At 42.2% G+C, this 71417-nt stretch overlaps 4 protein-coding genes and 1 long non-coding RNA gene across 11 annotated transcripts; 3 read left to right on the plus strand and 2 right to left on the minus strand.

Annotated features, from left to right (window-relative positions):
* Positions 1-1191: 1191 nt before the first annotated feature.
* LOC142665588 (uncharacterized) lies at positions 1192-6628 on the minus strand. Its single transcript, XR_012851526.1, has 4 exons — positions 6557-6628; positions 5033-5199; positions 4043-4138; positions 1192-1300 (listed from the first exon to the last, which is right to left on the minus strand). It is a non-coding gene; the product is annotated as an uncharacterized LOC142665588 (long non-coding RNA).
* Positions 6471-15055, plus strand: SP2 (Sp2 transcription factor). 5 transcript variants are annotated; one of them, XM_075845292.1, is made up of 8 exons: positions 6471-6538; positions 8553-8654; positions 9952-10020; positions 10666-11529; positions 13181-13466; positions 13613-13787; positions 13909-14105; positions 14200-15055. In XM_075845292.1, the coding sequence occupies exons 3-8, from the start codon at positions 9958-9960 to the stop codon at positions 14298-14300; spliced, it is 1686 nt and encodes a 561-aa protein (XP_075701407.1). In that variant the 5' UTR covers positions 6471-6538; positions 8553-8654; positions 9952-9957; the 3' UTR covers positions 14301-15055. The 5 variants fall into 5 exon arrangements, with proteins under 5 accessions (XP_075701407.1, XP_075701405.1, XP_075701408.1 ...); XM_075845290.1 differs by lacking the exon at positions 6471-6538 and adding an exon at positions 6715-6857; XM_075845293.1 differs by lacking the exon at positions 6471-6538 and adding an exon at positions 6715-6857 and having other exon boundaries at positions 13912-14105.
* Positions 15056-17139: 2084 nt separating this feature from the next.
* On the minus strand, positions 17140-24547 carry LOC142666533 (uncharacterized). Of its 2 annotated transcripts, none has more exons than XM_075846622.1 (7): positions 24316-24547; positions 21164-21320; positions 20631-21082; positions 18722-18792; positions 18329-18637; positions 17962-18208; positions 17140-17571 (listed from the first exon to the last, which is right to left on the minus strand). In XM_075846622.1, exons 2-7 carry the CDS (start codon positions 21274-21276, stop codon positions 17339-17341), a joined length of 1425 nt encoding a protein of 474 aa, XP_075702737.1. In that variant the 5' UTR covers positions 21277-21320; positions 24316-24547; the 3' UTR covers positions 17140-17338. The 2 variants fall into 2 exon arrangements, with proteins under 2 accessions (XP_075702737.1, XP_075702736.1); XM_075846621.1 differs by having other exon boundaries at positions 20595-21082; positions 24316-24545.
* On the plus strand, positions 24396-41064 carry PNPO (pyridoxamine 5'-phosphate oxidase). The gene is made up of 7 exons (XM_075846623.1): positions 24396-24583; positions 35957-36081; positions 36217-36316; positions 37389-37442; positions 38970-39098; positions 40448-40518; positions 40600-41064. The coding sequence occupies exons 1-7, from the start codon at positions 24455-24457 to the stop codon at positions 40757-40759; spliced, it is 768 nt and encodes a 255-aa protein (XP_075702738.1). The 5' UTR covers positions 24396-24454; the 3' UTR covers positions 40760-41064.
* An 11925-nt stretch (positions 41065-52989) lies between these two features.
* CDK5RAP3 (CDK5 regulatory subunit associated protein 3) lies at positions 52990-70892 on the plus strand. Of its 2 annotated transcripts, none has more exons than XM_075845310.1 (14): positions 52990-53060; positions 54961-55006; positions 56655-56786; positions 58273-58373; positions 61160-61208; positions 62425-62603; positions 65057-65193; positions 65631-65784; positions 65859-65951; positions 68904-68988; positions 69489-69577; positions 70115-70320; positions 70433-70604; positions 70762-70892. In XM_075845310.1, exons 1-14 carry the CDS (start codon positions 53055-53057, stop codon positions 70825-70827), a joined length of 1515 nt encoding a protein of 504 aa, XP_075701425.1. In that variant the 5' UTR covers positions 52990-53054; the 3' UTR covers positions 70828-70892. The 2 variants fall into 2 exon arrangements, with proteins under 2 accessions (XP_075701425.1, XP_075701426.1); XM_075845311.1 differs by lacking the exon at positions 52990-53060 and adding an exon at positions 53082-53423.
* The last annotated feature ends 525 nt before the right edge of the window (positions 70893-71417 follow it).

Below are 71417 nucleotides of genomic sequence, written 5' to 3' on the forward strand. Positions count from 1 at the left end.
TCCTCTGTTCAACCGGGGAGATGTGCTGCCGACAACGATGATTTTCAGCATAATCAGCCGACGAACGATCATTTGCTCGTTTGTTGGCAGATTGCCCTGTTAACACAGGACAATGATTCGGAACGTGCAAACACTCGTACCACCGATTATTTGCTCATGTAAATGGGCCTTAACTGTGGCTGCGGTCACTATTATGGGGGCAAAGCAAACTGAAAAAAAGAGCACACAAACAATTTGCAGTAGTGTCCTCGGCACGTCACATGTACCTGTCCTTGGTCCTCTTGAATATGACCTTACTCAAATGCCACAAAAGGTAGATCCAATACTAAAAACGTTTGTCCACTTCCGAGCTAGGAGCAGTACGTTTACAGAAGCTCCACAAAAGCGGGATCTCCTGACTACATCAGAACAAGATCACTTAGTGCTAAGGAACTTTAGAGTATATGGTAATCTCTAGCTCAAAATAATATTCTATTTTTTGTGATATAGTAGGTTAAGTTTCCCTTACACCTGGCCCAGCAGGCAGGAATAGTTTTCTACCAGTTCCCCTCATACACAGCCAGACATGGGAGCAGCTGTGTCAGGATTAGTGGATACAACAAAGGTAGATAATAGGTACATCCTGTGTGCAGTCGGCAGCCCTGAAATTAACAGGCAGCCTGTAATTCCAAAGCAGAAACCGCCAGCCAGGAAACCAGACAGAGCACTGGGCACAGCTTCAAACAGGGGTATTGGGGAAGAGTGGGGGGGGGGGGGGGGGCTGAAGAGAACAGAGGGGATGGGACAACACATCACACATAACAAGGGACTAACGCACAGTCCATTTCAGTGTAACCCTTGTCCAGATACAGAAGGAGTGAGTGTCTTAGTCAGAGTCATGATCGGTCTGTGCTTTAACCCCTTTCTATATGCTCTAGTAGGGACTATGAATGTCATAGAGGAGTGTACCACAGTTAGGACACCCCTCCATTCACCAGAGTGGAAAGCCACTGGCAAAGAGCGTCTCTCACTCTTCTGGACCCAGCCTGTCCAGGTATTACATGATCAGCCATTCAATTAATTGTCAGCCCAGCAGAACAAAGGGTCCAGACCCAGCAGCATATCCATATATGAGCCTGGTACTGCCGCTCTGCCACATTCAAGTGATCTTTAAAAAAAAATTAAAACACATGAGTAACTACATACCTGTAATGGTGGCAGAGTTGTAAACAATGCCACCTAGCATCACTTAGGTGGGGGTTAGACTCCAACTTTTGGCAAGAAGCTTATATCGTATTGCTGCATCTGCATGGATTTCCATCTACAGTCCAAAAATATAGGTTACAAACCGTCAAATCAATGGTGCCATCTGAGGCATGCTCTTTAATGTAATATTCAAATTATTTTATTTCCCAATCTAGTGCTATGTGTGGAGCTGAGAATTTTTAGATCTTTTCCTGCAAATGTCAGTACACACAATTGTTCCTTAATGTCACAACAATATATGGAGATCACCCCTCCTAATTTCACATGTCATAACTCACCAGGAATGGAGCAGCAACAGGCTTAGGCCTGTATTGAAGATGTTCCCAGGCACCTGTCCTCCAACATCAAAGCCCCAGGCAGCAGCTGAAGCCGTTCTAAACCCCTATAACTCCAGGCTCGGAGTACTCACCAGTAATATATCACTTGTGCACCTGGAATATTAATGGCAAGGTACCCCAGTATCGTAGTGCTCTATGCGCAATAATAGATAAATCAAAGCAAAAGAAAATCCCCAAATTATTTTATTGAATTTCATTTGATAAGATTAAGGTGAAATTAATGTCAATCTATCTTTTTGTTCCGAGTCATAATCTGTGTGTTTTAGGTTATACACTTATCTGTTGGGAATAAATCCATGTGGTGTAAACATATCAGAAATAACATTATGGGGTCTGTTAGATCGTACACTCACCAATTCCCCAAATGAAGGGGCTGCTGCCGTTACAGAAACCATTAACACAATTGGTGCTTTCCAGATATATCTGTCACTGGAAATCTCTGACACACCACTCGTGATAGTGCAGCATTGATTCATTTGTATATCAGAAGATGCATTTTAACAAGAGGAAGAGTAAGGGTATGTTCACACGCACTGTTTTCAGACGTAAGTCGGGCATTTTACGCCTGAAAAAACAGCTCCAATGGGTTTTACGATGTTCTGTTCCCACGAGGTGTAATTTTACGCGTCGCTGTCAAAAGACGGTGCGTAAAAAGACGCCCACGTCAAAGAAGTGCAGGACACTTCTTGGGACGTTTTTGGAGCCGTTTTTCATTGACTCCATTGAACAGCTCCAATAACGTCCGTAAAATACGCCGCGAAAAACACGAGTAGTTACAAAAACGTCTGAAAATCAGGAGCGAAAACAGCTCCGTAATTTCAGACGTATTTTGCTACTGCGTGTGAACATACCCTAATAGTCTGTAGTAACAGGTAGAGAGTGACGCAGGTGAAGTCAGGGTAGTAGTGACAGATAGCAGGAGGAGTAGACATGCAGGTGGAGCTGGAATGACATTAGAATGTTGGCAGATTGTTTACATTTTAGAAGAGTACATAGAAAATATTTATTTTTATTTTTTTCTGCACACAATGTAACATAAGTAGTATTGTTAGGCCCCATGCACACGACCGTGTTTTTGCGGCCGCAATTCCCCGGAAAATCCAAGGGAGAATTGCGGCCCCAATCTTTTCTATGGGGCCATGCACACGACCGTAGTTTTTGCGGTCCTTGCACGGCCCGGGAGCCCGGACCGCAGAAAGAACGGGCATGTCCTATTACGGCCCGGTTCTGCGGTCCGGGCTCATTGAAATCAATGGCGGCGGCCATGTGCATGTCCCGCGGGCGGCCTGCGGCTGACAGTCCGCTGACAGTCCGCAGCCGGCCGACCCGAAAATCACGGCCGTGCACACGGCTACGGCTACTAGGCCTAAAATATTAGTGAATTTCACTACATGCAACTCCTTAATATTAGTCAAGTCATTTCCACAGAAAGAAGGAGCAATTGCAACATGGAGTAAAAAAGATGTAGGTAATTCAAGATCCCTGTGGTTGTATCCAGAGCAAGTAAGCAATCTATAAGCTGTTTTCTGAATCTACACGTGCATATAGAAGGGATCCCCAGCCTGTAGCTCTTGCAAAACTACTACTCCCAGCATGCCCCTGACAGCCATCAGAACAGGTTGGAAACCACTGGCCTATATATATATATATATATATATATATATATATATATATATATAAATAAATGAAAGACAGCAGCACTCTGTAGCAAATCCCACTACAGTGACGGGTGCACAGCAGATAATCCTGATCCAAGGTTTGTATAATATATTAAGAATTTCCGCAGCACTCGAATTTAAGCAAAAAATAAAGTGCTTTATTCAATCGAATGCAGAGATGCGACGTTTCTGTCCAGCCTTCGGACCTTTCTCAAGCATGCTTGAGAAAGGTCCGAAGGCTGGACAGAAACGTTGCATCTCTGCATTCGATTGAATTAAGCACTTTATTTTTTGCTTAAATTCGAGTGCTGCGGAATTTCTTCTTATATATATATATATATATAATGCAGGACATTTTAATTCCAGATGCCCAACCCTAGGTTTTAATATATTAGAGGAACTGCAGATAATTCTTAATATTTTTGGAACTGCTGTCATATAGACTAGGTACAAGATTTATAAGTATATAGTCTTTTTCTCTTTAATAAGCATTCATTACTAAGGAATGTTGCCATGTAACTTTTAGACAAGTAGACCCTATGTTTCAGGAAATCAACATAGGCGTGCACCTTGCATTGAAGACAGATATATATCTTTCTGCTTTATGGGAGATGACAAAATCCACTCAAATTTATTGCATTCATTGAGATAAAAAAAGAAATACGAAAAAAACCAGTTTTTCTGCACATTGGTTAACACCCTGGGGTAAGGCCTCTCAATTTTATATGAAATAAATGTAAACTGGCTTTTCATCAATATAGATTCAGAACTAGAACCATCACTTTACCACATACTACCTACCGGTGACTTGATGTCAGGAAAATCTCAGATGAGATGTCATAGAGTCATATCTGAGCGCAATTTAGTTGAACTGTAATCTTGGCAGCTATGGACAAACTGAGAAAGAAGGGAATTCTGTTCTATCAGTAAAAACAAAATCTGTGATAAAACCGCAACCAAAAAACGCATGTATATATTTTGCGTTTTTTTTTTCATGCACTTCGTCATCTACTGGCGCCATATTAAAGATTTCTATTGGCTCATACTGTAGCCTGACATCCTGCAAAAAAAAAAAAAAAACTAGAATGTGCCTTCATATAGAGTACAGCTCCGTGTCTCATTTCCCGCATGATGCCGTGCAAGCGGTAAAACATGTCGGAGGGAGGGGGCGTGTTATTGTTTGTAAACTCAATATAGGGGCTGGAGGTTCGGACATTTAGACCCTGATGTACTAATAAAGGCATTATGCGGCGCCTTATGAATGTCTGTTTATAAATATGGTTGAATAAAAATACATTTTTTTAATGGCCTATTAGACAAGGGCTGAATCACTAGTGGGGCCAATGCCCTTTTGGTAAAGGGCACCAGACAGCAGAGTGCCTAGGGACTCCATGTGCCATGGTACAGGCATCATGAACCTGGCAGAGCTGTGTGCACTGAGCTTGTACCGTGGCACACAGAATCCCTGTGGCTCCATACTATTGAGCTATAGGCCCTCCATGTGTCACAGTAGGGTGCCTCTATATGGCACCATATTACGGAAGAGATCTCCATACTACGCCATTCCATACCGAAGTTCGAGAGAAAAAACTATGAGTACAGAGAGGACCCTATAGACTTCTTAGAGGTTGTACAGAGCCATAATACGCTCGTGTGTGAGCCCTAAAGGACAGGATCTCGCAGAACTGGATCATACATGTGTTTTATGGGGTTCTTGGTCCCCCTAGTGGCCATTTTATAATGTCATCTTATCCAAACAATGCACAATAAACACAAAATACCTCAAACTACCTTGAGAATACTACTGTAGCCCAGTCAGCAGATTACGGTGTCATTTCTAGCAGCATGTATTCTGTGGATTCGAGGGCTCTTGCCAGTAAATGGGCCTATGTTCAACCAATGGTACAAGAAGTGCATCAGCAGAGAGATTCCCTACAGGCTTATTATCAGAATGACTCCTGCTGGGAAAAAGGACAATTTCAACTTTAATGTTCCAGCAGAAAACTGCTCACGATGCAATTCCATAATATAATATTAACAGTGGTTGTGAATCAGTGCTGTGGATTATTCAATTTATTCTAGGGGACTTTACGTAGTCTATAAAATCATACACTTAAAGGGGTTACTCAAGGCAACCCCTTCTTCAAAGCCGACGATCACCTGATCGCCACTGGTCTGGCTGCAGAAACCCACAATGATCGGCTTATTTTGTTGAAGGAAAGAGCAGCCAGCCATACATTTCCCCATCAGTGGTCACGGGAGGGGAAAGTTAGTATTACATGTCCATTTAGATGAATAATCGGCTATGTAATACACAGATAGGCCAAGTCCGCCAGAGCATCTCCTAACCCTGGCTATTGGGGGATCCCAAGAGGGTATCCCCCTTACATAAAAAGTCCCCATGGCCTAATAGGGCATATTGAAAGGGTTTGTCCAAGCGAGACAACCATGCTGCCCCACAGAGGATAACATTAATAAGAGTGGTCACTTAGGCTCTGTGCACATCATGATTTTGCAATATGTTTAATGTATAGGCCGAGAAAAGCTCCCGATGTATACAGGCAGGTCACTCATGGGCTCCCATGTTAAAAAAACAACAACGTATACTTCACGGTAAATGTTTTTTTGCAGGATCCCTCGGGATGGAAAAGCGTAGCATTTCCATATTCCAAATACCAAAAAGTATACAACGTATACGAGTGCAACAGAGGCCAAGGGGACATGTTTTTGGCCTCTGTCGGGCAAACGGACGCATTCAGTGTGTACATCGGAAGCTTTCCCGAAATATGCTCTAAACATAATGCAAAATCGTGATGTGCACAGAGCCCTAGTCTGTCAAGTATCCCAATAACACCTACAGGAGTTGTAGTGGTAGACACTATCCCCTGACAACAAGGGATGAAAGAGATAGAATTATGAAGGCTAAACAACATTTTTAACAACTTGACTGAAGAGGACATCTCGAGGAACTATATTTACAGGTGGGCATTCAAATTTTAGGTGGAAATAGCAGTAAACTGTCCCTAAAAATGTCCCTTAAAATATAGCTCTTGTGAATCAATTTCTAACTAGCCTACACACTGCTCAGTCTCCAACAACATGGCGAAACGGCCCACAGCTTGGAGTCAGAGCGGTAACATACAAATCACTCTCTAGTGGATCTAATAATGCAACGCCCCTAAAGGCTACAGCCAATCACGTACTGTTGCCAGACATTTCCTATTGGCTCCCTATAGAAACGGTGAACTACACAAAAGAGGCGCTTCCCATACATTCAAAACAACTTTACATTGAAACGTAAGGACAACTATTTACATAGACTTAGTCCTGTGACTCCATAGTTTACGGAACTAGTTCACGCCCAAAGCATGTGATGGTAAAAAGCCTATTTCTGATTGGGGATTTCCTATGTCCATCAGGGCCACTAATCAGCATTCTTATAGTTGATTGGCTCATCTGCTTGTCTATCTTCCTACGGCTTATCGGCTATTGGTAGCTAAGTGCGTCACTCCGTAGGGGGAAGCGGATGGTTGGCTACGTCGCTGCAGGTTGGGGTAGGCGGAACACTGAGTTTCGGTGTGAGCTCGGTAACAGGAGATGTCGTGATAGATAACGGGTGAGTTCTATTGCTTCCGGTATGTGCGTAGGGTTAACGATAAAGCCGCCAACTCCTTTTTTTCAGCGGACATAGGGTGGGGCTGACAAAGGGTGCTTCCGGGGAGTGGGCGGGACTGTTGTAAACAGGATGTTCTAAATTCTGACACTACAAGGAAAGAACAGTCTTGGTGTAAACAGCCAAGTCTGGGCCCCAAGAGCTTGCGATCACAGTTAGTGGAGCATAGGAACAAGAATAAAAGCAAAGTGTTAAGAGTCTGCACTGGAGATTATCTACTGTACGAGCTGCTGGAGCGATCATTATAAACTAGACCCGTCACATCTAGAACTGTACATGATCTATTTACCTATACAACAATAAGAGTCAATGCAAATCCTTGCGAAACAATCACATCAGCTGTTTCTTAGTTATATTTGTTTGAGGTACAGCTGGGTGTCAACAATATGGCCTCCATGTCATCCCACATGAGTTGTTCTACACCTTCCTACACTCCTGGTTGATGGATCTATCACATCTATCTATCTACACTCTCTTCTATCTATCTATCTATCTATCTATCTATCTATCTATCTATCTATCTATCTATCTATCACATATCTATCTATCCATGGTCGGAGCTGTTTATCTTGCGGGGGAAAAAAAATTGGATCAGATTACAAATGCAACCTGCCTAATCCAAGTTTCCCTGACAGAAAGTCTACTAGTCACCATAAACCTAGAGCAGACACTATTAAACTTTATATTCAGCCACCACTTTTTCTAGAAAAGCTGGGGAACAGAGATTAGGCCGGCCATAACCGGTTCTACTGGGCTGTCACCCAACTCCTACTTCCATATCACTAGTAAAGCAACATGGAGGCAGTAATGATGAGGGTTCTGCCATCTTGGTTGCCACCCAGCATTCACACATCTGGTTGACCAGGAATGTAGTGTCACGTGATCGCCATTGCTCCCCGATCTGGCTCACCGAAGGGTGTCCGGAGCAGGTGACCCCCCTCTTTGAGACTAACCCCTTTAAAAACAGTTTTCAGATGTGCAGAAATATTTTCACATGGGTTGGATAAAACTTGGTAGAGTTTATCAAATCATCCAGGGGCTTTCAAAAGTTCAGTGCATGCCAGATAAACCGCATTTTAGCGTAATTTACTGGTATTGTTTAAAGTCACATCGCAAACTGTATGTAAATATGTATAACTTTGGCTGAAACCGTTCTAGAAAAAGGTTTCCATTGAAAATCGATTTGCAATATTGCATGTAAATCCTAGAGCGTTATTGTTTGTTTTTTAACTACTGCTGTTGTCCCCGTTCTCTTTCTCCTTCTAGACCTTTTACACTGGACAATTATCGGGCAAACGAGCGTTCACAGAGCGCTTGTTCCAGATCATTGCCCGGTGTAAACAGAGCAACGATCAGCCGATGAACGGTTAAAACCCCGTTCATCGTCTGATTGCATTGTATTAAATGCCTAAACTATTATTATGTAAACCAAGAGATGTGATGCCGACATGATAAAAATGTATGCGGACGAGCGATCTGAGTAACGAGCGCTCGTCCCCATGCATAGCTGTCTTGTTGATCGGCGCTCGTTTACGCAGCCCACAACCTTTACTGTCAATTAAGAAATTTCTTTATCTTCTGAATTATTTGTTCTGCATTAAAAGGGAAGACTCAGGAATGCCATTTATTATCCCACAGATAGATTTACTTTATAAGAAGACCTTGTGAAGAGAATCCATTCACTAAGATGAACCAGCTGATACATTGTATTTACTAGACACTCATTAGCGTATAGCAAAGGTCAGTATGATAGATGTTATTACTTTGTATCTCTTTATACCCGGTCCTGGGCTGCGTGCTCTAGTGAACTTCATTTAGCTGTGCTTTTAATGCAGGTGTGTGTTGCGATCGTCCTCGTTATACCTACCGTGAGAGCTTCACATTTTTTACAATTCTGTACCATAATGACATCCTTGTCTTCAACATTATTTATAAGAATTTATGTAGAAAAAGAGTATGTTTACCTTCAAGAACTATTTTGCAGTCTATAGCTAGAATTAATTTACGTAAAAAGTTGTGAAACTTTGTAAATACATTGCATTACTTATCTTCTACGGATCCTGAGTTACAGCCTGTATTATAGCCCAGAGCTGCATTCACCGTTCTGAAGGCTTCAGAGCTGAAATCTTTCAGCATTCTCTGTAGGTTCAATTTCTGTTCGGAGCTTACTCTGGTGCTTTGAGTTCTAGGAAGAGTTATTTTTTCACCAGACACGGTACAGTAATCTGACGTTGGAAAAAGTTACTGTCCCTCTGCATTATGGGAGATCAGCTAAGCTGTAAGAATTGTGTCTAGCTTGGTGTTTGTTCCCAATGAAGCCCGCAGAATTGTCAGTGCAGCACTAGGATATAATATAGGCTAAATATAGGTAACGCTGAATTATTACAAGATAAGTAATGCAATCTATTTACAAAGTTACTTCATTTTTTATTTTTTTAAGGGAGATTATATCTGTATATAAATTGTATACTGCTGTTCTAGTGTGGGCATGCTACTTAAAGAAGGCCGGACTGCTCTCTTTACAAGTCTGTTTTAGTAAATACTTGTATTCCCCGTGAAATAACAATTCTGGAATATATTTTCTTAGAAATCTGTGTTGTGCTGTTCCTCTGTTATTCCTCCTAGAAATTTATGCATAAATGAACAAGTGGGTGTTACCATTTACCTTGTCACAGAGGCGCGTCTCTACAGTCTCACTCTGTGAGCACTGATTGGACAGTGTCAGTCTGTGTAGGGACACACCCCCAACTGGTAACACCCAGTTGTCAATTTATTCATATTTTTCTAGAAGGAATAACCGAGGAACTGCACAAGTTCTAAGAAAATATGTTTTTGTAAATGATTGTATTTCTCATGCATATGTCAGGAGAACAAACTAGGTCTCTTTAAATCATTTTGTCCCAGGGGGTCAGCAGTTGAGGTTTGCATAGTGTATTACCGTGCTAGCATTTAAATATTTGGACACTGGCAATCCAAAAATGTGTTTTTGTTATTTGTTCAATGAATGCTAATCTATTTCCGCTATTGTTTATTTCAGTTCATCATGACTGCAACCGCTGCTGTAAGTCCGAGTGAGTACCTGCAACCAGCCGTCTCTGCTTCCCAGGTTAGTTTGTTTTATGGATGTGATGGTAGAAACGGGACGGAACGCATTGCTGTTTATTTCTATGGACTGCGGACAAGCTGTACACTGTGCTAGTCAGGTAACTGGTGTCTCTTTTCGTAGGCTGTAAAATACTTTGGACTCCTGTATTACTGGTACATAAGAGGAGGGTTAGTATACAGGAGACATGGAGCACATTCCTGATAAACGAAACCCCGCTGTTCATTCTATATTGTCTTTATTGTGCCAACCCATCCTGCAGCACTTTGGAGAAGATAGAACTTATTGTACAATTAGTTCTATTATACAGTGATGTTGTTCCATTAAGGACCAGTTCTAGAAACAGATGACTATTTTGAAAAATACAATAGATGTATGTAACTTTTTTTTTTAACTGGGCCTTAGGCCTGTGTACTGAGGTATATGTGCCGCCATAATACAGCATTTGATGGAACATGGCACTATTCTGGGTGGTACATTAGGGCCCCATAGACTTCTGCAGGTGCTGTATTGCGGCTCAGTACAACTAGGCGGCTGTATGAAGTCCTACTACGGTGGGTGTATGAGACCCTAGGGTTATTTTTGTCTATTTTATAAGGTTGATAACTCTTTGCCTTGTAACAAGGTATTTATTTTCTTTCCATGTAGGACACACAACCCTCTCCTTTGGCTCTCCTGGCAGCCACATGCAGTAAGATTGGTCCCCCGGCAGTTGAAACAGCTGTGACTCCCGCTATACAACAACGGCCAACCCGCAAGAGGCTGATACCCATAAAACCTGCGCCATTACCTCTGAGTCCAGGAAAAGCAGGTTTAGGACTTTTATCTGCCAAAGGGAATGTAATCCAGATTCCACAATTGGGGACAGGAAATGGGCAGCTTTACTTTACCATACAGAACCCAGTGGGCAAGACCGGTCGCTATCAAGCTCTGCAAACCTCCCCTCAGTCAATTCCACAGACTCTGGGCGCGCAGTTTCAAATCATTAATTCCAATGATGGTGGAACGACCCTTCAGCTTACCCCAGCCTCCAGTTCTACAAAACATGTGCCCATAATGCCTGCCCCTCCACAAAAAAACAGCAATGTTATGAAGTTGACTGGAAGTTCTTGTAACAACCTCACTTTGGCTTTGCCTCTCAATAATATGGCAGATTCCTCCTCCGAAATGAGCAGTCAGCTTGTTCCTAGCAAACAGAGTAAAAAGCCTCGTAGGAAACCCTTTATACCAGGGCCGACACCTGGCTCTCCTACCCAGGAGCAGGTGGAGACTGTGTACATCGAAACAACTGCAGACAATATCCTGCAAGCTGGAAACAACCTGCTGATTGTCCAGAGTCCCAATACCGGTCAGCACGCTCTACTTCAACTTGTCCAACCCAAGGCTGAAACGCAGTTGGTGCAAATCCCACAACAGGCGCTGAGAGTGGTACAAGCAGCCTCCGCTACGCTGCCAACAGTGCCACAAAAATCAGTACAAAGTGTCCAAAGCTCAGAAGCTATTCCCACACAGGTACGGAGACCAATTTTATCTATCTATGTATGTGTCTGTCTGTCTGTGTAGTTCTTCTGTAAATTATTACCTCTAGTTTGTTAAGCCCTGTGGTTCGATAAAGTGAAAATAAGGTGGTGTTGCCAGGACCCAGACTTTGTTTGGTGGACCCTTATTTTTTTTAAGGGTGTATTCACACGATGCGGTCTTACCACATGACTTAAAACAGCAGTGCAAAAACTAGTGGAGTTTTACCGCGATTTGCCATCGTTTTGCAGTGTGGTTTTTGTTTGTGCGGCAAATGTGAATACACCCTATATGTTCTAGATAACAGTAAGCTAAGGGCACCATTGCAAACTTTGACCAATCTGCTGGCCTCCTGATTGGGAGTGGGCTATTAGGAGCTTGTCTGACCATGTGACTAGATCCATGTTTTTTTTCTTTGTGAAACCAATCGCATAGTCACTCTTGCCAATACCACCCAACAGCTTACTTGTTACTATGTCCTCTAATAGCTGCTCTAATTTAAACAGGGCTCTCTGGGGTAACATTCTCCTTAAAGGGATTGTCTGGTAGAGAGAACCTGGTCCGATACGCTATTAGGGAACTCCTGAGTTGATAGAGGGGTCACCCCAATTCAAGACCCTCTACTATTAAAAAGCGTCCATTGGTCTGGAGGACCCATCACATGTAAGCACTACAGGACAGTCCAGTGATTTCAAGGAAACTGTAATGCTTATTTTTACCCTGTGGTGGCGCCGCAGTTGATTTAAACACTTGCGACAAGATTCTCCAAAAGATAGGATATGACTGGGGGTCCCAACAGCGGGACCTCCTGTGATCTGTTTATTGTTGTGGGACCGGTCTAACAAAAAAGGGTTTGCCAAAATTGGACAACCCCTTTAGACGTCTAGTTTCTGTATGCTTTCTCTATGCTATCTTAATTTTGCATAATCTCAGAGAAATATGGCCTTTGTGGAAATCTAGAAAGGCAGGGCGTTCAGTTAACCCTTTAATCATTACCGTGAATCTCGTAACCCCTAAATTTGTGTTGCGTTTCCTGGACAAAATGCTGTAGAAATTAGGAGCCAGTTAAAGAAGTGGAGCCAACGTTACTTTGTTTAGCAGTCTCTCAAAGATGAAGCCTCACTTCACAAAAGCAATGTATGTGATTCGTTTGTTGACGGGATGGGTGCATTTTGTTTATTTTTAGTCAACCCTCATACAATGTTTGAGCGCCACCGGTGCTGCCCGTCAGTCTCTGTTGCTGTGCAGCAGTGATGACGTTACGACTACTCGCACGCAACTGGCTGCAGCAGTCATAGGCGGGTAGTTGGAACGTCATCTCTAATGGATAGCAACAAGGAGCGGCGGTGCTGAAGTGACGGGGGATTTACCAGGTGAGTAATACTTACTTTGCTATTTTATCACATCCCCTGCTTGCAGCCATTCTGTTAAATGTCCCAGACAACCCCTTTTAACAAATGCTCGTTCTACTGGAACTACTCCAAAGACACCATTGCTCCATTTAAAGGACTGTTAACCATTTATCATTTCTGACCACAGTTCGATGAATGGAAACTTCAGTTTTTATAAGGATCAAGTCTTTGATTTTTTTTGTTTGTTGTAAGGCTCTGCTGTTTTTTCTAATTTTGTACTTTTTTTTTCACAGATCTATTTCCGCACATCAACAGGAGATCTACAGACACTTATGGTGCAGGAATCTACACCTCAGCCGTGCTCCATGGGAGGCACAGGGTCTTTGCAAACATTATGTGCTACTCCTACAAAGAAAAATGTCACCCGCAAAGAGCGGTCCTTAGCCAAAATTGCTCCTGCGGGGAGCGTCATTAACCTGAATACAGCACAGCTGTCATCCACTGCCCAGGGCATACAGACTATCAGTATCAATGGAGTCCCAGTGCAAGGTGTGCCTGTTACCATCACCAATGCTGCAGGTGTATATCCCAGTATGATCATGTAGCCAATCAGAAACATAAGCTACAGTCCTTACCTCCTGAACATTTAACAAATTAATATGATTTGCTTAATTATCCTTCTATTAAATGAATCAACGCACCCTTGTGTTTGTGTATCCAATCAGGGCAACAGCAAATCAGTGTGCAGAACGTGTCCAGTAATAACGTTGCCATCAGTGGCCTCAGCCCTTCCCAGATACAGCTACAGATGGAACAGGCCTTGTCTGGGGAGCTACAGCCGGGAGAGAAGAGGAGGAGGGTGGCCTGTACATGTCCAAACTGCAAGGACGGGGAAAAGGGGTGAGAGTGTTCACAAAGCAGAGTTGTAGTTGTCTGATGCCAGTTAAATAAGTGGCACGGGTGGGAGGGGGGTTGATGGAGGGGATTATTGTGCTGAGGAGAGACACTCTCTCCCTCTCAGCAGGTGGGGTCCCCCTGGCAGGAAGAGGCACGTGTGTCACATACCTGAATGCGGGAGAACATTTCGCAAGACTTCACTCTTGAGAGCCCATGTTCGTCTGCACACCGGGGAGAGGCCATTCGTGTGCAACTGGGGAATCTGTACTAAGAGGTTCACCCGCAGCGATGAGCTGCAGAGGCACGCACGCACGCACACAGGTGTGTGGCGCATGTACGCACGCATGCTCGTGTAAGGCACTCTGTCCCACATATATGACATGTATACTGATTTTACTCTGCTGTCCCTGCACAGGTGACAAGCGCTTTGAATGTCCTCACTGTCAGAAGAGGTTCACACGCAGCGACCATGTCAGCAAGCACTTCAAGACACACCTCGCGCCAAAGAAGCTGTAATGCAAGTGAAAACCCAACTCTGTGGGACCCCAAAATATGATGCCATTGCGTTCCATGTTGGAACTCCTCCAGATATGTATGGGCTACCCTAAAATAACATTGTCCTGTGTATGGAACTTCAAGCCAAGAACGCTAGTAGTAATGATCCCTAGAGGCCATTATACTGCTGGTGTGTACCCAGCAAGCAGATGGTTGAATTTTCATGGCCACCATGAGATATGTGCTGAGGACAAGGTGTCCACAATATGTTGATTACAGATCCGCTCTGTATATCTGCATCATTGAGTAGAGGACTTTGACAGCAATAGTAAATACTATGCTGAAAACGTGAAGGATTAAGCTGGGGGAGAGCGTGTATACATTTACCTGACGCCAACTTGGTGGCTGGACCAGAACAGTCCCATGTTTTACATTGCTCTCCCCGTTAAAGGAAGGTGCCTTAATATCTCCCCTCTTCCAATATTCTTGAGTGTAAGAGCTTTATTGTACTTGCGCTATTCTTGTTTCCATGTTGTACTAGAGAAGCGGGTGTGCTGCAATCATACCTGCTCCACCAGATGCCAGGCCAGGAATTCCCAAAGCTTTCCATAATGAAGAGGCTGGAATCGCTGCCCACTGAACATTCTTATATTTGGGCGTTTGTGCCAGAAGATCATTGTTCTTTTCTCTTCACAGTGTGTACGACATATGTTGTATTTGCAATATTAGCGATCACCAAGCTTTTAATTTAAATAAAAGAGGGGATTTAACTTGAACACATTGTATGACAGAGGTGCAAGTGCTAAGAGCATCTTTTTATTTCACTTTGTCATGAAAGCCAGCTATAACTCACTGACACCTGAATGTTACTTTAATCCATAGTAAACATTATGACAAATGTGCGGTTTGCTATTGTATTTTGAATTGCTGCAGATTTATAGTGCAAAATCCGCAGGAATTTCACTGGGTATGAATTTACCCTAAGGCCTTGTTTACAGGGCCGATTTTACATAAAAAAAATTTAAGCCAAAAAACATAATTGGATCCAGGAGAGTTGACTCTTTTAAAGCCTTTCTTTATATATTTCTTCTGTTTTAGGCTTCTGTGGGTTTTGGCTTTAAAAATAGTTGCAAAATCTGCACTGTGTGAACAAGGTCTTAGGCCCGGATCACACACTGTTTTTGGTGCAGTTTTTGGATCCATTTCTTGAGCCAAACACAAAAAAAAAAAAGACCGCTGCATCTCCCTTTTTTTTTTTTACCTTTTCCTTTCTTTTGGATCCAGTTCTGTTTTGAACCTAGTCCTGGTTTTGGCTACAAAAAACAAATGCAAAATACTACCGTGTAAAAGAGACCTAAGGCCAGGTTCCCACGTAGCGCAAATGCTGCAGTTTTCCTGCATTTACAGTAGCAGCAAAGTGGATGAGATTATTAAAAACTCATGCCCGCGCTGCGGAACGAAAAACGACCTATGGTGCGGACTTTAAAGGGCTAAGGGTACGAGCATGTCAATTTATCTTGCGTTTCTGTCGTAAGAGCTCCCATATCCCATGGAAGGTGATAATTTTATCATGAGAAAACACCTTTAATGTGTAGAATTCTAATGAAGCGTATCCAGAATTACCAGAGATTTTATGCAATCTCATACACTAAATACTGCATACGATGGTTGCCATTATACTTGCGTTATTTAGGCCCCCTTCATATTGTTTTTGCCCTACGTGTGTGTATAAAATGTATCTATTTTTTTTTTAGAATGAACAGCATAGTAGAATACGCTATGCCACCCTACAAAAAGTTTACTTCGCAGTATACTTTTTTAAATTATATATATATACATACATACACACACATGGGAGCCTATGTGTGATGTATACCACAATATGGCATACGTCACAGGCATACATTTGACGTATAAGTCATGGGTTTTTCATGATATATACATTAAATAAATAGTATGTTAGCCTAGCATTGTCATTAGTTACCTGTAAATTAAAATGGAATTCATTTAACATGTAGTGATGTATCCATTTAACGTTATAGTCCATGCCACAGACATCTGTCAGAGCCTACGATTAACGTAAACTTTTGGAGCTTTTCAAGCGTAGGCCATTAAACGTGATGCGAACCAACTCTTAACCAGAGAGATATTAGTCCGCAAGGTCCGGGAGGACAGATTTCAGATTGCCTAATATTTTGAGCTGCACTTGTAACTTTAGATATACTGTATTAAATTTCTACAGTTACATAGGTTAATAAAAATGACATGTCCATCAAGTTCAACCTTTATATTAAAGGGGTTATGTGGGGACTAAATAGTATTCGTGTAGTATGTGAGTACACTCTCTAATATACATTCCGGTCCCACGTCGTGCTGATTCTGAGATTTTCATCTATAGCGCTGCTGGGGGACCAGCAGTCTAGCTGCACAGCTTTCTTTTATGACGATACGACTCTGTCATGTGACCGGCCCCGTTGTACTCTATGTAATTGCTGTACTACTGCTCGTACATGAAGTACAGCGGGATCGGTTACATGACCGTGTTCTTGTCATCAAAGAAGACTACAACTAGACTGCAGGTCCCCCGGCAGCGCTATAAAAATCTATCAAAGTCAGTGCGATGGGGAATGGGAACGTATATTAGTGAGTGTACGCACATAATGCAGTGGTCCCTACATAACCCCTTTAAGCAGATGTGTGCTGAAGTCTTGTATATTTCATAAATTAGACATTCCAGTCCTTTTGTTTGGCACCACCGGTCGGAGTGCCAACAACAAAAAGTGGCAGATTCTCTTCAATGAAGGTTATTTTCGTTTCCAACATCACTATGCAGCCATTATGTTCTAGAGCCAAACGTACAAAACAACCAATTTTATTTTGCCAGTGTTAAAGTTACAGACATCAATGGACATGCGTATTAATGCAGCCACAGTCATTTTGTGTCACTGTGGTCATTGCAGAAAACGTTGCTCTGGATAACTTTATATCATTCCTTAGCCGGTAGTTTTAAAGCCTTTTGCAATAGAGTCTGAACATTTTGTAATGTAGTGCAGCAACGCTCAACTGTTCTGTGGCGCGTTCTCTGTGATTAGTGTCTCTGTTGCCTTTTCATTAGGAGACTGTAGCCTCTGAGCTGGGGATTTGGATGTAGGTCTGGGGCAAAGTTTAGTTCCTCCCTCTGTCCAGTCAATGCGTATGGACATTTTTTTCACGGCCCTTCGGGATGTGCCGCATTTACTGTTTATAACTGCATTGAAGTTACAGCCACGACCGCAAGCTCTTGTCACATAGGCTGGAAGAAAAAGGTGCAATAATGAAATACTCCACAAACGGAATATCTAGGAAATAGAGGCAACACATAAAATCTTGTATGTTCAGAGTATAACCCCTTAAGGACAGTTTGTCATGTTTTTTTTTTTTATATACTACCTATTGTTGAGTAGACAAAAATATCCTCTAAGACAAATAAAATATAAAAACAACTTCCAACACAGTGTCTGAATCCATAGGTTAGGGTAACACCGGCTTATGGGAGTGGAAGGCAGAAACTATTCGAAATACATAAAATGAATTTAAAAAAAATAAACATTGGCCAATAAACTTTTTTCTTTTTATATTGATCCCCCATGCATTGAGAAGCTATCCGGCATTGCCTGCAGTTCCCAATATAGTTCGTCCTCACCTTTGATAGCGGTGACCACTATATCAGGCAGCCGTAGAGGTTTCTCCATGGTGGTGTTATTATGGGCAATCCGCTGTCCTGTGGCTGAAGATCGTGCCAGTGTCTCCCTAGAGAAGAAGTAATCCAGTAGACGCCGGGTCATTAGTTTGGGTTTATCTGGTGGAATAAGAGAGAGGTCCTCCAGCTGCTGGTAAGTGATGTACACCCCAGATGCTGGCACCAATTCCAGTTTAGGACGTCCATTACTCTAAACAGAGAAGGCACAAAATAAATTGCCACATTTGCCTATCTGAATAAAACAAATTTGGTGTGTGCGCAGGTAACTGATCTAGTGTGGTGCTGCTTGGGTCCATAAAATGATATATACCTCTATAGGAGAAGCCCACGCTGGAGTCCCATCTGGCAATGTTTCTTGTAGAGGTTCTTCCCACAACACACAAGATTCAGGTATTGTGTTCTCTCCACTATCCTCCATCTTCATCCAGTACTGAAAGCCACTTGTCACCCCAGTGACCCGCAGCATGCTATCTGGGGGAGCGCTAGTCACTTCGTTTGGTGCATTTGGATGGCCGGGCTCTAGTGTGAGTAGTGGAATAGGGGAGGCTATGCTTTCTGCTGGGGATAGCTTGCTTTCATTCAATGAGAGCGGTGTAGATAAGGTTTTAGGAGGTGAAGTCTACAGAGGAGAAATAAATATCAAAAAGACCAGTTTGCCACATTTTAAATGGAAAGACAACGAAGCTTTGATCATCATAATTACCTGCGATTCAGAGTTTGTCTCTAGAAATCCCGCCAGGTTCTTCAAGAAGGAGACGTTGCCGTCACTAACCACTGAGAAAGGAAAAACATTTTTAAATGGCCAAATCTGGACAGATAATCCGCAACCTTAGGCTTCATTCACACGTGTATTTTGCATCAGGATTTGTAAGCCAAAACCAGGATTGGGTCCAAAACACGAGTGCAAATCTTTCTGTTATAGTTCCTCTCTATTTATGTTCGGCTTCTAGTTTAATTCAGATGGTCACCACGTGAGTACTTTTTATCGTCCATTTTATGGCCTCAACACCCAGGACCCCTGCGGCTAAAGTAAACCACCTTAGATCACCATAGAATCCTGCATACGTCTATACACAAACACCTCCCTGCTCTCTCCTCCATCCAAGTCTGTCAATGTTGTGCATGTTACTCCTATAGTCATACACTTGCGCAGTTTGGAACAATACACATGGGAAACACTCCTACACTGTGGAAGGAACATATATATGACAGTTCTCATACACCCTAGAATCTAAGAAGTCAAATTCCTCTTAAGGTTTGGATTAATTTGAATGGGGGAGGAAACAGCCTTGGAAAAATTGTCCAGCATAAAGTTGAAACAAATTCCCTGATGCCGGCAGTGTCACTTTTTGCGTCCTCACGTGAACGTTGCAGAGCGCCGTGGGCAAGGAGTCTGGCGTATATGCAAAAGCGTTGTATGCCGGACTCCTTGCTTACAGCGTTTGGCATCATGCTGCATAGTTCACTGGGTGAGTACACAAAAAGTGAAGGACTGCTGAAATCAACGTGTCTGTCACTACTTTATGCCGCCCTCAACGAGGGCAACATAAAGGACCTGACAGGTTCCCTTTAACCTGGGGTCGTGCAAGGATATACTGTGTTCTCTCAGCCAGCTCCACTGGCACAAGCCTCCCTGGATCTGAATCCGCAATGTCTTTGTGCACCAGGGAGCTCTGCAACATGGGAACCAAGGTGCGCAATACTCTGGGGGAGTGGTAGAGGGTGCTGTTTCCCCACTAAGCACATTCATCACCTATCCTCACTGCGATCGTGCATGTGCGTAATGTCTATGGGGTTGAAGGAAACAACCAAGCGCTGTACTCACATGCCATTTAATTTCCTCCTGACTGCGATCGTGCAGTGAGGAGGAAGGGGGCACGGGACCTCTGTTCTAGTAATCGGTTTGGATCCCAGTGGTGGGGCAAAACCCCTTTAATATAGTAAAATACTAATTCAAGGGTGACCAAACAATAGCTTACTTTGGTGAGGAGATACTGTGGGGAGAATTTACGAAGGGCTTTACACCAGTTGTCTGGTGTTAATAAGGCACAAATTATTGCCCACGCCACATTTGTGCAACTTTTTGCCGTTTTTCAACGCTTGTAAATGTGCCTTTATATCTTTAGGTTGCAGGCTGTTGGTGACAATGTTTCCAGTAATGGGCTCCGATGAGTTGGCATTGTTGTAAGAATCATTGTGTGGATCAAACTCCGCATGCAGCCTGACAATGTGGCATCTCCTCACACAAGAAGGCAATTTTAATTAATTAATTTATTTTAGTTTATAGGACAGCAAAAGGCCAGGATCACACTTGGGAGTTTTGATGCAGTTTTTAGCTCAGCTTTTGAGTCAAACACTGGAATAGACACAAAAGAAACAAGGATGCATCCGTTTTTTTAATTTATACCATCGCTCTCCTTCCTTTTGGATTTACTTTTGGCTGTGGCTCAAAGAAAACTCAGACAAAAACTGCCTGTGACCTGGCCTAAAGGGGCTTTTATTTGCTCCTGGTGGAAGTTCTCATTTAAGGATTTAAAATGAAATTTAGATATCTGCTAATTTTAAAGACCTCTCACCCACAGATTGACCATCTGGTCCCATGAGTCGGTCACCTTCTTTTATTGCACATATTCCCCTATGAGACAAAGCATCATTCTGCTCCTCCATTGTCTGGACATGCCTTCTTAATTCTTGATTCTCTTTCTCCAGCTCCTGAATTCTCCATTCTCGTACTTTAGCTGCTTCGTCTCGGGAAGCCAAGATTTGATGCAGTTCTGCAATCTGCGCCTCCAGCTCCCGAACTAACTCTGAATAAAGTGCAGTAACCCGGCTCCCTGAGCGCGCAGTCCAGTAGTGTCCTCCAGAAACGCCAGCACCTTGGAGAGCACCCGAGTCTCTGCTTGAGAGACTTCTATCATGCTCATCAGTTCTTTGAGCTTCTTGTAAAGTAACATTTAGATGCCGAGGCAGTGTCTGTGAGCACTGAGGTCCATTCAAGGTTCTCGGACGTTTCCTGGAGTAAACTTCCTCTTCAGATCGGTGCAAACTTGATGAAGACAAACATCTGGAACAAGACAGAAGCATTATTACTGTTGAATGCTACACCCCTAAAAACCACCAAATTCCCTTGTAGGTGTTTATTTACCTAGGTGTCTGTACGGTTTGACCAGCTCCATCTTTCGAGCACGGAGTGGGCACATTGTTGAGCGTGCTATCTGACTTGTCTTGCCGATGTTCAGGTTCTGCGCAACGGTTCATCTGCTTTATCTTGAGTGGCCTTCACAAGGCTACACTTTAGTTGCCTAAAGGATTTTCCAGACAGTAATAGAACAAGTTATAACCATCTTATACATTAACCTGATGATTAGAGAAGACAGTCATAGGAGATGATGTTTGCTACTGACCAATAAGAGTCCCAGAGTAGGAGAAAACTCTGTTAAAGTAACTCTCCAGGCAAAAACTTGAACATTCAGCTTCTTACCACAATTATGGAGCTTTACTTGCTCAGAAAGATTTATTTTCCGGACTCCTTTCTGGAGATCCCTTGTTGTCCTCTACTAAACCCTAGCTGGAGCACGGAGCAGCAGTGTCATGAGCCACCCAAGAGTTTCTATAGGAAATTCTCAAACTTCCTCTACCAGTGACTACGGACATTGTGGATTTTGTGTGGTCACCGATACCCTTTATTAGTAGTTGGGTTATATGCACCTTTCTTCCAGTTTGCTACTCTTTACAGTTGCCAACATGTAGGGCTTGGAACAATATCAATGAAATTGGTTGTCTTTTCCATTACGGCCTTTATTTTCCCCCAGGTACTGCAGGAAAGTTCTAATAAAAGGGTAGACAAATACTTAGCCCACCTTACTAATATATGATACTATATCTGACAACAGTTCTTTCTTTAAAGGGTTGTCCCATGAATCATTTTTATACCAAGTTTATGAAAGTATTTTGTATTGTTTCTAGCATATAAAACAATTCCATGCTCAGTTTTTTTTTTTTGCTTCCCTGTGTCCCTCTTGGTGCTGCTGCGGGAGGAGCTCTGAGCAGAATCATTTTCCTTCCTCCTCTGCCAGCTGACAATATAGTCCCTTCTTACTTTTTTCTGCAGATAGGCAACATGGGATCCAGAGTAGTGCAGGTATATACTCTGTGACATCCACAGTTTATACTTCCTTAGAAATCAATGATAATATAATGACATATAACAGTAAAGACTGAGTTGACAAGGGTTCATATTTGCGGTCAGGTTGCAAAGCTGCTAAGAAGAAGTCTACTCAGCTATACTGCCATGCTACTGCAGAGGCTCTGCTCCTTTCCTGACAAGCAGGGCAGAAAGCGATTTCTATTGGCTGCTCTGCAGTGAACACAGGATCACCATGCAGAGACCTGCATCACTAGGTGGACATGCACTTTGCTATACACTGTGTACATAAGGTGGCACCATACTATGTAAGGAAATGTCATAACGTCACTGGATCGGGTTTTTTAATATCATGTAAATGGAAAACATTGTTTATTGTTTGTGAGAGAACTACAAGTCCCAACATGTCCTTGCTGCACTAAGATCTATTATTCTGGGATATGTTATAGGGTATCGGTGGACTTTACAGACAGGGTTCTATAAAAGCAAAGAACTGCAAACCCCGGTATATCCAGGGCGTATTCACAGCATAGCGGATCACAACATTATCGCTAAGGAGTCTTTAAGAGAACTACAAGACCCAGAATTTCAGAATAGTATCTGTTATAATGGGATCTCAGCAGTCATTACAGCCGGGATACTATAAGAGGAGAGAACTACAAGTCCCAGCACGTTCAGGCTGCAGATATCTGTTATAATGGGATATCAGCAGTCATTACAGCCGGGATACTATAAGAGGAGAGAACTACAAGTCCCAGCATGTTCAGGCTGCAGATATTATCTGTTATAATGGGATCTCAGCAGTCATTACAGCCGGGATACTATAGGAGCAGAGAACTACAAGTCCCAGCATGTTCAGGCTGCAGATATTATCTGTTATAATGGGATCTCAGCAGTCATTACAGCCGGGGAATTATAAGGGGAGAGAACTACAAGTCCCAGCACGTTCAGGCTGCAGATATTATCTGTTATAATGGGATCTCAGCAGTCATTACAGCCGGGATACTATAAGAGGAGAGAACTACAAGTCCCAGCACGTTCAGGCTGCAGATATCTGTTATAATGGGATATCAGCAGTCATTACAGCCGGGATACTATAAGAGGAGAGAACTACAAGTCCCAGCATGTTCAGGCTGCAGATATTATCTGTTATAATGGGATCTCAGCAGTCATTACAGCCGGGATACTATAGGAGGAGAGAACTACAAGTCCCAGCATGTTCAGGCTGCGGATATTATCTGTTATAATGGGATCTCAGCAGTCATTACAGCCGGGATACTATAGGAGGAGAGAACTACAAGTCCCAGCATGTTCAGGCTGCAGATATTATCTGTTATAATGGGATCTCAGCGGTCATTACAGCCGGGATACTATAAGAGGAGAGAACTACAAGTCCCAGCATGTTCAGGCTGCAGATATTATCTGTTATAATGGGATCTCAGCAGTCATTACAGCCGGGATACTATAAGAGGAGAGAACTACAAGTCCCAGCATGTTCAGGCTGCAGATATTATCTGTTATAATGGGATCTCAGCAGTCATTACAGCCGGGATACTATAGGAGGAGAGAACTACAAGTCCCAGCATGTTCAGGCTGCGGATATTATCTGTTATAATGGGATCTCAGCAGTCATTACAGCCGGGATACTATAGGAGGAGAGAACTACAAGTCCCAGCATGTTCAGGCTGCAGATATTATCTGTTATAATGGGATCTCAGCGGTCATTACAGCCGGGATACTATAAGAGGAGAGAACTACAAGTCCCAGCATGTTCAGGCTGCAGATATTATCTGTTATAATGGGATCTCAGCAGTCATTACAGCCGGGATACTATAAGAGGAGAGAACTACAAGTCCCAGCATGTTCAGGCTGCGGATATTATCTGTTATAATGGGATATCAGCTGTCATTACAGCCGGGATACTATAAGAGGAGAGAACTACAAGTTTAAGCTGCGATATATAAAGTAAAACCTTGAACGCTGCACAAATACTAAGTATCTGCAGACGCAGCGAGATTTACTGTCACCACGTACAGACATCAGCAGCAGCGACCGCCGGACTGGCGACATAAAGCTTATTTTATCACGACAATTCAGCAAATCTGGACAGTTCATGACCACAGATTCTTCTTCTCAATACGATGTCTTCTTACCTGACACCACAGTGAAGTTTAGAAGAGCGGCCATTACTGTAGCTTCTCCAGTGCCCACAGCTCCCCTCCGCCTCCTCACATGTGACTGATCACATGACCATGACATCATGGCAGGTCCTTTAGCCTACTAGGGTCTAGCATGTTTGTATGTCGCGGGATCTTGCCATCTCTCTGTGTATCGCACACTGTCCGGGCAGTCAGCTGTAGAAGTGGAAGTGACATCATGGATCTCCGGTCCATGCGGAAGAATTACCGAAGTGATAATGAGGTAAAGGGTCGTGACCTCGGGGCAGTGACATCAGCATAGAATTAGCATGTATCTGGAGCAACCTGTGGGACTACAAGTCCCAGCACAACCTGTAAGCTTACAGCCTCTGTTGACTGTCACGGCTACAGCTAAAGAAAAACCACAAGATGCCTAAAGATATCTTCTACTCCTCGGATGATGTCACTGATCGGGTGATATCATGGGGGAAATGTATAATAACTAGTGCTAATAAAAATCGTGGTTTTGTCCATAGAAAATTACAGCTGCAAACGCGTTTTAGGATGTGGTCGGATAAGAGCTCGTCCACACCTGGCGGAATTGCGGACGGAAAATACGCAGCAGAATACAGTAGCAGCAAATTGGGTTTTCTGCAGTAAAAATGGTGCGGGTTTTCCACACCGGAAATCCTTCTAGTTTCTGTGGATTGTGGACAAGTGCTGCGCAGAACATTTCTACAGCAATTCCGTTAAAAGTAGCAGATATTCTTCTGCAGAAAAAAAACGTACCAGTACTTGTGGTTTTTGATGGTGCGGATTTTGCTGCGTTTTTCACAATGCTGGGAGATGGGGACATCTCTGAAATACGCACTGCAGGTCAATTTCGGGTCGGAATTTTTATGCAGCGTGGGGATGAGATTTGTTAGATCTCACTCACTTTGCTGCTATTGTATTCTGCGTATTTTACTTCCGCAATTCCGGACGGAAAATATGCAGCAATTCTGCTACGTGTGGGCAAGCCCTAATACATCTGCAGAACGTGGGAGCCTATGGCTACCTGCCCCGCCATTCACCCTCGTAGGCTACTTAGGGTGCCCAATGCAGGGAAAGCTATATTCCTAATGAGGGCACTCTGGGGGAAGCACTACCATGAGGGTACTCTGGCTCTGTACTTTTGGGGGCACTATGGGGGAACAATATTACTATGGGAGGCACAGTTGCTTTTTGGGGCATTATGGGGAAGCACTATTGCTTCTGAGGGCATTCTGGTTGGCACAGTTACTTTTGGTGGCATTATTACTGCTTGGCATATTTATTTGTGGGGCACTGTGAGAGCACGATCATTGTTGGGGGCACTCTGTTGCTATTACAATCGGGCACTACGTGCTTGGCACAATTATTCTTGGGGGCACTGTGTGACACTAATTACTGTCTGTGTAGTTCTAGTATTTTCGGGCAGGACTATCTTCTATAGCACTAATATTTCTGCAGTACAGTATTTGGGATCACTTGGCATTACCTGTCTGCTGAAGAGTTCATGTAATGATATCTAATCTCTATTGACAGCTTAAAAGGGTTTTCCATAAAGTCTTTTATATGAATACATATGTAAAAGGCTGCTACGTATAGCTTACTGACTGCCAGCAGAGGGCGCAGTGAGGGAATGTTAGGCAGGTAACTAATAGCCTGCTGCCTATAGTTTCCTTACCACCAGTAGAGGGCGCAGCGCTGGGAAGTCAGATAGGTCTATGATAGGCTGCTGGAGTCTCTATATGGGCACAGGTGCAGCAGTGGATATTAGGTGGCCATAGGTCAGGCTACATTCACACGACAGTGAAAAAAAATGCTATTAAAAACTGATCAACTGTCAGTTTTTCATGGCCATTTTGCATCAGTGTCTCCAAATTTTCATCCATTTCCAGTCCGTCTGTCCGTTTTTAATGGCCGTTTTGCATTCGTTTTTCATGGCCGTTAAAAAAAAGGATGGATTTCATTTGTCAGGTTTTGTTTTTTCGTCAGAACCCCCTGAAAATACCACAGTGCCCATGTAGATAGTGCTGCAATGTCCCTGTAGATAGGGCCAGTGCCCACATATTACCACAGTGCCCATTGTAGACAGTGCCACAGAGCACACATAGTGCCACCGTTCCCATGTAGATAGCATCCCTCCTTGTAGATATCACCCCTTCTTGTAGATACCACCCCCCTCCCCTGTAAATAGCACCTCCGTGTAGATAGCACCCCTCTTTGTAGATGCCACCCCCCTCCCCTGTAGATTGTGCCACTGTAGCTCACTGTAGGAGCGGAATCCCTCTGGCTGGGGATTCTTCATAGACGGAGCCCCTGTCGTCTCTGTTGATATATGGACAGTGACGTCAGAGAGTGAAATCCCCTGCCAGAGCGGGCCGGGAATTCCGCTCCTGGAGTAACCCCTTGACGTCACTGTCCATATATGGATAGTGACGCCAGGGGCTTCTCCAGGAGCGCAATCCCCTGCCGGAGCAGGGTCTGGCTGCCGGGGATTCTGCTCCTACAGTGGTGCTATCTACGGGAGATGGGGGGGTTGCTATCTTTAGGCAGTGCGGTGCTATCTACATGGAGGGGTGCTATCTACAAGACTGGACTATCCGGCCAGAGATCTTGCTTTGCTCTGGCCGGGGATTCCATTGTTGAAAGATAACATTAGTAGGGGGTCATGAGTACCACAAAGATTCTATTTTTGTCCAGAGATTTCGTCTCTCTTTTTCTATACCTGTAAATCTCATCCGTTACTGTATAATTGCTAGCTGCTATATACTACTTATATATTGAGATTTCAATGCTTGCAGGTTCTGTTCTGCTGGACATTTAAAGCCCATTATTATGTGAGATCCTTGGCTCACCTAAGGATCCTCTGGTGTTCTGGTGGGCCAGTCTGAACCTGGCCAAATGTACTCATGTCGTTACAATATGTGTTTCTAGTTATATTCAATGACCATTAAATCAGAAAACGTTCTATTACCATGTCCTATCTCCTGCACTAAACAAATGTCCAGTAGGACTCACTAGTCTTTAAAGGGTTTTCGACCTTCTGACAACTAATGACCTATCCACCGGATAGATCATCAGTACATTATCTGTGGGGGTCTGACATCCGGACCCTGCACAGAAAAGCTGGTCCGGTGCCTCCATTCATCGGACGTACATGCCAGAAGCAGTTGGCTCCGGCCACGGCAAAGACCCGCAGTTCTGCAGCACGGCCGCTATGCTATGTAAGGAGGCGGAAGCAGTTGGCTCCGTACATAGCATTATGTGCCATAACATCCGGTGCCCGCAGGCCACCCGAGCAGCTTAATGGTGCGGGGTCCGGGTGTCGGACCCGCACTGATGGTATACTGATGACCTCTCCGGTGGATAGGTCATCAGTTGTCAGAAGGTGGAAAACCCCTTTAAGACAATCCACCTGCTATACCAAACAACTATTTGCTCACTAGAGACTCGCTGCATGTTTTTTGCTACATATAAGCACATCATGAGACCCTGAGGAAGTAACTAAAATAATGTCTTCAATATGTACATTTATTCGTGCTAGTTTTTAGGGTACACAGCCCCTACTCATGGTGCTTGTACTCTAAATCAGTTCTACACTGTGAATATTGTCTAAAGTCCCGTTGAGCATTCATGTTTATGACCCTTGTACTTTGATACAGGAAAAATAATCTGCCATTAAGCGTCCATCCTATTCCTCGTAGCATGAGACATTTTATTTTCAGTCAGTTCTAGATCTATACAAATTTAGTCCATAGGTTTTTTACTTTTTCTTGCAAGTGTTTATGTTAATTTGGATATTATAATTGCAGAAAAACACGTGAAAAGACACATTAATATGCCTTTGCTTCAAGAGAATAAAAAAAAAGATATGTATTTTCCTGGTGTCTATAACAGCATACATTATGAACATGACTTATTATATACAGGCGGGATGTCGGGATACCATCCCATGGTACGTGGAATTAAAAGGATCAGAGATGGCAGGGCAACATTAAGGTCTCTTGCACACGACTGCTGTGCCACCGTTTTTGACGGCATCCATGTGGCACCCAATAGTCTTCACAAACCCATTCACTTTAGCTGGTGAATCAGGTCCGTGAAAAATGGTCCGAGTCTCCGATCTGAGGAAAGATAGAACATGTCCTTTCTTTCCTCGGATCACTGACGGGACTCGGACGGCACACTCGGTCATGTGCATGGGGCGTAAGTATTACAGCTTCACACATGGCAGATTTTTTGCAGAAATTTCTGCAACTGAAAATCCAATCCATCTGTTGCATCCATTGCATCTGAATGGGGTTGTTTCTGCAGCATGTACATGGATTTTCACGAACCCCAATCAGATGTATGGACCAATCGCGGATATTTCTGCAACAAATCTGCAATGTGTGAACATATTTTATACTCCTGCCACTGGTAACCAACAAGTGCCAATCCCTTGGTTTCTTGTTTTTTGCAAGCACAGAGGCATTGATGGAAATTCACTGTCTCAGTTGGGAACTCAAAAAAGCCATGTTTAAAAATGTGAAACAGGTTTAACACTCAAAAAAAGATATAGATGCTTTGGAGAATTCTGGAGATTCTTTTTAATCTTGTAAAACACTTGACAAAAAATGTAGCTCCATATATTCTTTCTTCTTTCCTTGTGTCCCTAAATTGATATTTTATGCCCAAATGATTGCTTTCCATCTATCCCCTTTCTTGAAAACCTTTATTAGTTTCCAGAGTGACTAATGCCCCTGAATTGTTCCAAATCGTAGTCATCACAGCAAACTGTCCCCACACTAGGGCCACAATGTACCAACACAGCTATGCCACTGTGCAGCTACTCCCCTCTGTTGTGCCAATAAAGAATTATTGGCCAAATAGTAGTGCCAGGAAAAGTAATAACATCAACACAGAATTGCCTTTACCATTGTGCCAACCACAAAGAAATATAGCAGTGTGCATGAAATCGTTCCAATCGCAACAGTGCCCATACAAATGTACCAGTCAGAGCAGTGCGCAAACAAATGTGCCTACCATGGTGCCCCTATAACACAACACACATCTCCTTTATGTCCTGCACTGGGCTACTCAACCGATTTGGCTTAGGGCCACCTCTAAGGGCGTTGTCTAAGCGGCCTCTCTGGTCTTCACCATTTAACCCCTAGGCAGGCATCTGCTTTTCGTTGCGAGGAGACTTCCAGGTCGCTACCTATTGAGGTGGTCCCGGCGGAGTAGCTGCTGGCCAGACAGATTGAAGACCGGCACAGGTAGAGGGAACCTTGATGGATGTAGGCTTGACTGCAGATAGTGGATGACAGGTGAATAGCAGACAGCGGAACACAGGCAGATAACTGGACACAGGCAGGTAGTGGATTAGTGGACGCAGCCTGGTAGCGGATTACTGGACGCAGGCTGGTAGCGGATTACTGGACGCAGCCTGGTAGCGGATTACTGGACGCAGGCTGGTAGCGGATTACTGGACGCAGGCTGGTAGCGGATTACTGGACGCAGGCTGGTAGCGGATTACTGGACGCAGGCTGGTAGCGGATTACTGGACGCAGGCTGGTAGCGGATTACTGGACGCAGGCTGGTAGCGGATTACTGGACGCAGGCTGGTAGCGGATTACTGGACGCAGGCTGGTAGCGGATTACTGGACGCAGGCTGGTAGCGGATTACTGGACGCAGGCTGGTAGCGGATTACTGGACGCAGGCTGGTAGCGGATTACTGGATGCAGGCTGGTAGCGGATTACAGGATACAGACTGGTAACGGTTTACCGGACACTGGCTGGTAGCGGATAGCAACAGTAGAAAGGATACAAGCTGGTAACGGAAAACTGGATATAGGCTAATAACTGGTAGCAATAGTGGACAGGATCAGGTGCACACAGGAACCTTCGCAGGATAACTCTAGGTTGTTCCAAAATTGCTCAGTCACCTGGGAGATGGTGAAGGTGCCTGGCTCTTTAAGAGACGGCCGGGGGGGCACGCACACCAGGAACACAGCGTCCACAGGCAGGAGAAGGCAGAAGATGTCGGCAGCCTCGTGGGAGGAGAAGCCACCGAGGATGGTACAGGACTCGCCGCCGGTGTTACACCGAGCCACATGGCAGCCATCCTGGGTACAAACAGTCACTTAAAATAGAATTGTAGGTTGACAAGGGTGAACCCGCACTTTAAACTGTACATTCATATTCATATACATTGACATCATTGATACAAACCAGCCATAACACAGCGGCCATCCGCTATTACTATGACTAGCGCCCGTCCATGCAGTCTAACCAGCAAGGCTCAGTGCCTGAAGAAGGTCGCCTAGACCGAAACGTTGCACTCTGCCACTGGCATTAAAAACAAAATAAGAATTACCTTTATCTCAAATTGGTGTACCGGATACTCTTTTCTTACTCCTCTTCGGGTTGGGTCCCTATCCTTGCAAAACCCCATCCCCCTGTATCTGGTGCTATATGAACATATATACAAATTGATACAAACCTGTTATATATCATTTAACATGTTAGATATACCTGTCATTATGTAGGTATCTTTTTACGAGTGGAGCTGGTGATGGAAAATAAAGGAAGTCCAGGTCCATGTGACAAGGATAACAGGGTTGTAAAACGTCTTAAAATACAGTCATTACTTATGTTCACGGTAGCAGTTTTCATTCCAACTCCATAGCACAATCGATAATTCTCGAAACCTTTCTGGTGATTGGAAGTCATGTACACATGAAAGGAAAGTCTACTCCATTCAGAAATATTTTAAAGCAAATCATATGCCTCTATACGTGATCTCAAGAGCAAGGATCATTCAATACACAGAAGAAGCCAATGACCATTTTGGTTTCCAGCTTGCGGCTGTTCGGGCATATTGGGACGCGTAGTTTCAAAAACTTGTAGGTGCGACAAGCTCTCTTGATGCCCAACGCAGGGGTTTTCAGAATGTGCCCCCTCCCACTTAGTGCATGGGAATGGCTCATTGGACCCTGGAATGTACAGCATTATCAGCCACTCGACACAGCGTTTGATTGACTGTACAAGGACATTTCAAGACAAAGCATTGCTTTTTTGTTCTTTCATAAAATGTGTCCCCCTCCTCAATAGCGCCATAGATGACTGCCTACTCTGCCTACCCTACATCCCGGCTTTGGCCACAGACTGGAGACCTCTGAAAATAAAGGCCAAACCTTTTGTCCTCCATACTAATTATTGTCTTGTACGCATTTATACCAAGCAAAATGGCAGATAATCTAGGAATATAGTAGATGATGGTTAAGCTTAGAACTGCATTATGGAATTAGTTCATTTGAGTCCAGAATGTTGAAAATAAATCATGGCAAATCCTGGGGATTACGTGTTGTCCAAGGTCATGACACTTTTAATCCTTTCAAAGGGCTATTTGTCCTGCCGTTATGGGGATTTTTGAAGCATGGCCTTGTAGCTGCGGATTTTTTGTATCAGAAAGATCATATTATATCACATCCTTGCTAGTTCGGTACCGCCTTTTTCCCACCACGATGTCACAATTTCCAATACTACTCACTACCGAAAAGGGCATTCGAATGGAGTGCGCCGGCCACACGTGCACATTAGCGATGATTTAATAATATTTATCAAGAACCTGTACTATTATTTTCGTCACAACCAAATGTTGGGAAAAGTGGGCGTGGCTTCAGATTCGCTCTCCGTGTGACTGTCTTGTAAGACTGCGACATATTCACATACAGGACGTATGACCTGCGGAACAATTTAGCACACACTGTTCTGGGGGAGAGACTAGCGCACTGCTGGTATGGTGAGTCAGTATTCATACATTTTTCCCAAAATTTTTACTATTGGTGAGCAGGTTAGGCTTTGTTCACGTCTGCGTCAGGGTCCCGTTCTGTCGGAGCTTCCTGTCAGAACGGGACCCTGACTGAAACAAACGGAAACCATAGGTTTCCGTTTGCATCACCATTGATTTTCAATGGTGATGGATCCAGTGCCAATGGTTTCCGTCTGTCTCAGTTGTTGAAGGGTTCCGTCGTTTTGACGGAATCAATAGAAAACTACGCTATTGATTCCGTCCAAACGACGGAACCCTTGCACAACTGAGACAGACGGAAACCATTGGCACCGGATCCGTCACCATTGGAAATCAATGGTGATGTAAACGGAAACCTATGTTTCAGTCAGGTTCCCGTTCTGATGGAAAGCTCAGACAGAACATCAGAACAGGACCCTGACGTAGAAGTGAATGAAGCTTTATTGGCCCAAATTCCTTGTTATCCGTTACATTGGCCACATAATCTGCGTGTCTATAGCCAGCTGTAGCCCCCTGTTCACATTAATTATAATGGTGCCCAATAGAAACATCTTAGAGCCCACCATGTAACAATACATATGCAGCTACACATGCAACAAGCCCCAAAGGTTCAAAGATTGCTGAAAAAATACAGTTTTATTTGAGTTGTGAGTCTTGTGCCTTACTTGGAAAGTACACAATCGAAAGAGCGTTGATAATGTTTAACAGAACTGGAGTATCAGGTGGAATTAAGACTTGATGTAATAAAACACAGAATGGCAATTTAGATGAATGACCTTTGTTAAAGAGATCAGACAATGTAAATGTGTATAATTTAATAAAGTCTTTTTTTTTTCCTTTTGGGTTCTCCACCATGGAGAAAAAAAGTGACCAGCTCTGCAGCATCCAGCAATTTAGTGCCCCCTGTACAAGCAGGGGAGCAGATCTCAGACATGACAACACTGTTACAGGGGGGTCGAGGGGTATCACACATGTCAATCAAACATGTCAGAAAAATACCATTGGTTGGGTGGGGGGAGTTGATGTCCAAAAATGAACACATGCGTGTTCATCTCCCCATTAATATGAGTACTAGAAACTATGTGCCCTAGACATCAATTAGGCAGCAAGTGAACAGTCAGTTCTTAAAGTTGATGTGTTGGAAAGAGGAAAAATGGGCAGGCGTAAGGATCTGAGCGACTTGGGCCAAATTGGGATGGCTAGATGACTGGGACAGATCATCAATAGAAACGTGCTGTTTTGGAGGTTACTACCTACCAAAAGTGGTCCAAAGAAGGACAACTGGCGACACTGATGCATGTGGGTAGTGAAGGCATAGCCCATCTGGTCCAATCCCCCAGAAGACCTATCTGATAAAGTTAATGCTGGCTATGATAGAAAGATATGAGAACACACAGTACATCACAATAGTTTGGGGCTGTGTAGTTTTCTTCCATTGCTCCGTGGTCCAGTCCTAATTCTCACATGCCCATCCGTGGTGCTTTCGGCGCAGGAGAGGGGTCAGCATGGGCACTGATCAGTCCGGCTATGAAGCCTCAAATGCGACAATGTATATAAATGCAACACGCACCTACAGCCATCTTGGTACTTCTCCCTCTGCTTTATAATGTGGAGACGTCGTTCCTCTATAATGTCTCCTAATCCTCTGTGACTGACAGGACTGTAATTATTTGGTTGTGACTAGTAAATCCGTGGACTGCAATCCTGAGCTAATTTTATCACGACTGCCCTGACCACATTCACTGCTCTTGTAAAAAAAATATATTTTACAACACCTGCTACGACACAATTATGAAAACTGTCCATGACATTTATTTATTTTTTTGGGCATATCGTAGCCGTAGCAGCAGCTATGGTGCCCAGGAACAGGGGAGACCCTGGGGATTATCCAGCCTTTGGTTGCGAGTAAAAGTAGTTATGTCGCTGTTTGTATTACTACAGTTCAGTTTCCTGTCAACAATGTAAGGGTGCCATTCCTGACACTACGGGTCCCTTAAATTTTAGTTACGCCCTTGCATTATGTCCGTCCGTTTTTAGTTTACACGTATAAATTATGTTTTTTTTTAATTAAAGTGCCCCAATCTGTTTATAGACACCCCTAGTGGCAAAACAGCATTTTGTGTGACTCCACTTATTGTCTGTTTTAGGATGCGCTCACACGTGGCGTATTTGCATTGTATTTCCGCAGCGCTAATGAAAACTACGTGTGCCTACGGGAAAAATATCCTGCAAGAACTAAGGAAATCTGTCTGCGTTGCAGCATAATGTTCCCATAGGAATACATTGTAGTTTTCCGCAACGTATTTTCATTCTGTGAAAATACAATGTACGTACGCCTTGTGTGAACGAAGCCTTATTCATTATCTTGTACCTCCTACTAGATTTTTGACCATACATGTTAAGGCATTGCATCGTGACTAGACACCTTTGGGGCTAGGCTATTCATGCAGCTTTACATTTATATAGCATGTCCTTTGGACTGCATCTAGTAATACATTAAAAGTAATGACAATTATATAACATTTAACAGATAAGATACAAATGGAAGAAGAATATCATCCTAGCAAGTTTATAGTCTAAAAGATTAAAGAGCACCTAACATGCCAATTACTTTATATAGTCTGTGCGTAAAAGAGTGGAACTGGTAATGTTTTATGATCTACTGATAGGAAAGGTCATAAAGCATTAATTGTGGCGGTCTGACCCATTCGTGGCATCTGTGTGGATCCAACTGCTGGGACTCCCACGATCACATGAAGTTTGGCAAGTGGGAATAGTCCAGGTATTCTTCTCCGTGTAATGAATGGGAGACCATTAATGCTGGATAACCTGTCCTATAAATACATTATGATGGGAAAACCCTATTAATAACTTTTACTTCTGAAAAACAAAACCATAGTTACTGGGAATTCCCTATTACCTATCATTTATTGAAGGTTGGACCTTTTACCTATATGATTCAGAGGAAAGTCAGGGAAACCACAGATATTATTTTATATCATTACGCGCCACATCGAAATAATTAATTTAATTATTATTTACAGGGAATCTAAAAATCTTTGTGGTTAGCGTTTTACTATTTAAGACCATAAGTAAGTTTATAAGTAGGACGATATTGGATCATTCTGTGAGCCGTCACCCTTGGAAAACCTTGCTGGAAGATGCTGGATTTTACAGGTTTTCCCATAAACACCATTTATCACCTATCTATAGGATAGGTGATAAATGTCTGATCAGTGGGGGTCTGACTGCTGGGACCCCCACTGATCATGAGAATGAGCTTCCCCCGAGTTTACTATGTGAATGAAGCGGGACTGTGCATGCTCGGCCACTGTTCCATTCACTTTTTATATGGTATTGCCAGTTATAGCCAAATTCAACGCTTGGCTATCTCCAGTAGTCCCATAGACAGTTAATCGAGTGGTGGCCGAACATGCGCAGTACCACTTCATTAACATATTGGACTTGCGTAGGCTTGTGATCAGTGGAGGTCTCTGCAGTTGGAACCCCACCAATCAGACATTTATCACCTATCCTGTAGATGGTGATAAATGATGTTTATGGGAAATCCTCCCCATCTATGGAGTCCTGAATCTACCTACCAGATTTCAGAGTCATGCAATAGGACTAATTACTAATTTCTCTAGAAATAAGGGTAACCCTGTTGCTGTCCAGTTAAGTGGCTGTAGGGACAACAGTATACAGAGTATGGTAAGGTGGTTTTTGAGATTATTATTATTATACATGGGGGTTGTATGGTTCCCATTTTCTAAAATAGTGGCAATGAAAAATAATATTCCTAATTTGACAATTCTTTTTTTATTTCTCCTTAGGCATTTGAAGAACAACATCTAGCTTCCCTTGACCCCCTTACCCAGTTCAATGCATGGTTCCAAGAAGTATTACAATGTCCTTCTATTTCAGAGCCTAATGCTATGTGTCTGTCCACTGCCACCAGGTAATGACTCCCTATCAGTACGTGTTTTATTAAATATTGTTCCCCCAATCACCTCTACCGGTTTTTCCTTGATGCTGTACATTTCATTCGTACCCACCTTTACCTCGACTTATCCTTTCCCCCTCTTCTATGTAGGGACGGGAAACCCTCGGCTCGTATGGTTCTCCTTAAAGGGTTTGGTTCGGATGGGTTCCGATTCTTCACCAATCAGGAGAGCAGAAAAGGGAAAGAGCTGGTGAGGGACATTAAAAAATGAAAACCTTCACTGTATGGTACGGCCACCAATATCCAGTGATTCCCCTATTCTGCTATTTTTGCAGTTAATACATTCTCTCGTGATCTTTTGAGCCAACCCCAATATCTATAAAATAATGAAATAAACCTAATGCAACAGAGGTGAAATCACCCTTCTAGTACAATAGACTGAGCGAGACGCTATCACTGCCCATATTATAATAAGAGCTGGCCATACTACTGACTCCTAATCTTACAGGAGGAATGAAACACCCGCACTCGTAATGGCTTTCCAGTCTATACTTCAAGTTCCACTTGCTCCCTACCTAAGTTCCTTTAAAAGCTATGTAAACCTTTAAAAGTGATTTTTTTAAATTATTATTATTATTAGTATTTTAATAAATAGATCAGTCAGTGTGTTTGGTGCAACTTTCAAATTAATTTTTATTAAAAATAATTTTTACTTTTTGAGATACAGCTCCTCACTAAGACCTGAATCCGTCAGTCCCGCGGACCTGACAGGTTCATTGTCAGCGGGATCCCTGTAATCTATCGCATCTAAAGCCCCTATTACACCGGCCGATGCAGCGAGCGCCGATCAACGAGACATCGTTGATGGGCGCCCGTTTGCTCCTGTCACAAGGAGCTATGGATGGGGATGAGCGGTCCCCATACATTATTATCATGTTGGCAGCGCGTCTCCCTGTATATGTGCTGCCGACAACGATAATATTTTACTTTTTTTAAACGATATGATCAGCAGATCGCTGCCCATTCTATGAATACTCGCCTGCTTGATAATCCCCAGTGTAAAAGGGCCTTAAATTATGAACTTAGATGTGATGGATAACAAGGTGGATCCTGCCGGGTCCAGGATTCGGAAAACTATACAGCTGCTCTGTATACAGAATACAAAGCAGTTGTATCTCTCAAAATAAAAATAATTTTTAATATAAACTAATCTGAAAGTTGCACCAAACACACTGACTAACATTTTTATTTAAAAAAAAAAAAAATCACTTTCAAAGGTTTATATTCTTGTCTCTTTATCATGTCCTGCTTTATTTTTGTAGGAAACTAACCCGGTTGCTTCTCTGCTGTTTTTCTGGGAGCCCCTGAATCGCCAGGTAAGAGACTTTTGTAGGATACAAGCTTTGAAGTGTAATAAACACACAAACCTGTTAATGAATAAGATGACCTAGAATAAAAAAATATAATCCTGAATACAGGACGGGAAGGTGGAATCAAACACTGGATCATTGATCTCTTGATACGTTTTGTTTTTTTAGTTATTTATAGGATCCCTGGGTGGGCCGGCATTGGACTTTGGCTTTTTCAGTACATAATTTACTCCTGCAACTATGGATTTTCTGTTTGTGGACATATCTAATCCAATAAAACAATATAAAACTTTGCCAAATAATCATAGAGGGAGTTGTGTTTTGTTAAAGTATTAAACCAGGTATAACACATACATAAATGGTGACGCGTGAACTAAATGAATTGCTCAGGCACTTGTCTAGTCCCCGTGCGGCTTCTGCTACCTGTTATTTAACTCCGCAAGAAACAATGGCCCATAGAACAACACAGAAACTGGAAAGGCTGCTCTTATCACCGCGAACCTCTCCCCATGATTCATGCAGATTGTTGCTGACTCTCATTATGGGGTTAAAAATTTACTATGGTAATTAACCTGTGCATGCCTTTCTGGCTTGTGAGGATTGTTTTACTAAGGACGAAATGTCTGCAAGAAAGTTAAAAAAAAGTAAAACATGGCAGCCATCCATGTGTCTACGGGCCTTTTGTGTTTTTAGGCTAGGGCTACACAATGACTGTTTTCAGCAATGTGACACCACAAAAAATTGCAGGCAATTTTGGTTATGCAACTACCTGTGAATATACCCTTTCCTATTATTAATATGGTCATATAGGGCCAGGAAAGAGCTTTTCATGACATTTTGCAGTGTGAAATACTAAGGGCTCGTCCACACACTGCGGAATTGCTGCGTTTTTTTTCCATCCGGAATTGCGGACTGAAAAAACGCAGCATAGTGGGTGAGATTTAACAAATCTCATCCACACGCTGCATAAAAATTCAGAGGCGAAATTAACCTACGGTGCGTAATTTTCGGACCGCAGCATGTCAATACCTGCTGCAGAAAGTGGCCAGAATTGCTGCGTTGTCACCATCTCTCAACATTGTGAAAAACGCCGCAAAATACGCACCATTTTCTTCCGTAAAAAACGCATCAAATAGACTCACGGGTAATGCACGCACGATGATGTTTTATTTTACTAATAGTATTTTTTTACTATGTATGTCAATTGACATTAATAAAATATATATTTATTGATTATATTTCAGTGCATTAGTTATTTTTATTAGTAATATTATGGAGCCCCTAAGTGGAGATCAATATGTATGCCATTGGGTTCACCTACTAAATTATCAAAGACTTTTGAAGGGGCCTATCCAATCTGATATATTAAGAAATTGATTAGCACCAAATGTTGGGCCTGAAAATGGCATGGTGATAAAAGCTGGACATTCACTTGAAGGTGCTGTATTTTTAATTTCTGTATATTTCTGTTTATTAGTGCATTATATTTTCAGTGTTGCCTCCTTCTTATGACAGGGCTTGTGTCTCACTTAGGTGCGGATAGAGGGTCCTGTGGAAAGACTGTCAGACCAAGAATCTGACTCTTATTTCCACTCCCGTCCAAAAAGCAGCCAAATTGGGGCTGCGGTAAGCAAACAGAGCCAGGTTATTCCAGACCGAGAAGTAAGTGTGGCTTAGAAAGATTGGATGTTCTTGGCATTGCTGCCTGTTACCCGGCACTGTGGCACCACAGCCACTTGCTGCTTGTCGTAGGGACGCCTTTTCTTGTGACATGTGAGATTTTTCCTACTGGCTCATAAAGCAAATAATTCTTCCCATGCTATTGTTTTTTTGGGGTTTTGTTTTGGCAGACACTGACACATTCCTTTAGGATTTGTCATACCAGTCAACACACTTCTATAATTATTGACTCACAGACTTGTACTTGCGATGTCTTATACTGAGAACGCTTAATATTTAATATGTTCATTTTGTAGGTCCCCTACGAAGCTCTATAGCACCACTACATCTGCAGTTATGCAGTCAACGTCTTGTCTATCCCAAATATACTCCAACCCACTGAAAGTTTAAAACTTAACGTCTGTCATGGTTGTCAGAAACGCAACCGACAGCTTTTAGTTGCCGTACAGTCTCTGTGACAGTACTACTGAAATATCCAGGCACTGACTGTAATAACTTGTATATCAACTGACTGGGTAGGGCTACTTGGAAAGACATATGTAAATCACATTGCAGTATAAGTCACTTTTTTACTATTTATGGAATGTCTTAAGGCTATGTTCACACTTTTTTTTTTTTCAGACCAGTTCTGACCCCAGGTCCCAATTGATAATAAACTAAGAATGGCAACCTGCAGAGAATGAAAAAAAAATTAGAACCAATATACTTTATGTAAAAATTGGTAATGCGGCTGCACGTGAACTCTGCGATCACAGTCACTTGTCATCGGGTCAATCAGTCATCATGTGATGTGGACACGTGACTGCATCCTCCACTGGCTCTAGATCTGTATGGAATTTTTAAATTAATTTTATTGGTCTAGTTTTTTTTCCATTGCCCGCAGGTTCTAACAAAAACAACCCATGTAAGAAAAAAAAAAAAAAAGCGGGTATAAAAACGAATGTAAAGTACAGCCAAATGTTTCAGTGGGATGTCAATTGTTTTTTTTTGGTCTTAAAATGAGCGTGTATATTTATACATTACGGCTGTTCCAAAAAAAAACAACGGTCTGCATTTTTTTGTTCCAGTTTCCATATGATGAAGCCAATGAGTTGTACTGGAACTAATAGAAAATGGAGAACAATGTACTCTTTTCTGATCTGTTATCTAGATCCTAAGAATAGGAAGTGGAATAGTGGGTAATTTTGGAAAAATAATGGCCAGAAATGGATGACAAGTGGACAACTAAATTTTACCACAACAGATTATGATGGATAGAAATCAAAACTCAGTAGAAAACAATAAGGCACAAATATTAGCGTAGCCTAACGGTGATTCTATCCCATCTACAGTTTTTGCGTAAGAAAAACGCTGAGCTAGAAGAAGAATACAAAGACAAAGAGGTGCCCAGACCACCTGAATGGTGAGTGTCAAATGCTAGCCCCTGGGGTGGCAGGATCCACACACGTTTCTATACTGAGATTGTCCTCTGTTTATTCCACAGGGGAGGTTACATTGTACGTCCTTCTGTCATTGAGTTCTGGCAGGGACAGACTAACCGTCTTCATGACCGCATTGTATTCCGTCGAACAAAAGGAGAAGAGACCAACCCTTATACCCATCTCGGTGAGGGTGGATGGGTATACGAACGGCTTGCTCCATAACCTCTGGATTTTATTATAAGATATTGTGGTTTCCAGATTTTGATAGATCAAAGCACAATGATGTTCTCCTGCTCCTTAAAGATGAAGCTACCGCCCAAATCCAGAATTTAATTGTGCCAAACTACCTTTCCGCATACGAAAATGTTGCTGATAATTGAGCGTAATCTCTGTCTCTTTACTTGTGTACTGTGAAGTGCATTGGTGACATTATACTTCTCCCATCTATTGGGATCTTGTTTTTCTGATGTGCAATAATTCATGTATAAGTGATGGCTAAATAGAAAAATATATATTGCAGAACATAACCGTTGTGAAATGTATTCTTAAGTGGCAGCAGGAGGATTCTATATTACGTGGAGAATGGATTTTTCGAGCATTGAATATTTTCCTAACCTGAGTAACAGGAGAATATTTGTTGGCCAGATGGCAACTGAAATTATAAGGTGCCACAAGTTGCATTGCTGAGGCCTGAATGAACGTGACAGTCACAGATAGAGCGAGCATGTCACTCACGTGTTAGGAGCTGAGTCACGAGGAACACCTTGCGCAAATATGGAGGAGGTAAAATATGACCACAATAAAGCTGAGGGAGTGGCTGCACCATTGACCTACAGACTAATGTGATGACCAAGGCGAAAAGCCTTTGCAAATTCGTTTTTATAAAAAAATTATTTTTACTTTTTTAGATACTGCTGCTCTGTATTCTCTATACAGAGCAGCTGTATCTAGCGCTATTCACTGAATCCGTCAGTCCCGCGGACCTCACGGGTCTCTGACACGCAGGATCCACCTGTAAACTATCACACAGTGAATGTCACCCAGCTTTCCATAACTCCAGAGCAGCAAATCTTTCTAGTTATATCTTACATCATCCCATTCCTATATTGCTGTACCATTGCACAAGAGATTTGCCGTTCAGGATTCTATGAAAGCTGAGCGGGAACCCCTAGGAGATGTAATTACAGTGCCAGTGGATATTAACCAGCTTTCCCAGAAACAGATAAACTAATAAAAACTGAATGGAGTTCTTTACAGCTTGACAGTAAAGCACAACTCGAGGGCTCATATTTGCAGGTGAGTTTTCATTAAAGACATTCATGACAGACAACCCTTTAAATATGAGAGCCGTGGTGGTGATCAGCTGATCGTTGTGGGTCCAGCTCCCGATCCCCCGGGAAATACATTTGGCCAGGGAAGTAAGTTGTTCTCTGCTCTGGCTTATAGAGAAAGGCCCTGAGGAGGGGACCACCTTCTATGAGGTCCATAGGGCCCCACAGGGCACATGGAAAGAAGTTGGTGATCTGAGACAACCCCTTTAATACGTCACCAAGGAGAAACTGAAGAATCAAAAACAACATAATATTAAATGTCTTATAAAGGAAGCAGCCACACATGATTTCTATGGAGGTTTCGCATGCAAACAAGTGGGATAGGACACTAATACTACTAAGGAATTGTGGAGAACGGAAATCTGATCGGTGGGACATAAATAAGTAATGAAACCTATACAGTTAAGATGCACAGTCACATTACTACAGGGATGATATACTTAAGTTACTCCTAAAATAGTAGCTAGACAATGTTGTTAAAGAAATGAACATGTGGGTTCTGGACCGCTTTTCTGATGTCCATTAAATTATAGAGAATTTATAGTGCGGTGGATATAGGTATGACATTTTATTTTGCACCGCAACCTTTTGCATTGTTGTACAGAAGAACTACTCTTACACATCAATCCTTGCACCTATGGAGCGTACAGGCAAATGCCAAAAACATATACACACTAATGCCCATATTACATGATGATATCCGCCACACCGTATGTGAATGCAACCAGGTCTAGTCACGCTCCAATATAATTCAATGATTCTGTATATTTAATGGTTTCCTATAGATTTAACGTGACTGTATTCTGAGTGTCACTATGCATTTAAAATTGGATACGGTCTTTTATTTTCATCCCTGCCCAGAAAAAAAAGAAAATTGAGCCCTGATTGGTTGCTTTGGGCAGCAAGGACACCTTCATTTAGAACGTTTTTTTAATTAATAAGGTCCAATGCCTATGTAAAATATAATGCAGTGTTGGACTTGGGTTCCTTGGGCCCACCAGTGAAAATTATTCTGAGGGCTCATCCTTCATCTTTGTTGTTATTATTGCACACACAGGGCATATCATCAAAAACGTCTAATAGGTTACTTGTGAATTAACCCATAAGGATTGGACCATAGTGGCAAATGATTGTCTCCAAATTGGGTTGACTTATGGAAATTTGGAGTCCGTTCTTGTGTCAAAGCCTGGGCCCATTGGAAGATCCTCTGGTCGGCCAGTCCAAACCTGTTATCATAAGTTGACATAATTAAGAGGTTGTCCCGAAATCCATTTTATGACATGTCGTAAGTGTCAGAGTGTGAACTGCCCTTCCAGAGAATGGAGATAAATCCTCACCCCAATTGGATGGATGCAGTTTAAAAGATGTAGGTTTAATCCTAGGAGTCCCTAAGTTACTAAAATTTCCACAGGCCTCATCTTTTGTTGATCACGTGCAAAGAAAAGCAAGTAGATAAAAACCCAGCTTTGAACTTGCTCCTCACAAGTGAAAATGTCATTACTAAAAGACTCTAGAAGTAAGGAGTGGTCGAAATGATGAAATCTATAGTATAGGTAGTACAAATCTAATTCATGTATCTACTGTATGGCACCACTATTTGACATTTAAAGCACATTTTGTGCAATTTATTAGCACATAGAAAAAATATGCCTGGCAAGTGATCCAGTTCAAATAATAATAATTAAAAAAACAAAACACAAAAAGGACATATATACAAGACATTGTATGTAAGAGACTTCTTATTGTAGTAATTTACCATATAGTATATAGGTGAATGCAACATAGGTTACATGTGCACGCAGGCCTAAAATATCATGGGCAATAGCAACCCCTTATGGACATGTTCAACCTGAACTGGCTTGGTGGGCTTGTGATATTTTTATCGTGGATACACACACATCAATTAATGCCTAGAGTTAGATACAGTACACATGTATGTGGCACACACTCTGTACACCTTGGGTCTGAATGTCTCTTCCTGAGATGCCAATGGGTGCTTTTGTGTCCATAGCGCTTAGTACAGAGGGTGAATATGCATTCATGTGAAATGGTAGGTGTACATACATGGTCAAGAAGGACTAACACTCGTACGAATGTGTCTGTAAACACTGGGAAGACCCAGGTGATTTTGTGTCCCTCTTAAAGTCATCAAAGTAAATCAAGGGCAACTTTTGTCTGGATCCATCTTATCCTCAAAAAAAGGTTTACATGGACGTGCCTCTTTGCACTTTCTTGAAAATAACTCTTATATTGCTGTCCAAGAAAATAATTAACTATTCAAGAATTAATTTGCTTCATTGTCCATTTGAAGGTTCAGGGCATAGTCCAGGTGTCTCATTTAGTGAAGGACGGACTTTCTTTCGTTCCTTAAAGCGCCCAGAATTGGACACCTTTACGTGTTTGCCTTTCGTGTTTTTGTCCACAATTTTCTCTAGCCGTGCTGTGTAATTGGTATCGTCTGGGCTCTCATCTGGTGCCTTCTCTGTTCCTGCATGCTCCACAACTGATTCATAAACAACTTTTGGGGTGGATTTTTTTTTCCGGAGAAATGTGAGTTTCCACCAACTATGTGAGGGCTCCGCCATGGAGCTGATCAGCTGGAAGAGAAAAAGATAGCAAGGGGATCATTTTTTTTCTCGTCAAATATCTCCAGTTCTGAGTACCTCGAGGAAAATGTGCACACATGTAGGAATGATATTCGCAGCTTCGCAAACAATAATTTAGCCAAAAAGATCATTATTAATTTCATTCTTAAAAGTCTTCCCTCTAGGTAGACAAACACTGATGGCAAAGCCAAGGGGGCTGGCAGGACACCAACAAGCCACTCTGCCTTGACCAGGGTATAGAGACACAGGGCTAGGGCAGCGAACTGAATCTTTGCCCTAGATCAATTCCAAAGTTTTTTTTACATTGGCCAGTAATTATCTGAAAAGGCAGTACATCGTGGCCCTCTTTGTAATGACCAATGTCATCTGACATGTTTCACGGGATCGTTCATATGAACAATCAAACATATGACTTACTGGCCCAAATGCTGTCAACTTTCTATCTATTGTATACTGTCATCTTTAGAACTTGTGTTTGGGGTGGAAACTATTCTAAGGCCCAATATTATTACAATCAAACATTCAGTCCCAAGTCAATGCTTGGTGGATAGATCAGATCAGTTAAATTTCATCTGTCCAATTCTGTTTTTAGATAAGCATTGTTATAGGACCCTGGCAGCACTCATGCCCCCACTTCCTTTACTTTTATAGAAATGCATTATAATATGGGAATTGCCCACTTTAATCGACCAAGATGTATTTTTTATCTAGGGGTCAGCATAATTCATACTAACTACAGATATTCATATAGAGTGGCATTGCCTAAAAATCCATATGTCAAATTTGGGAATATATATTCACAAGTTATTGTTCGTGGAGGCCAATGGTCACCAATTTCAAGCAAATTTTTATCAGTTTGCCAAAAATATAAGATCTCAAAGAAACCATAAGAAGTCTTTTACATAGCCATCAGTATTGCATTTGTCTCATATATGACAGGCATAAGCTGCCCATATAATATGTATGGTCGAGCAGAATGTGCATGTTAATGGGGAGATTGGGTGTAATAAGTGAGGGACAAAAAAAATTTCAGCTAGTCCTCTAATGTCTATGGTGAGCTTTGGTTTATTGATCATGACATAACTACCTATTTATTGTGCGCTACTTTACTATGAAATACATATAATGCTTTTTTTTTTATATCTGGGTAAATATATTATGCCCAGCAGTGCCGTATTGCTTTGCAATTGCTGTAAACCCTTCACAATTAAGTATGGTAATCATTTATTTTGCGCAATATTGTGGTATGCTGGTAAATCATCAATAATGCTGGTAAGGCCAGGGCTATACGCTGCCCCTGCTATACAAAAAGTTTACCATTATTTTATAAGGCAGGGAGCTACATATAAAAATTAAGGACTAGCTGGAGACAACTCATTGCATCCATAGCAAGTTAATGGAGTCACACACGGTTGCAACACTATGGTGTTGCACGTGATTTTCGGTACTTCCTAAATAATAAGCTCATCAGCAACAAAATCCCTTACAGTCTTGCACAATCTCATGTTGCAATTTTCACTGCAACAAAATCGCAATAAGTGGCAAGACACGAATGAATGTCTCACTGATACCTAGCATTGGCAAGACATCCTCCAGTTTCCAGTCCACCAATTTCACAGCCAGCGCAGCAGGAGTTAATTCTTGATCCTTCCCCATATATTGTCCAATTGTGGCATTGCGCCAAAAAAACATCTGGTCACCAAACGTCATATAGCCTAATAGTCTTGACCGCTATATTTATCATCAATTATCCACATGCCAGTGTTTGACCACCAAGGAATCCCTATAATAGCTGAAGAACAACCATGCACCTACCATAGTATACCGGGCCTGGGGCAATTTACATTTTGCTAGATGACCGGATATATTGTTGTTATACAAGTATAGGGATAAAACAGAAATAAAAGCCGCTTTTTTGGTCTACACAGCATATGTTAGTGTGAAATTGTAGATGACAGGTAAAGACCAGAAAGGTTTGGTAAGCGAGAGACACTGCAGACAACCTTATGCCTACCTGTGTCTTGAACAATGTCTTGTTGTCACAGCACTCTTCTTGGTTACAGGTGTATCAGTTTCTCCCAAGTACAGCGCTCTCTAAGATCTGCGGTCTCCAGTGGATTGTGAAGTTTCCTCTCAAGTATGGAAGTATCTGTATTTTCTTGCTTGTCAATACACTTCTTGCAAGTAAACCGGTGCCTCTTTTCTGAACCAAGGCTGTTTGTGTCGTCCCCGGCTATGGCGATATCTCACTGGTACAGATGAGCCAGTCTTCTACTTGGATAATTCTTGACTAGGACAAAGGTCTCTATTGGTTTCTGTGGCACAGGAGTCTCGCTCAGCCTGGTACAGGTGTCTCGGTTTCTCTCTCTCTCGCTGAAGGTTAAACCTGACCCTCCCAGCTCAACAAACAGGAGAGAACAGGAACTGAGACATGAATATTTATAGGTAGGACACACCTGTCACATTTTAACAGAGTTCAGCAGGTGAGTGTGACAGAAGTGTGCAACAATAGAAATCAGGGCCGTGTATCTCCACACACCTTAGACATCTACTGTAGGTAAAGGTGAAAGTAAAGTTCACTATTAATGTGTTATATGAATGGGTATACAACATGTGTGCCGTTAAGCCTATAGCAAAAGTCCTCCACAAACATATGGTCTAGATGGTTGGGCAGTGTCTTATTACATGGTCTTATTTGCGTTCGGCTTCTCATGTCAGATCCTTGGACGTGTTTCTACTTTTCCGTCCTCAAACTGAATGAGCTTTAGCCTTTTCTCTTCAATCAATATACTGCAGCTTACCTATATTCGTCACAGATATTATAGTTAAAGAGGACCTGTCATTAGGTCATATAAGTTGAACTTGAATACTAACCTGAATAGTGCTGTCTCCCGGATTCCAGTGCTATTTTTCTTTTTTTCATGGATCCTCCCGTTCCAGAGATATGGCCCACTGTTAAATTGGCTCCCTATATGCTAATTTGCTGTAATTAGCCAACGGGGTGGAGCTAGCTTTCCTGCTTCTGATGCTGAACAATCAGCACGAGGCAGCTTCAGGGTAGTTCACGCCCTGTTGGCTAACTACAGCAAATTAGGATATATAGGGAGCCAACACAACAGTGGGCCATATCTCTAAAACGGGAGGTCCGGAAAAAAACAAAACAACAGTGCTGGAATCAGGGAGACGGCGCTATTCAGGTAGTTAACCACTTCAATTTATACGTCCTAGTGACAAGTCCTCTTTAAAGGTGTCTGTACCCGTAGCAATAAATGTTAATAATGCAACCAGAAAAAATGACCGGTACCAATTGTTATGTTTGTCAGCTACAACCTACGGAAATTTGTTTCATTGGTACTTAATGATACTTAAGGGGATTTTAATCTAAGCAGGCATTAATCAAGGGTTCTGACCGCTAGAACCTCCTAAAGATCAACTGTGATCGGCTGGTGAAGTTGTCTACAGGAAGTCAATAGAGGACCATGTAATGGCTAATAGAGGGCAGTCAGGAGAAGAAGATAATGGGGCATATGGATAAGGTTTGGCCTGAGTGACATTTAGTCAGTTACCATGCTAGAAAAAATCTGTACTACATTACACATAAACATTAATGTACAACGGATGCCTCTTCCTAAAGTGAAGAATATTGGTAAACTGCTTAGATCACGGCAAATTTACCCATGATTGACAAGCTTTATATTTAGTCAATCACCTGATGGATAATTGGTCTGGCACTTCCTTCAATATACCAGACTGTTTGGAGAAGCCTCCATATACAAGTACCTGCAAACCGTATGGTCTGATATGGACATACAGTTCCTGTCTGTTAATAAAGTTTGGCCTTCACAGTTCCCACAGGGGTGTCATCTAGATTTCCCTGACTCCTGTGCAGAAAATCTGTCTAGTTAGGGGATATGTCACTGTATAAATAAGCGGATTTGATGACAATGGTAACCCATGTGGGAAATATAATTGTGGCCATGTTAATTTTCATCCATTCTCCCACTTTAAAAGTGTTTTTAAGGTCTGTGACCATACTACAGTATACTGCCCTGTTTGAGGGCAGCATATTATGGGGACAGGTCCACTGTATTATATGCTATGTAACACAATGGCCCTCATTTACTGGTGAAGAGGCAGGGACAGTGAGATATCACGTAGCTTGACCTGTGCCCATTTGCCTGAAACCAGTATCAGACAGGGGTTCTTCGGGCCCACTAGAGGAAATGATTCTGAGGGTGCCCCTCATCTATATAGAACATGTACACATCCACTTTTAATTGCATTGTGATCTTTGTTATCATTGTACACACGACATATCATCTATCAGGTCTAAGAGGCTATTTGTGAATCATACCATAAGAAACAGACCCTAGTGGCAAGTGATTTGCTCCAAATGGGCTTGTCTTCTGCTGGATCACTGGGACCCATTATTGTGTCAGTCCCTGGGACCACCAGGGAATCCCCTGGTGGTTCAGTCCAACCCTGCATGAACAGTAACACTATGAAGCGCTGTTTGTTTTTCATGTTATTTTAGTACTCTAGTATGGCGACAAATCCGCTTTAAATAATATGGGCATGTTTACACGGCTAATTTTCAGGCATATTTAAGAGCGACAAATGATTGTATTATGCTCCGAAATACACTTGAAATATACCTGCAAACACCATCCCATTCATTTCAATGACAAACACACTGTGTAGTTCGTATGAGGTGTATTTTTAGGCCCAGTTCACACAGCATTATTTTGCACTGATTTTGATGTAGAAACCATGCGGTTTTGGTGTCATGCCCTATCTCGGAGTGGTTACCGCCTGAGAAACGCCATTGAAATCATTGGCAGTCAGAATTTTTTTTCGCTTGGAGCATTTTTTTTTTTATGCGGTTTTTGCATGTGTCTAATTAAAACAAAGTTTAAAATTAGCAACAAAAAACGCTTCCAAAGAAGGTGTCACAAAAAAACGTTTGCATTTCAAAATCTGCCTCAAAAATCCTGAAGGAATTTTGAAGCAGATTTTTTTCTGCTTGGCAAAAAACACAATGTGCACATGGGCTGCTGAATTAAAAAAATGCCTTGGAAAAATAGGCTTCGGAAAAAAAGAAGTCACATGTCACATTTTGAAACGTTTTACAAGCTGATTTTCCATTGACACTGCAAACGCCTGGATTCAGAGACTTCTTTCTCTTGAAAACAGCCTTGAATTATTCTGCCTCAAACGTATGCCATGTGAACATTCCCTGTCTTCCCTTGCAACCACTTTTTATTTGTGCTCCAAGCTACTTTGCAAGTAGTACTGCACAATCTATAATCTCGTCATTGCCCTTTATTGTGCTATATCTTAGCAGTGTTGTTTGCATACATATGTATATACAGTATATATATATATACATATGTATATACAGTATATATATATATACATATATACATATATACAGCAACAAAGAAATGATCGCAGCACTCCACAGAAGTAGTTTAAAAAAAATGTGGTTTCTTTAACCCATGAAGAAATTGCTACGTTTCAGTCCTCTCAGCAGGACCTTTCTCAAGCCAAGAGAAAGGTCCTGCTGAGAGGACTGAAACGTAGCAATTTCTTCATGGGTTAAATAAACCACTTTTTTTTGCAACTACTTCTGGAGTGCTGCGATCATTTCTTTGTTGCTGTATCTAAAGGACCGTGTGGATGACGGTCAAGTACGCATAGCACCATCTACTCTATACATTTGAAGTGCTGCTTTTTTCTACATTCTACATATATATATATTCATGCTTGATAAAGGTCCTATAGCAGGACAGAAACGTTGTAGCTTGTGCTGGCTTAATAAACCACCATTTTTTTCACTAACACGGAGTGCTGTGGGATTTTCTTCAATATTAATCTATATCCCCTGGATCGGGATTACCTGCTTGCACCTGAGACCATCTTGGAATTGCATCTTGAATGCTGCTGCTTTTCTATTTGTGTATATATATATATATATATATATATATATATATATATATATATATATATATATATCCACATATCTATCTCATATGGGTGTGTTCATATGTGGAGAGTGGAATGTTGTTATATTACATTTTATTACATGCAATACCTTCTTTATTGGTTGTGCTTATGGTGTGATATGACTTAATGGTGTTATATAGGATTCGTAGAAAGTCATGAAATATAAAGATGACTCACACTGGGTACATATGCCTGTGTTTGCCAATTTTAGTCATAGAAAGTATCTTTGTATTCCTTAGAGCATTTCTTATTTTTGGAATGCAGGGACCAGACCTAAATAGAAAAATACTTTATAGTATTACTAGATAGCAAAGAAGGACTCAAATATTGAAAGCCACGCATAAATCTTGGGTGTTGATCAATATAGCTGGGGTCTACTTTGCCCTATCCCTTGGTACATTGGTCTAAATTGGCATATCGGGAGAACACAACTGCTCGGTGGGTTTACTGGTTGGCACTTGCCTTGCACTGGGGTCCTGGGTTCAAATCTTACCAACTTTTGTGTGGGTTTCCTGCCACACTGTGAAAATATACTGACAGGTGAATTGGCTTCCTATGAAATTACCCCTAGTTCATGTGTTTGTTGTTTATAAAGAACTAAGATTGTGAGTCCCGCTGGGGACAGGGACTGATGTGATGGTGACAATCTCTGTGCAGCGCTGCAGAATATCTTGGTATTATATTAGTAAATTGCCAGGGGTCCGATTTTTCCAGTAAAAACTGCTGTTTTTCCCATAAAAAAAAAGTCACTGCCAAACCACAAAAGACAGGGCAAGTTGAAAAAACAAAGTGGATGGGATTCCGCACAATGTAAGGGTCTGCTCACTTTACCTTTGGAGGCTCCGTTAGGGGCCACCGCCGCAGATCTGGCAGACATTACCGGAAACAGTAGCGCAATATACTGCGCTACTTCAGGTAAAACAACAGACAGCCCGACAGAAAGCCAATGGAATCCATTAAAGTCAATGGGTTCCGTCAGCCGCCGGTGGTGTCCATGTTGTAACTGAACCATTGCGTCCGACATTCCCTTGTTCTCTGATTCAAATGTGAACAGGGCTTTAAGCTAGCAACTGTTTATCTTTTAGGGCATTTTTTTTATGGCTTTATGCCGCATATTCCCCTTTGCCTTTTGTTTGGACACAGCACTGCTATGCAGTTTTCTATAGGGTCATTTTATTGTGTGACAAACCTTACGTTCATCAAAGAAATTGTCCAGTTTAGAAAACCCATTTCCATATACCTATTTAGGAAATTCTGAGTGGATAGAGGAGCATCTACTGTTCAGGACGCTCATCTTTTGGCCAGAGAGGAGATCGGTTACAGAGAGCATCTCTGGAGGACCTGTCCTGTATTACACCGACAACCCATTGATATGAATGGGCACTGTGTAATGCTTCATTTCTGCAGTGGTGGCGCTGTAGGAAAATTCAACACACTGCCAGGTTTCCCCACAGATTACAGCTGATCGCTGGTGTACCCAACAGGGGGACACTTTGTGATCAGTTTATTGCCAAAGGACCCTTATAACAAGTAGGGATTGTCCAAATCGGAGAACCTCTTTAACACACACGCTTTACCAGAGGTTTTTTTTATGCGGTGGCACAGCACCTGAGACCCAAGCCTGAAAGGGGATCTTTCACAGAGAAGTCCTACCAAAAATAGCTCAATCGGTGCAATAGTGCTCACTGTGACCCCTAAAGTCCAGAGGAGGGTGGGTGTCGGGGGAATGTAAACGAGCGATCATGTCTATCTCAGCCGATTGGCTGAAAGGAATCACCTAATATCAATATTTCTATTCCCTCCTTGCTACGATAAAACATTCTATGGTTGCTTTGTAAGGTACAGACTGCAACGCTATGGTTACGTGGTACAAAGGTCCTTGGTGGGCAAGACATCACCGCCTGGGACACGTGCAAAGGGTTATCATTGGTTAGCCTGGGAAGTCATGGATGTTGTCCGGAAGGACCAACGGTTAGCCCAGTGGCGGGCAGGGTGTTGGCAAAGTCTTTTCTCCCCATAGACCAATCAGAGTGTTTATTTTTTGTCCTTGTCCCATACAACAGGAAAGTTGAACTCTGATTGGCTGATTTTCAGAGATTTTTGTAAAGTAGGCTCATTTACTAATATATAAATAAAAGCCATGATAAACAAGATAAAAATCAATCTATAAATACAAGTACTGCTACCTAAAGTGCAAATTATGGCAGCCACATTTTTTTATGTTATTACAGAAACTATTTTATAGGGAAAAAAAAACCTATGTTATAAAGTTTACACTTATCTGGACAAACACTGGCGTTTATAGTTACATCAATAAAAAAAGAAAAGATATAATAAGGTTACACAGGGTTTAGGCACAAAGGTATAAAGCACAAAACAGAATGGACGTTTGTACTGCCCCCTAGCGATACTTCCTGCCTCTGCAACCTACCCATTAGAACGTTCTGTCTTCGATGCGTAGTCCTACTCTAGTCTGTCATTGGCGGATTCCGTGTACGGGCGGAGCTCGGTCAGCTGTGATTGGTGGAAACCGGTGTGTCCGGTACACGTGTCCTAAGAGTCACCGGAGCCGGGATGCAGGTCTGTCTGTGAGGGGAGGGGGCGGTCGCATGTCCGCTGCACGGACAACGAACGGTTCTTGAGCACAGTCACGGACAGTGCAGCGTCTTGTGGCCCTGGGAGTTATCAGAAATGAAGGCGGCATGCAGGCCAACCTGTGGAGCTCCAACTGTCATAGAACTACAAGTCCCAGCATGCATTAGTGGCTGTCAGTCTTTTCTGGCACCTGTAGATCCATGACAGCTGAAGACCTACATTTCAGTCCAGGTTTACCCGTTGTCTTTATTCCATGCCAGTCTCTGAAGGTCTAGTCCGGTACAGTAGTGTAATGCTTTATGGAGAGAAACAGCCTAACCAGGGCCTTCACAATGATGGGATACAATGGTACAGACTCCTCAATGTATTTATGCCGGATCACCGGCCATATTTATGAAGCCTCTGTACCACCTTGTCTTACACGCACGCACGAATGTGTCAGAAAATGTAGTCGCGGTTTCTGAATCACGCTGGGTGACGCTTTCTGCAGTGTCTGAAAACAACCCCAGGTCCGTCTGTAGCCTAGGGTAGCGTTATCAACAGCGAGTTTGCCCTGTTGATAACCTTCTACATGCTGCCCCGGGGGAGAGACCGGTGCCAGTATTAATTGGGCTAGCTTGCTGTGTGGCACTTCATACATCGCAGTAATGTAAGTAAATGTGGCTGCGTTACGACCCGCCATGACTGCGACTTGACAGTCGCAAAAAATCCATCAAGTTTTGATTTCTTGCAACGCATTCACTTACTTTACTGCGAGGTACGCAGCACGACGGTGATTTTTGTACGCGCGGTCAGAGTCACCTTGTAGTCCTAGCCGAAATCTTTCCGATTTGAGTGGAACGCTAAGGCTGGGTTCCCACGTAGCTTAAAGAGGCTCTGTCACCAGATTATAAGTGCCCTATCTCCTATATAATGTGATTGGCGCTGTAATGTAGATAACAACAGTGTTTTTTATTTAGAAAAACGATAAATTTTGACGAAGTTATGACCTATTTTAGATTTATGCTAATGACTTTCTTTATAGACAACTGGGCGTGTTTTTACTTTTTGACCAAGTGGGCGTTGTACAGAGGAGTGTATGACACTGACCAATCAGCGTCATGCACTTCTCTCCATTTGTGTACTCCGCACATAGTGATCTCGCGAGACCACTATGTGCTGTCACTCACTCACACATTAACGTAACTGAAGTGTCCTGACAGTGAATAGACATCGCTTCCAGCCAGGTCGGGATGTCTATTCACAATACTGACACTTCGGTAACGTTTGTGTGGGACTGAGACTGAGCTGCAGTAAACAATGAATGGGATGTGGTGCTTGCTGGAGCACTGCCGCCCCTTCATTCTTTTGATCGGTGGGGGGTCCCGGGGGTCAGGCACACCCCGATCAAATTTTGATAGCCTGTCCTGATCCCTTTAAAAAACAACTGATGTGTATAGCCCCTATTACACTGGCCAATTTTGGCCGGCGTAGCGAGCTCCGATCCGGTGCTCGTTTGCTCCTGTCACAAGGAGCTATGTATGGGAACGAGCAGTCGTTACTCCGATCACTCGTCCCCATATATTATTATCATGTCGACAGCGCATCTCCGTGTTTAAATCGGGAGATGTGCTGCCAATGACGATAATATTTTACTTTTTTAAAATGATACGACCAGCAGATGAACAAGCGTTTGCTCCTTCATCTGCTGATCGCTGCCCTGTTTACACAGGGAAATTATCGGCAACGAGCGTTATATGATCGCTCTGTATAAAACCCCCTTAACAAACAATGTGGGCAAATACTTAGTAGCTGATGGTAAATTGATGTTGTTAATATATTATTAGACATTTAGAAGATACAGTGAACTGTATTTCATATGTTACTCTAATTCATTATCTTACAGGACCTACAAAATGTGCCCATTGACATCCAGACCAGCAAATTGCTGGGTGAGTACGTTTGTCAGGTTTAGAAAGATGATTGCAGTGGGGAACATTTATCAACATGGCTGAAATTGGGGAGAACATACAGTATGCCAGGGGTACTCAACTATTTTTAGTGAAGGTCCATTTACCTGGGCTTGCCATCAGGTGAAGGTCCAAGCCGAATACCAACAGAACAGTAAAGCTATTTTCATACTGGTTGGATTTGCCATAGGCAGTTAGACACGTGGAGAATTCCGAGGCTTATCTGCCACAATGCCCTTTATAGAGAGTGCTACACCGTTCCTGCTGTAGATAGTGCCACACAGTGCCCTTAGTAGATAGTTACCACACAGTGCCCCTTTTAGACAATGCCACACAATGCCCCTTTTAGATAGTGCCAGACCATGCCCCTTGTAGATGGTGCCCAACAGTTCCCCCTGCAGATATTGCCATACATACACTCCCTGAAGAAAGTGCTACGCATAGTACCCCTTGTGTATAGTTTCTATACATTGCCCCATGTAGATATTGCCCTACAGTTCCCCCTTAAGATAATTCCACGCACCCCGTAGATAGTGCCACACACCCGACCTGTAGATAGTGCCACCCCCCCTGTAGAAAGGGTCACACACCTCCCTCTAGATAGTGCCACACCCCCCCCCTCACCTTGTATGTAGTGCCACACACGCTCTCACCTTGTATATAGGCCCTCCCAAACAAATTTAAAAAGCTTGTACTCACCTAGCCTTGTTCCCGCGACAAACGGAGCTGCACGGCAGGCCTCCTCAGCCACTATAATCATGCAGCCTATGAGACGCCAAGAGGGGACACTAGCGTAGGCCGTCGCAATGCAGTGATGTTATTGTGCGGGCTGGTGCTGGGATCCTGTCCCAGCGTCTTATACGCCTCAGGCCCAAAGTGGCCTGTAGCCTAGTGGATGGCGGAGCAGGAAACTGATAGTTCCCTGCTCCGCTATAGTATTCAATTGTATCTGCATCCTATGCACCTAGATAAAATGTAATGTGGCAGTCGCCTGAGGATCCGTCCGTCAAAGCCACTGGTACGGACAACTGGCGTCCATGGCAGTGCGCCAGTTAAGGACCCCTGCAATATGCCTAGAAACAAAACGTATAAATGTTCATACCTACAAGTTGCACCTAAAATCATTACAAAAAATAAATGGGATCCAATATGCCGATTTAAAAAAAGTCATGTATGAAAGGGTATGTGCACTGTTAAAGTATACCCAGCTGCTACTGCTCTGTTCCCTGATACACACTGTAAAAGTTTTTATCAACTTCTTGTCACCACTAGGGGGTAAATGGGTATAGCTTGGCTGTATACAGATTGACATCCTACCAGTGGCAACAGAGTTTTGTAAGTGTGCGGGGGAACAAAGAACGATGCCCTGTGCTAAAAATAAAGTGGTACACCGGAGAATTATCAAGTATATTAGGAAAACTCCAAGTCTTGTAACAGGTGGTCCATTTTAATCATCTTCTGCCATGTGAAATACAGAGAAGGAAGAAAGTTTTCAAAAATATTGTCTGTCAGTCTGGTGCGTTTTCATGTCTCTCAATCAACCAAAAAAACGCATGCTAAAAATGCAACAAAGACGCACCATGTGCACCCAGCCTCAATGTTTGACCGCTGTCATTCTGTTTCTTCACAGATTGGTTGGTCGATCGAAGACACTGCACCCTCAAATGGCAGAGCAAGGTACTGCAGATTAGAGAAAAAGTTAATCAAGCACTTCAGGACATGCCAGAACATGAGGATATCCGGAATCTTCTGTCCGGAACATGTAAGATACTGGGGATGACAAGTCACTTATACGGTCAGAACAACATAGAGGGCCTGATTTATCAAAATTATCTAACAATAAAACTGTCCTTGTTGCCCATAGCAACCAATCAGAGCTCAGCTTTCATTTTTCTACAGCAGCTTAAGAAATGAATACTGAGCTCTGATTGGTTGTTATGGGCAATAAGTACAGCTTTACTGTTAGACTTGAGAAATGTAGCATAAATCGTATCGGGGCAGATACTTCTAGACTGTTTAACCGTAAAACTGCCCTTGTTGCCCATAGTAACCAATCACCACTGAGCTTTAATTTCTTAAGCTGCTCTGGAAAAATTAAAGTTGTGCTGTGATTGGTTGCTATGAGCAACAAGGGCAGTTTTACGGTTAGACAGTTTTGATAAATGTGTACCGCTCATGCAAAGGGTTTTATACCGTGAGGGCTGTGACTATGAAATCTTCATTTTTTTTTTGCCCGACATGGGATCCTGATAGCATTGATTTCAGCCGGACGAGCAGAAGATATAATACAAGTTGTACTATGCGTTTTTATACGTAACGTGAGATACGTGCACTAAGCTCATATTCTTTATTTCATTTTCCGGGGTGGAATTGGGGCTCAATGGACTCGCTGTGTCCCCAGATGCCACGACTGTTTACCTCATAAACCGCAGACCCTTGTAGTACATAATCGGACGTGTGAGGGCGGTGTGTTTGCTGTTTACTCACCTTCTCTGCCTTCCCACATACATCAGATGAAGGGGGAGGGGTGCATTGTTGACATGCATCTCCTTCATGGTTGCCCTAGTTCAAGGAAATGTCTATAGAGATCTTTATAAATATACGGTACCGGCCATAGATGCTTACGCCGGTCTCAGTAAAGGAGATAGTTGGGGTGATTTTCTGCAAATGTACTAAAAGGTTCATGTCTCTTAATACATTTGGCCTATTTTGAAAACTCTGAGCTATGAGCAGGCGTAGATTTGCTCCAATATTTGTGCTGGCAGCTGCTTATAAATAAAAATGGCGCAAGACGTACTCCGAATTCTAGAGTACTAGGAGTACAGTGAAACCTCTCTTAAATTACCACCCAATGCAGGGAAAAATGGTCTTTTAGAGGGGTAGTCCAATATACACAGAATATAGGGGAATTGAATATCGGTCATGGCCAAGATGGTTAGCGGTCTTCTCAGAGGCGATCTTTTAGACAGGTTTTACTATGCTATATTTTGGAGCATGTTCACTAAAGCCTAAAATGTCACACAAATGTTGCGAAATAAAATAAATCTGCAACTTTTTGGCTAATTTATGCTTGGTCTGACCAGGTTCGACAGTTGCTGTTGTTTCCCCCTGCTGTTTACTGATCTGAGAGAGATATAGTGATATAAATAATGAGAAGGCATGTAAAGATATTAGGGCTATTTTCTGAGGATCCAGAATATGATTTATATATTATTATTTTTTTTATATATTTTTTCCATTTATCTTAGATATTAATTACTTCCACTGCTTAAAGATTGTTGAGATATTAAAGGCAACAGAAGCTGCAACCAGGAACCTGTTTGGAAGATACTCGTCTCAGAGAATGAAGGTAAAAATTTTGTAGAATTAAAGCGTACCTTGAACATCTTCTGACCAGACTTAGATATGTTGACGTTTTCATCACTAGGGGTCCATGCGAACAAAAGCTCTGTGGTGTGTCTCTTAGATGAAGGCGACTCTACACTGCATATGGCAACCTAAGAGACCAAGTTCCATACTCCTTCTGGGAGTCTAGGAGACGGTGTATGCCTCCTTTTCTTCATATTATGGACAACCCGCAGCGTGGAGACTGGCCAGTCTGTGCTGCATCTCAGGAGAACTAAGGAAATTAGACTATATTCATGACAATTAGGGGGGGGGGGGGAGCATGGAGCATTTTTTGGGGTGTACTTTATGTGTAATTTTGATTTACATTTTTTTTCTACTTTTATATTTCATTATTATGGCCTGTTCCTAAAAGGGCAGAAAATACCTTTGGGGGACTTTATTATTAAATTTTTATTTTTTTTTTATACCAGAATTTCCAACCGTAACTGGGGCAGGGAAAATCAGCCCTGGTATAGCGACTATTGTCACTGATAGGGCTGTGCTGGGTCTAATTAGACCCAGCTGTAGCCTTCCACTAAAGGCTTCCTTGCGATCATGTGACCAGTCACATGACCACCCAGACCACTGTCTCTATTCTCATTGAGTGCTATGTACGTGGGTACAGAGAAGACAGAAGCGCTGAAAACCCAGTCTGTCTTCTCTCCAGGGTGCCCCACTCGACATTCAGCTGCCCAATCGCTCAGGCAGCATTCTTAAACACTTGCCGTGTATATATACAGCGGTCGGTCCTCAACAGGTTAAAATCATTTGATGTCCCACAGTGAACAGCCTGCAGTCCTCCTACCAAGAGACCTGTTGGAAGAAGGCTTAGGTTAATGTAGGCGCCCATTTGTGGGCTTAAAAGCATATGCAAGTCAGTCTATTTAGGTAATGCTTACCTGCTATTTACTTTCTTCAATTTGCCTGCTCTGTAGCTCTGCTCCATTAGCAAAGAATTGATTTGTGATGACAGCATAGCTAATGGGACTCTGAGGTAGTCTGAAATCCACCTCTTGACTCATCATTGGCTCACACTGCTGCTCTGCCCCTCCTCTCTGCCTCTTTGTTCGTTCAGATTGGCTGTGGTGTATAAGCTCAAAAGCACCGTAAACTGAGTGCAAGCAGAGCTGATTTCCCTCACAACAAGGATAGAATTATTAAGAACGGTAAGTAACTAAACTACCAGTGAGAAAAGCAGATTATCAGGGTATTGCCAGACATATAGTGAGTCGCAAAAGCCTTAGTAAGGGAGAGCCTTGAGATCTACTTTAAAGAGCACATCTTCTGACTTGTCTGTTTTATTAAATTCCCCATGAAATATTAATTCTGGACATATTTTCTTAGAACTTTGTGTTGTGCCGTTCCTCTGTTATTCCTCCTACAAATTTATGAATACATAGACAAGTGATTGTTACCAGTTGGGGTGTGTCCCTACACAGGCTGACGCTGTCCAATCGGTGCTGACAGTTGCCGACTGTGTAGGGGCCTTCCCTTTTGGCAAGGGAAATAGTAACACCCAGTTGTCAATTTATTTATACATTTCCAGGAAGAATAACAGAGGAACGACACAGCTCAGAGTTATAAGAAAAGGTGCTTCAGTATTGTTATTTCCTGGGGGAATACAGGTGTTTACTAAAACAGAAATTTTAGGAGAGGTGACAGGTCCTCTTTAAGGGTATGTTCACACGCTTACTCAAAAACGTCTGAAAATACGGAGGTGTTTTCAAGGGAAAACCGCTCCTGATTTTCAGCCGTTTTTTAACCAACTCATGTTTTTCGTGGCGTTTTTTTACGGATGTTTTTGGAGCTGTTTTTCTATATTCAATGAAAAACGGCTCCAAAAACGTCTCAAGAAGAGACATGCACTTCTTTTTCACGGGTGTCTTTTTACGCGGCCGTTTTACGCGGCGTTCTGTTTCGGAACACGACGCCGTTTTTCCCATTGAAATCAATGGGCAGATGTTTGGAGGCGTTCTGCCTGGACGAAAATAAGCCGTGTGCACGTACCCTAATAGAAGATTTTGGGGTCATCTGAATTTGACCTTCATATGCATGTTAGAAGGAATTGTCTCTTAAGAGAAAGTCATTGCAATCTTCTCAGCAGAAAATGAACTACCGTAATCGATAGAACCTAATATCCCAGATAATGACCAGTATGATGTGTAATTTGGTGAACTGTCATGCAGTCTTCGTCTCATGTTATTAGAAGTTTGCTGTGACACTAGAATGGCTATGTGTATTCAGTTTGCATTTGGTTTGCATGTAATCAAATCGGTGTCTGTCACTTGTTGCTTGGCTTATGTGACGTGTCAAGGCATTTGACACTATCGCATTGTATAATGTTGCACCAACACTCGGTGGAGTTTATATACGAAAACCAATGCAAATTAAAAGCGAAGATTCCAGGTTACATGCACTAGAAATATGACAAATGGAATTCGATTGGTTGCTACGGGCTATTTTTTAATTGTAATCTTATTCACATTTTGTGTGTAGGGATCTAGGCTCCATGCTTTTTATTAAACATCACTGGACATATGTTACATGTAGGTGAATGAGATTCCAGAAAATGTCGTTCCCATTTACACTACGATGGAGAGAGAATTTTTAGGGTACGCTGCGGTTTAAATAAATAAGTTCCTATGTGCCCAAAAAACATTGTTTAGTTAATAAATGATCTCCCTGTGATTATATTTCACAATACATGGTTCCCCCTGTCATTTTATTGTATTTATTCTTTTGCTACAGGATTGGCAGGAGGTGATATCTCTATACCTGGTGGATAATACCTATCTGGGTAAGGTTCATATACATTCAATTACATAATATGTAAAATTATGAATTTGATAAAAATGTAATACTACACAAGTGTTATGGCATACTTCTTGTCGTCTATGAAAACCATATATATCTATGGGTATTCAATAACGCTCTGAGCTGCATGTCCGCCTCCCTGAAAAGTTTTATTTTTCCCATATTGAAAGACTAATCAAATGATCCATAGGAATAAAAATGTATCTCCTGTATGCTGAGCACTCTACCCAGCTATAAAGGACAGTAGCACTCCTCTGTCTTCTGCTCTGTTATGGGGGCACTGTGGTATTTTTCCCATCTCCAAAACTTGTGTTGTGTGTATGTATGATCTTTTTATATGCCCTCCATATGTATTTTGACAAAAATAACATATTTCAGATTTTTTTCGTTGTATTTTTGTTTTTCCCATCCAAATTAGTATTTAATGGTTTAAAATATATGGAGAAAATGTTGGCCACAAATAAAACAGTAAAAGAGCCGTGGGTATGTGTGCACCGGTTCTTCTTGAATTCGCTCTGCTGCCCTATTCAATGTCTTTGCGGATAACAGAAATAACGGAGCTCTGTACTCTGCTGTCCCCGTCAGTCCTATAGATTTTGAATGTATTGGCAACGCGCACGCCCTACCGCTGCTCCATTTAAAGCTCTCCTCACTGTGGTCGTGCAGTGTGGAGGAACGGGGGGTGCGGGTCCCCCGTTCTAGAGTCCTGTGGATAGGTGATAAATGTTAATCTTGGGAGTACCCCTTTAAGCAACACCTGGAATATGATTAGTGTTCCTGTAATATGTGGATATTTCATATCCTGAAAAGTTAAGGACAAATAGCACACTTTCGAGACTTCTTAGGCATGGTTTTTAATGTTTTATTTTTATCTTTTCACTAAAAACACATTATTACATACCCCACGATGATAACAGGGTCCCTTTTCTGACAACCTCACTATTGTCATAAATCAAACAAATGCCATGACCACTTTGGAGCTGTTTGACTATTGCAGTGAATTGGAAAAATCTGACGCTGTATTTATATGAAAGCTTCACGCTAATAGTCTGGATTGTACGGTATAAATTCATACATTTTCATATGGAGTTAAGCATATTTTTATTTTATGGGAATTCCCATCTAAAATGAATAATAATATGATCTGCCGTGTAGACAACTGTAAAGGGGTTAACTGACGGTTCTTCTATCTTCTCTAGCGGAGAGCGGCAGTCTGTTGATGCGCAATGTGAGCTATGAGATCCCGGCATTGAAGAAACAGATGACTCGATGTCAGCAGCTTGTCGTGGAGTGTGAGCGTCGGGCAGAGGAGTGCGTGCAGGGAGCAGCGGAGCAGCGAGAACAATATCACAGCAGTTGCAAGCGCTATGGAATCAACGTGAGTGCACGGCGTCAATGGGACCTGACAGGTTCCAGATTGTCAAACATCCTGCATTAATAGCACTGATGCAAAACACTGATCCGACCAAAGGATATGTTTGTATATCTAGGGTCTAAAACCACGCACGTAGATCAAATATAGTCTGTGCTCAACCCATATAGAGTAAAAAGCACATACATTTTATTGATATACATTAAAATCAGACACCGGGAAAGGCACTTATGTGGGTTACAACAGCCGTCATAACACAACGTAATTCTGTAGAATACTATGTTCAGCATATTGAGGTCATGCTTCGGATGGGGAGGGGGATTATATGCGCTAAAATTAAGGACATTTGATGCCATGTCTTTTTTTTTTTTTTTCTATGCATGTTCCCTATGTTTTTACTGTAAAACAATATTCCTTATGTACCTATCTTATATTTTTTTTTTTTGTTTAAATGAGACACAGGTAATAGACAGACACAATACAAATCACATAAAAGCCAATGGTGAGTATGCAGGACAAAATATATATATATGTATGGTCACAAACAAATAAAGGAAAATAATTTCCCACAAAACACAATAACCAAGGTAGAATGACTGTATGTAAAAGCCAAGCAAAAAAATCAAAGAAAAAAAACGTATGGCCTGGCATACCTAACTAAGACAAAAATGTTTGGAAGGCAAGTGCCTAGGACCAGTGACGGTGCATAATCACCCGACCCTGGGTGGGTATAGATCGGGTTGGGTGGGTATGCATGGTCACTAGTCCTAGGCACTTTCCTTCTGAACATTTACTTATGCCGGGCCATACGCTTTTTTGTACCAGCTGTATATTACTGTTTCTTTGATACTTTTTTTTTTTTTTTTAAAAGGCTTTATTTTCTAAAACGTTTGTACAAAACACGTACCAATATACAATCGATACAAAACAAAAGACGTTCAGAAAGGCATGAGTATCAGAAGGAAATGTCAATCCAGAGCAGATGCCTTATATAACATATACAAAATAAATGAGATTATCTTCCCCAAGAGCCTAACTGAATTCAACTACCATACACACACATTCATCCTTGTGCTCAAACCCCCCCACCTCCCGCCACTTTCAAGTGACAATTAAATCGCAGTCTCTAGAGTCTCCAACCACATTTTCCCGAATTTATCCGGACATTTCCCACTAAGGTAGAGCTTCTTATACATAGGTATATATTTATTTACTAGTTGCAGCCAGTGGATCAAACTCGGGCGATCTGTGCTCTTCCAAGCCATAATTACAATCTTCCGGGCACAGAACATAACAAAGCGAAAGAATATCTTATCATAGCGGGTGTGTATAATGTCATCCATAATGCCCAAGAGGCATATCTGAGGGGTAAGAAGCCGCGGAAACTCATAATGGGTATGAAGAAATTCTACCACCTCCGACCAAAAGGGGGCAACTCTGGGACACATCCACATGCAATGTAGAAAGGTACCAACGTCTGACTGGCAGCGGAAACAACTATCTGAAGTCAATGCTCCCATCCGCTGAAGCCGAACTAGATCCTATGCAAGAACCTAGACTGTATTAGAAAATCCCTTGCACTCACCACTAAATAAAAAAAAGAGGATTCCACCTCCCGCCAGTCCTCCTCTGTCAAGGTAGGGACATCATCCCTCCATCGCAAAAATGCCTTATCAAATGGTCTAGTTCCCATTGATGGAATGAAGGTGTACAAATTAGTGAGAACCCCCTGAGAGATCTGGAGCACCAATCAGGTCCTCTAATCCAGAGAAACCCACCTGAGGTGACGTAGCGCCAAATTGGGCACACCAGGCATGTCGTAGCTGGAGATAATGAAAAAAACATGTCCCTGAAATGTTATATCTCTCCTGAAGTTCAGAAAAAGATACCAAGCCAGAATCTGCATTACATACCTGCCCCAGGAATTTGCCTACTAACAAGCTGTTTAACTTGGATACTTTTTTTTTTTTGCTTGGCTTTTACATGCAGTCGTTCCACCTTGGTTATTGTGTTTGGAGGTTTGTGGAGAATGATTTTCCTTTATTTGTTTGTGACCATACATATATATTTTTTTGTTCCGGATACTCACCATTGGCTTTTATGTGATTTGTACTGTCTTTTTTATTACCTGCGTCTGATTTTAATGTACACCAATAAAATGTCCGTATTTTTTACTCTATATTAAACCTCCTGCGTTATAAAATCAACATAGAGTAGTAAGTAAAACAATAGACTTCTCAGTTGAGTGTCTTGATATTTATTAGTGCACTTATTTATTCTCTAATATGCAGACATAAAGAAAAAATCCTTCACCGCACCGAAGACCATACTTCTTAATATGGATCTTCCTGTAAATCCTGACACCTATTACATTGCACAGATAATAGCTCATTCTATTGTTCCCTTCATTACACACCACATAATGCTGCAGCTCCACTATATTTTTTTCCCCGCCGTAGGGAGAAGATGTTCGTAAGGAACTTCAGATGTTAGCTCGCGATGTCCCAGCAGCCCTAAGAAAAGTTGGATCAGATGCTGCTGGACTGCTACCTGCCATCCAGTTGTACCAGGCCTGTGTGTCTTTTGTCTGTGATAGGTAAGCATTGATGCCGTGCATCAGACAGGAGCAATATCTGCATGACATTTGTATGTTCTCCCAACGTTCGTATGTGTTACTTCCATGGCTCATGCTTAGTTTAATTGTCCTCCTATGCTATTGATCCTAAAGCGTGTGGATATCCGACATAGGGAAGTTACATTGTGAGCGTCGGGCGCCAATGTGAAGTTTTGTGCTATCGGTCTTGAAGGGATAACCACCATCAATTTGCAGCGTTGTTTTTGAGATCTTTTTATGTATAAACATCTTTTATGGAATGTATTCTAAGAATATTAAAATTTGGCAAATGTTTTATATCCTGTAACCTGAAATCTAACAATAGCTGTAGAGAAAAGCAAGTAATAAAACATGAAAGTGCTGGGTCTATGATACATAGAAATAATACGGGATTTAAGTATTTCTTTTCTCTACTTCAGCTCCCCTGAACAGGCTCTTCCTCTCATCTGCTATGTGCAGGAACATGGAGATACCACGGTGTATGAGTGGCGAACAGGAGAAGTCCCAGTAACCGTAGAGCGACCAGAAGTTGAAGAGGTTGAGGAGATTTCCCATTCCGGAGAGGAAGGAGATGTAAGTGCAGACATATGTATTCCAAGTCTATGGCCACTGCCACTGCACTTTTTAAAATGTCCTATTTTTGACAGATCGACTGGGGAAATTTGGGACAAACTACAACAGAGACTCCAGCTCCGCAAATATCAGAGGAAATAGACTGGGACATTGTTTCAGGAGCAGAGGTAAGATGCCAGTATATTAACCCCTTAACGCCGAAGGACGGATATATCCGTCCTCAGCAGCTGCTAGTTCGCGCAGGAGGACGGATATATCCGTCCTGTGATCGCGCGGGTACTGACAGTTTACCCACGCGATCAGCGGCAGGAGCACGGCTGTTATACACAGCCTGGCTCCTGCTGCAACTGCCGGAATCGAAGCGCGCGCCGATTCCGGCAGTTTAACCCATTAAATGCCGCTGTCAACAGTGACAGCGGCATTTAATGTGTTTGACAGAGGGGGGAACTCCCTCTGTCTCCCGATCGGCGCCCCCGCAAACAAATCGCGGGTCGCCGTCGGGTTTCCATGACAGCCGGGGGTCTAACAAAGACCCCCAGGTCTGTCTTCAGCATCTGCCTGTTAGGCGATGCCAGAGGCATGACCTAACAGGTTGCCTGTCAGTTTTACACTGACAGGCAATAATGCTTTGGTATACGAAGTATACCAAAGCATTATATATGCGATCGGCATATCGCATAGTGAAGTCCCCTGGTGGGACAAAAAAAAAAAAAGTAAAACCGTTAAATAAAGTTTGTGAAAAAAAAAATTACAGTCAAAGTCAAATAAAACTACTTTTTTGCCCCAAAAAGTGGTTTTATTTAATAAAACGGTCAAAACAAATCACACATACACATATATGGTATCCCCGCGATCGTAACAACTTGACCAATAAAATGAACACATAGATTAAACCGCCGGATGAACGGCGTCCAAAGAAAACGCAAAAAACAACTGCAAAATTCTCTCTTTTCTCCCATTCCCCCCATAAAAAATAAAATAAAAGTTCATCTATAAGTCCTATGTACCCCAAAATAGTACTAATGAAAACTACACATTGTCCCGCAAAAATCAATCCCACGTACGGCCACATCGACGGAAAAATAAAAAAATGACGGCTCTTGGAACGCGGCGATGCAAAAACAAGTAATTTTTTTCTAAAAGGGTTTTTATTGTGCAAACATAGGAAAACATATAAAACCTTTACATATTTGGTATCCTCGTAATCGTGCCGACCCGTAGAATAAAGGTAACATGTTATTTATGCTGCATAGTAAAGGGCATAAATTTATAACGTGAAAATTAATGCTGGAATAGCTGCTTATTTTCAATTCTCTCCTAAAATAAAGTTAATAAAAGTTAATCAATATATTGTAAGCATCTAAAAATGGTGCAATTACAAAATACAACTCGTCCCGCAAAAAACAAGCCCTTATACGGCTATGTCGACGTAATAAAAAAAAAGTTACGACTCTTGGAATGCGACCGTGAAAAAACAAAAAATAATCCTTGGTCATTAACGTGCAAAATGGCCCGGTCATTAAGGGGTTAAGGAGGAAATGTTTAGGGTGATTTTTTTTTTTTTTTAACCTTTAGGGTATGTTTACACAACCTATTTTCAGATGTAATTCAGGCGTTTGACGCCTCGAATTATGCCTGAAAAGATGGCTCCATTACGTCTGCAAACATCTGCCCATTGCTTTTCAATGGGAATTACGATGTTCTGTTCCCACGAGCCTTTATTTTACGCGTCGTTGTCAAAATACGGCGCGTAAAATGATTGCTCGTCAAAAGAAGTGCAGGACACTTCTTGGGACGTTTTTGGAGCCGTTTTTCATAGACTCTATTGAAAACCGCTCCAAAAACGGCCGTAGAAAACGCAGCGAAAAACGCGAGTTGCTCAAAAAACGTCTGAAAATCAGGAGCTGTTTTCCCTTGAAAACAGCTCAGTATTTTGAGACGTTTTTGAGTTTGCGTTGAACACACCCTTACTTTGTCATGTATACAGGTGATCTCTTCCATCATTCTCTTATCCACCCGAGTTCTCATTATGTCTTCTTGTGGACACTAGTAGTTATTAAAGGAGTTGTTCAGTTTGGACTCCACCTCAATGTTAAAGGGATTGTCCAGTTGTTTTTTTTTAAAAATATTTGTAGAATAGGAAATCATACCGTTTTCTAATATATAGGTGTTTTAGAAATTCTGCTCGCATACCTTTTTTTTTTTTTTTCATATAACAGTGAGAGAGACCCCAGTCACAGCAAATGCATCCATGAGCTAACGGAATAGGACTAAACATGGCGTCAGTCATGTGACCTCCCTCACACACATCATGTGACCTCTAGCATTCAGTTAGCAGTAGGGTTACATGACATACATGTGTTGGGGCATCATAGGGGACACATCGATGGGCTAAGTGCATGGGACTAATGGTGAAGTAATGACAAAACAACTACTTCACTGTGCCTGTATTTACTGTCTCTAGATGATTTATCAATTGGCTACCTGTCTCTAGGTCATGTTAATAAAGTTCACTGTTCAAAAAACACAACACAGTGGAGATGGAGAAGAATGTAAGATCTGCTCCTACGCAGACACTGACGGACTTGATACTGAGATGCTGCTGTAGGTAGAAATACTTGACAACTTCTGCTCCTCAATAACCTATCATTCACCTATTATCGGGCTACAGATGCCTTACTATAGACTAATCTATGGGCTATGCAATTTTTTACAAATTTTTTTTTTTACACCGAGGCAACTGCACTGATATATGAAAGGTATGTGAGCAGAATTCCTAATACATGTATATTAGAAAACGGTATGATTGGCTATTCTCTAAAAAAAATATATTAAAAAGAAAGTGGACAACCCCTTTAAACTGATTGCAGGAGGGTCCCAGTTCAGGGACCTCCCTCAATCAGCTGTTATTGTTGTGAAATTACTTTTTCCTGGAGTGTTCCTTTTAAATATCTACTCACAGATTTGAAATCCTATTTTCTTAGATTTGTAGGGAAATATATTGCATTTGGTCATTCTGTCAAAAATAAACACTATAGATCTCTGAAAATACATTCTTTAACTGATTATCCTTTATTACGTAATATGATGTTTATGTATTTTTTTTTTTTCTCGTTAAGGCTACAGGAGCTGATGGCATAGTCTGGGACATCGAGGAAACTGTGCCCGGTGAAATCATCACTGTTCTGGGAGATGGGCATGATGGTGAGACCTAAAACTGAAGATAGTTGATGGAAGACATCATCACTAACCTGTGTTAATGCTAACTCTAGCAGCACTAGTTACAGTATCCATCTCCGGATATGGGTTGTGAATGGCAGTCACATATCCTTTGAGAGTTGTAGGAATATTTAATTGTTTAGGCCCAAAATACAGATTCTCCCTAAGTACAGGTTCTCGGCATTGGTGTCATTGTAAGTTTTCAAAGTAAGTTTCCTGGGCTTAATTCTGGAGAACGGAGATGGGTTCAGTCTTGGTCATTCTGACATGTGGATACTCCATCTCAGTCCTCCAACATTGCTTCTCCCATCTCTGTTTTCTCCCACAGTAATGAAATACATACGTTCTTGAACTTGTGATCGACACTCGCTTAGGAATTGTATTTTTATTCTTGGGTATAGAATTAGGCTTATTGTTTTGAAACCTGTAACTTTTTAAGGTTGACTCAGTAAATTCACCTTTTCTGAAGCTGTGGTGTCTCTCAGTCCCTCCAGGTGTGGCTCGAGGATCTGATGCTCTCACAGTTCTTGAAAACACAGAGACTCGCAATCAGTTTGTCGATGAATTGATGGAGGTGACTGTCCGATTTCCAATTATTGCACCTTATTCCACCATGTTTTTGTCTTTTTCCCTTTCTGTTCTCTTCTCCCTCTTGCATCATGATCATGGTTTTCAGGTTCTTGCTTCTCTTGGCCTTTTGCTATTTTGCTGCATATCTTCCTCCTTTCATTGCATTCTGTATCTTCCTCTCTTTTTATTCCCGATCTTTGCTCTCCGCTTTGTCATCTTGCCTCATCCCTGTGCTTCTCGCCTTCTCTTGTGATCTTTTTTTTTCTTCAATCTTTTGCTTCTTGTTCTTCTGTGTTCCGCCATTGTGCTTTCATCTTTTTTTCTTCTCTAGCCCTGACCTGTCTTCGACATCAATCGTACATTTGTTTCCTCTCGGCTCCTTCATCTTGTTCTTTCGAGCATTATTTCTGCATACGCATATGTGTCTCTCCACTTCTCCTATTTCAACCTGATTTTCTATATTCTGTCTTTTTCATTATCTTCTGATCTCTTCCAAATATTTTCCTTCTTGCTCATCCCCTCTTTTTATTCTCCCTGCCAGATGGAGCTCTTCCTCGCTCAGTGGCTTCAGGGTATTGATGGTGACACTGACATTATCACAGTCACACAGTTCCAGACAGCCCCACCCATTCTGCAAGGACAGACCCGGAAAAAAGTCGATGCCATGTTATTGCATGTTAGAGTTTTAATCGGACACTTAACGGACGTCAAAATGCGCCATCTTTTCCTCATTTTAGCTTCTCCACGGTTAGTATGATTTGTTTTCCCTGTATAGATTCTTCTTGCTGGGATCTCAGCGATTTGTGTTTAGTAGATCAAGGTCTTGGGGTCAAGTTATATGTGTCATATGATGTTACAGGTATGTTGATCGAGTAACAGACCTACTACAGCAGCGCCTAAAGCAAGCAGAGCTCTTAGAGAGGAAGAGAGAGGCATGGTTGGAAAGAGGAAAGTCCGCACAGGAGGAGAAGGAGAGCCTGGAACCTAAGCTTTTGCTTCTTCAAGAGAGGAGTCGTGAGCTTCAGAAGCAGGTGAATGTTGGGACCTAGTGGCAAGTTCAGGTTTAGATGGAGGTGGATAGCTAAGTGTCCAAATGCTTGCTTGTTTGCTCTTTTAGCAAGAAGCTGGGCTTGTTCAGAATGGGCCAAGAAATGGAACAAAGAACAAATGATCTCATTTTTCTTACAGATTGAAGCAGAAATATCACGGAAATATAATAACCGCCCAGTGAAACTTATCGGCACTGGACTTTGAAAGTCATCTTGTGACCTCAGACTTGGGTTTATACATTAAAACATCATGTTTATAAAGTGTTATAAGCGTGTCCTGTCCTTTAAAGTGATATCATTTGAGAATGACAATGACACACTTCACCTTATCTCTGTAACCTGTACGCTTTTTGACCATTCTGTGGATGACACATTCGATCTCCCTCCTTGCTTCTCCCGCACAGTAGCACACTGCGCCATGCACGCCTTTCTCCTTCCTGGCTCTCTAATTACATCCCATCAGAATGACGAGTGACCTGTCACTGCTCATTATTCTGGCTGCTCGTTATCTCTGTTCTTGGGGGGGAAGTTGCACCCTCCAGCTGGACACTGAGTGATGGCATCTATTAATCAGCAGGCTCACGGAGCCATACCTGTAAGCACATCGTGCAGCTCTGCCAGTGGGCGGGAAGCCATGCTTTGTCGTGTTATGACTGGATGAGTTTACAAATGACGCTGCGGGATTTGGCTTCATAGGTGTTATGGGGGCCTCTGCTTGGATGGGAACATGGTCCATGAGTGGGATGCTCTGTAGGTTGTCATTTAAAGGTTATGTTTACACATCGCAGATTTGTT

This window comes from Rhinoderma darwinii, chromosome 13 (assembly GCF_050947455.1).
Source record: "Rhinoderma darwinii isolate aRhiDar2 chromosome 13, aRhiDar2.hap1, whole genome shotgun sequence".
NCBI classification, from domain to species: Eukaryota; Metazoa; Chordata; class Amphibia; order Anura; family Rhinodermatidae; genus Rhinoderma; species Rhinoderma darwinii.

Excerpts from the sequence above, each read along its gene's own strand:
- SP2 (XM_075845292.1), top strand. The coding sequence starts at position 9,958 with ATGACTGCAACCGCTGCTGTAAGTCCGAGTGAGTACCTGCAACCAGCC. Across the intron at positions 13,788-13,908 it reads TGCAAGGACGGGGAAAAGGG|CAGGTGGGGTCCCCCTGGCA; the intron begins GTGAGAGTGTTC and ends TCTCCCTCTCAG. Across the intron at positions 14,106-14,199 it reads GCACGCACGCACGCACACAG|GTGACAAGCGCTTTGAATGT; the intron begins GTGTGTGGCGCA and ends GTCCCTGCACAG.
- LOC142666533 (XM_075846621.1), bottom strand. The coding sequence starts at position 21,276 with ATGAACCGTTGCGCAGAACCTGAACATCGGCAAGACAAGTCAGATAGC. Across the intron at positions 21,083-21,163 it reads CAAACCGTACAGACACCTAG|ATGTTTGTCTTCATCAAGTT; the intron begins GTAAATAAACAC and ends GTCTTGTTCCAG. Across the intron at positions 17,572-17,961 it reads AGTGGTCACCGCTATCAAAG|CCTATGTGACAAGAGCTTGC; the intron begins GTGAGGACGAAC and ends TTTTTCTTCCAG.
- PNPO (XM_075846623.1), top strand. The coding sequence starts at position 24,455 with ATGTTTGTATGTCGCGGGATCTTGCCATCTCTCTGTGTATCGCACACT. Across the intron at positions 39,099-40,447 it reads AGGTTATTCCAGACCGAGAA|TTTTTGCGTAAGAAAAACGC; the intron begins GTAAGTGTGGCT and ends TCCCATCTACAG. Across the intron at positions 40,519-40,599 it reads GTGCCCAGACCACCTGAATG|GGGAGGTTACATTGTACGTC; the intron begins GTGAGTGTCAAA and ends TTTATTCCACAG.
- CDK5RAP3 (XM_075845310.1), top strand. Across the intron at positions 56,787-58,272 it reads GAATCTTCTGTCCGGAACAT|ATATTAATTACTTCCACTGC; the intron begins GTAAGATACTGG and ends CATTTATCTTAG. Across the intron at positions 70,605-70,761 it reads GTCGTGAGCTTCAGAAGCAG|ATTGAAGCAGAAATATCACG; the intron begins GTGAATGTTGGG and ends TTTTTCTTACAG.